Below are 71,676 nucleotides of genomic sequence, written 5' to 3' on the forward strand. Positions count from 1 at the left end.
TACCAAAGTGGTACGAGTGTTACACTTTATAATTTTACCATACTGAATACAATAGATCAATATTACCATTTTAAATTTCTGAATAATATTATAAACTTTATTTTATTTTATTTTTATAAATCGGGTATCCTCTACGCGCAACTGCAAAGACTAATCCCTCGAACCTTGTGGAACTCAAATGGGCAGCATACTCTCCCTAAGTTATTTGTAGGCGGTCTTAATAACTACAAATCTGACAAAGAAAGTTTCCAAACATAACAATTAGAATTAATGAACCCAATTTCAATTAAATGCCTAGGTCCACCTCGCAGGGACCTTTATTGATGTTGACAAATGAATTTTGACATAGATTTTTATACCTGAACTAGCATGGTTTACCAAAAATCTCGACAAGAACATGATCCCTTGCTAAAGTGATGGAATCGATTTCGATCTCTAATAATAATATCTCTGTCAAAGATGCCTGAAACATGCTTCATGAAATCATGACAGTCAAAACAAATCCTAAGATTCTTAATGACCCTAATGGTCTTACTATCCCTATGATAAAGAAGCACAAAAGCCACTGCCAATTTCTCACTATGATAACCCACACAATGCTCTTTCTCTTCCTCTTGAATATCATGTAACACAGAGGAAGTATTAGGGGTGTAACCTCCAAATTTTACAGTATCCATAACTGAAACTAAAAAATTTGTAATCTCCTCCCATTGTGGATGAGCACGATCGCCAGAGACAAACTCATGAACCACTTGATCAATATGGAGAAAACTAAGGCCAGGCTCCTTGACAATTCTATTCTGCCTCATAGAATTTCTCAAGCCAGCCTTACCACCCCAGTTACCAACTCCACCATATGCATTTGATAAAAGCACATAATCACCATCATGATGTGGGTCAAGCTCATTGACCCTTTCCCTAGCCTTTTCAGCCAACAAAAGATTATTGTGATTTACACACGCCCCAAGCAAAGTCCTCCAAATAACAGAGTTTGGTTTCAAAGGCATTTTCTCCACAAACTCAAAAGCTTCAAGAAGCAGCCCTGCACGACCAAGAACGTCAACCATGCAACCATAATGCTCAATCATAGGTTCAATTCCAAACTCATTCTTCATGCTTTCGAAAACCCTCCAACCATCCTCCACAAGACCACCATGACTACAAGCCACCAAAACACCTATAAACGCCCCCCTGTCAGGCTTCAAACCAGACTCCTTCATGTCATAAAACGCTTTCAAAGCCTCCCTACTACGTCCATGAACAGCAAGCCCATTAGCCAAAGCAGTCCAAGTAACTACATTTCTATTCGGCATTTCATCAAACACCTTGACAGAACGATCAATACACCCACATCTCGAATACATATTAATAAGAGCATTGCCCAGTGGAACAGTAACCGAAAGCCCTATCCTGGAAATAAAACAATGAACCCAGATACCTAATTCAAGCAGACCTAAGCTCGAAACCGCAGATATCACACTCAACATGATAACCCCATCAAGCGAATTTACAATGTCGGGTTGATCCAGCTGCATTTGTTGGAAAACAGAAACGGCGTGAGCTGGAAGATTGTTATTGACCAAACAAGATATTAAAGTAGACCAAGAAACTATATCTCTGTGAAGCATTTCATCGAACAGTTTAACTGCAACATAGAGTGAGCCATGACAACCATAAGCATTGATAAGCGCATTCTGAACGAAGATATTAGAGTCAAAACCGAGCTTGAGAATGAGGGAATGAAGACGGTGGTGATGGTTGTGGTGGTATTTGAGGAAGAGTGGGAAAGTGAAGTGGTCGAAGGGGACGGAGTTATGGCGCATATGGGAAAATAGGGAAAGGGCGAGGGTGGGAGAATGAGGTGAGACATGTTTGATGACGGTGTTGTAGGAGAATGGGTCCGGTGGAATGGGAAAGCGGAGTAAGACGGAGGCAGCATAGAGTGCGGTGGCGGGGGATTCGGAGCAGCTAAGGAAGAAGGGGCGGAGGGAGAGTGGGTTCTGGTGTTTTCCGGTTTTTATTAGTGTAGCGTGTAACTTGTACACTCTTATCATCTTTTTGGTTCATCATATAACAGATACCTTCATTTTCTGTTTTTTTAGTATACAATTTAGTGTATGTTTGGTTCCACTTTTGATTTGAGAATTTTGAAATTGTTAGTAATGTCATGTTGATTGAGCAGAACTTGACATTTGAACCTGAATTTATAAAGTGGATGATGAGGACTAAAATAGTGAAATCATATTGTTGAGTTTATGTATTGAAAAAGAAGGTGAAATAGTGCTTACATGATCCAAGTTACATGCCCTTATAAAAAAGTTTGGAAATTATCAATTAGTTTCGTTTTGACAATGTGATTGGTTTAATTGTGTATGTTTGGAAGGATGTCAATTGACATTGGTTAACGGAATTCTCCATGGAGATTATCTGTTTGGAGCTTCAAAATTGGTGATTATTTTCTCTACCGGAATGGGGATAGAGGGAACTCCGATGACATTTCAGGGGGAAGTACTCCCGCCACCGCGGATTCCCTGACCATATTATTTAAGTTTTATATATAATGTATAACTTATAAGGGCCCGTTGACATCCATAGTTTGGAATGATGATAAAATTTAATCCTTTTTTCCACTTAAAACTAAATTTTGAAACAATCTTAGTAAAATATTAATGACATGGTTGCTGTTCATTCGTCAAAAAGATCCTGATTCCTGAAGCATAAATTACCAAGTAAAACAACCATTTCTATAGATTTCAGAAGAAAATAGTTTAGTAATTTTATTGATATATGGTTTGCTTGGAATTGTCTAGTCATATGTCGTTCATGGTCTAAGTCTTAGATGACCCCATGTCTCGCTAGTTGCTATAATTCCTTTGGCATCACATACAAATTCAAATAGAGTACTATAAGAGATGCATACATTTTGAAGCAAGTGATTTATATTTGAATTCAACCTATGAAAAATCACAGGCTTGTTTGACCGTCCATTAGCAGCTGAAAACTGCTGACCATGTTAACCATGTTATTGTTAGTCATCATCTGCAGTGTCAATCCTATCATATGGCTATTCCAAATATCAAAACAAAAACAAACAAAAATCCAAGCTGACTATTGTATATGGGATGGTTGTTTGCTTCCAGCTTATCAAAATACAGAAGCAATTGTAGAATACTTGCTGCCTGGAATGACTACACTCAAATAACAGAATCGGCAAAGCTATACAAATCAGAATCTCCAACGCGACTAGGAACACCGCCAATAGAGTGATGATCTGGCAAACCTGCATAATCTACTGCAGATGTTCTCCCATACAAATGATTTACTCGTGCTGATGAAGGTTGTCCTACAAAACTCTGTTCGACTGGCCTATTGTAAGATAATACCCCTTCATCTACACTATGCAATCTACCATACAGAGAGCTGTTGCTATTCAGCGTTGTCCCAACATTGTCAATTGGCATATCATTCTGATACCCAGAAAGTGAACCAGCTATGGCTCCTCCAATCATGCTAACCCCACTTGACATTCCCCTTCCAAGATAACCTTCTGGCAATGACCCTGAAACAGATCCAATTTGTGCAGATGCTGCAGTGGAATAATTATTTGGGTAGCCATAGGATCTACCTTCCAGATAACGTGCGGTTATTGAACTATCATATGAGTTATCACCATCCATATGACTAGCAATCCTTTGCGTTTGCAAGGAAGTGACTGCAGGTGATAACACATAAGGATCTCTTTCAGCAAATCTTGGACGCTTCACTCTCTCTGAGATGTTGCTTTCATCCACTTTTCTCTTGGACGCTGAATTCTCTTCTATTTTTTTAGTGACATCAACAATATCTTTCTTCAATTTGAGAATTGTATCCTTAAGTTTCCAACCAGGAAGAAGTTTTGCAATGTCAACCTTGTGACCTTCCAAACAGTTGATTACAGATTTCAAAGCATATAAGTATTTTTCAATTGCTCTCTTCTGTCAAAGATCAACATATAATAAATATCAACATACTTAATGAAGCATAACAAATAAACAATGTTAGCTACTCAATTAGAACATACCAGCGAAATAGGATCACGTGCTTGTGTTGCTTTCTTCCAAGCTTCATTAGACTTTTGTAGAAATGAAGTTAGTGCTGTCTTGGTAGAAAGTTTCTCTTCAAATCCAAAGGTATAAGCCAAGTCAACAGCTTCAACAACCTTGCCGCTTTTCATCATTCCCTGTGCAATATCTGTGGCCAATATAAATAATCAGCAAGACTGATAAAAACTTATGTTTCAAAATATGAGAAAACAACGGGCATTCAGACAATCATTAAGGGTGTGTACTGTGATAGGATCCAGAAGAATAAATAGGAATTGGGTCATAGTCAGATAGTTGGATGCCAGTTCAGTTAGTTACACTTAGAATCTATCTAGGGTAGGGAAGTTAAGTACTAGAGTTTGAATAGTGTGAGAAGGCATTCCAAAAATTAGATTCACGAACTGAGCAAATGAACAGATGTGAAGGGAAACTTTGCAAGGATAATTTTCTTCTTTGGCTCTCTACTTTAAGTCCATAAACAATACCAAAGCATTTTTCTTCCTTCCTTTCTTCTCTCTCACTCTGAAAACTCACAAGTCAGAACCTGTTTTCCAACTTTCTAACGGTGTGCCCAATTGAAGAGATATAATATTGGGAAAGATAAAATAAGAGTGGACAGAAAAGCCTTTTAATTTTCAATCACTGTCGATATGTAAAGGGTGGAGGACAATTCTTTTCAATTCAACTTTAAGCAACGATATTGTTGTACTAGTATGAATGGAAGACATCCAGCATTTGTAGTGTGTACCAGTAAAGTGTGAAGTACTATATTTTCCATCCCCCACTGCCACCACCAATAAATCACCACACCCGAAATCAGCACACTGACCAAGTGTCGTAAGAATTAGAAATTGTATGCTAAAACTGATAAGATCCTGCTTAGTAGTTTAGGGAACAACTTTCTTAAAAAAATCAGAAAGAAAATAGAAAAACCAAGATCAAAAGAAAAATGTTTAGTTGATGGGAGAAATTTTATATATATGTGAAAATACAAAGCTAGTCAAGATGAAAAATAAAAACAGTTGCAACAATTCTTTGACACGAAAATTGAGTATGTAGTTGGGGGAGGGGGTATGTTCCCCAACACAAGAAAGATTGATTTAGTTCAGTCGCACATTGGTAAGACTTTAGATTAAGCTATTGACTAGACTCTAAACCCACCCCAAACTGCAAAAGAATGCAATTGCTTCAGATACATAAAAATGGAAAATGCCTAGGGCATTGTGCGGTTAAATGCTCGAACCAGCATATCATTAAAAAGGTCATTGAAATATACTATTTGAGAGGATTTAGCATCTTAAAAATCAATTTCGCAATAAACAGCTACCAGTGAAGACATATTAACTTTGAAGGGGAGAATGAGATATCCATGTTAATTCTAGATCAAGTTATTACAACCATCATATGCGAAACAGTCTAAAACAATTACAACACTGTGCTATACACAGGGATCTGCACCATTTGATCTTAAAACTAATGGTTGCAAGCAAAACTGCTGCGAGTCTGTGACAAATGGTTAGTGGGATGCGTGATTTATGGCCAAAACTTGCACTGGACTAAGAGGTAACATGTGGGCATTCGTGAGATATTTATTTATGTCCAAAAACAAGGAATGTAACAATCATTGGCACATCAGCGTCATTAAAAACTGAATAACTATACACATCACCAAATTCCTACTCAGACTTATTTCGGACCCTGATGTTAATAAGCTGTTACCACAGATTCTGATTCATTATGCCATAATTCTTAAATATGACAATAGAATTAAAAGTATGGATTCCATCTTATATAAGCTACCTACTTAAGTCTCAACAGGAAAGAGTTTGTTTTCGGGGTTCTAACTTTTACTTAAAATGAAATGTCCTTGCTTATTTCACCCATAAAAAAATTCAAATTTTAACAGTTAAAGTGTAAAGTTAGACAATCAAGCATAACCATGAGTATTATGAATCCTAAATTCCCAAATGCAATGCATATATACATTACATACCTGAAACCCTTCTAGAAAGGACCACAGAATTGCGAAGGGCGTGCGAAATTTCACCGGGTTTGCTCAAAAGAACCAAGTTTACTATATCCTCGTTCCTAAAATCACTAGGAATCCCAAAGCAAGCAAGAAAAAGAATCAAACCCCTTGCATCCATGTCAGTAGCAGCACCTACACCACCTTCACCAATAAGTCTCTTCCTCCACAAAACCGCTGCAGTTACAGCATCTTGCTTCAATGGAGATTTCAATCGTGCTTTACTTGAGCAACCAGACATCAGATAATATTCCAAAGCAAGTAGCGAAGCTTGCCTTGCAGTAGTCATTTGTGAGTTTGGTGTAAAGGCTCTGCTTCCCTGAAGGTAAAATCTACCAATACATTCAAACACTAATTTCGCCGGTTCTGGTGCAGTTTTCAGTGCCATGGGGACTTTTTCCTTAAGCAATACCGTTTCAGATAGATTCATAAGTATATACCTTCGCAAACCGCGGCTACTCATCGTTTTGCAAAGCAAGAGCACCTCATCTTCTTCTTTTTCTTCTTTTTTTCCTTCTTTTTTATCTTCTACTACTACTACTTCTTCTTCTGGTTCTTCTGGTTCTTCTTCTTCTTCTTCTTCTACTTCTTCTTCTACTACTTCTACTACTTCTTCTACTTCTTCATCTTCTTCTTCTGGATCTTCTTCCGGATCTTCTTCTTCTTCTTCTTCCGGTTCTTGTTGTTGTTCTTCTGGTTGTTGTTGTTGTTGTTGTTGTTGTTGTTGTTGTTGTTGTTGTTGTTGTTCTTCTTCTTCTTCTATTCCTTCGCCATCAGCCTTTGATTTCAATTTCAATTCCGGTTCCGATTGAACAATGTTACCGTTATCGGTGGCTACTTTTGCGGCGGTGGTGGTGGCTAGGGCTTCGAGTTCCTTGGTTCTGGTCTCGATGGCATGTTCGATGAAATTGAGATGATTTTGAAGTTCATCGTACCTGTTTTTGAAAGTTTGAATGGAAATTGACAAATCGTTGAGTTCGTTCACCGATTTGGTTATTTTTTCGCCGGCGTCGTGGTTGTTTTCCGGCGGAATTGTAGCGTCTGAAACTGCGGAGGAAATATTTTCCATAATAATCTAAATATAATCTATCGTCACTGTACTCTGTGATGAATGAATTGATACGAAATTAAAACCCTAAAAATTGAAAAGAAGAGAAAAATCCATGTCACACACGAAGCACCACCAACGGGATCACTAGTGACGGAAAGATGGGTGGTTAAAACGGACCTGTAAACGTTTGGGCCCGTTACTGTTACAGCATTGAGTGCAATAAAAAACTCATTTTTATTTTCACCTTTTTTGTAAAAAAAATAATAATTAAGAGGAGGAAAAAACTAACGAGAGATGCAAATACGGGATTGGATATAATACAAATGTGTCAACATACTAATTAATTTAGACGTCTGATTATAAATGAATGATCGAGATCTAAATTGTTTGATCAGAACCGTTGGATCGCAGATGAATGATCAAGATTCACTACTATGATAACTTGTTTGAATTCGCAACAATAGGAAATTCAGGTCCGTACAAATATATTTGATATCGTGAACTAGAAATAATAAATTAAGTAGTGAAAAAAAGGACTCCACACATTAACTCCAATCAATAGGGCATAATGATGTTTACTAGTAAGTAAATTTGTGCGCTTGTTAACTTTACGGTAAATATGGACGACTGGGGTTCTTCGATTAGGGGAAGTGATCACATTAAGAAGAAATTCAATTGAAGAAAGCGGATATAAGTTTTTTTTTTTATTTTTTAAAGTTGTCATATGACTCATATCAACCACCACTTTATAGTCCATCTCAAACATTTCTCAAACAAGAGATAAATCTTAAGCAAATTTAATACTCATATGGAGGACCCAAACATCAGCCCAAACATTACAAGATTAACCCCGATATAGAGACCTTAATAAATGATGGTTGCCCTTCACCCTCTAAGTAAACACATATGTCCCAAGAACCGTTACGGAGAATTCTAATATGGTGTCAAAAGGATGGGTGTAAGCGACACCATCCTGAATCATCAACAAATTTGTTTGAGAATTAGATTCACAAATGATGTTTCTATATTCATCTCGAATTACCAAAACAAGTTTCATCTAAGGCTGAAAATATCCGGTTAGGAGGTCCAAACCCATAACTTCATCCAAATCTGTTTTAAAAAATCCAGATAAAAGCATATGGTTATCAACCGGATCCGTTCCAAATGGTTGGATATCCAACCAAATGATTTTCTCAAAAGTGGTTGTTATCTGGTTAAAAACCAACTACTAGCTTTACTCCCAATCTTACTGGTAACCTTATGTAGTTATGCTTCCATCAATGTTCAACTTAACACATAGGAGACACTTTATCCAGTTATCCTTGCTAGGGACCTTATGTAGTTAATGTTTATCCTTGCTACCAATTCCAAAGATTTTCATAGTAGGCACTTTGCCATGCATAATCAACCAACTAAATCGTTTAATGTTATCAGGTAGCTTTAACTCCAAAACAGTTCCAAGAAATAATATCAATAGTGGTAGGTTGGCACTCCTAGTGGAATAAGCTTCATTTACAGAAGGTTTATCATTTCCTAATTTAAAGACAGTTTATGAATCTTAAGGGCGAGTTTGATGTAATATATACTTTCATTAATGAATTGAATTTGAATACATTTTACAACGCTATAAAATAACGTGTTGTTACATTTTGACATCTCACGTGTTGTCAAGCTCATCACGACAAAGAGGAGCCAAAACAACTTTCATTTTTCAGTATATGACTGACTATATTTGTATATATATATATACACCTACCAAGGCTACTTCTGTACAATGGTTCATTGCTCAGAGATGACTTATGTCGGATAAATTAACTTTCTGATCAAGCTGATTTATAACGAGGGTATTACCATTGGCATCCAAATCAATGAAGGCGGTGTCACCTTTCTTGAACTTTTCAGCAAGCAATGCTTCAGTCAATGGGTTTTCAATTATATTTACAATGGCCCTCCTGAGAGGCCTAGCACCATATGCAGTGTCATAGCCTTCCGTGCAGACAAGGTCCTTGACTGATTCAGACACCTCTAAATCAATTCCTTGGGGCAAAGCCCTTTTCTTCAAGTCTTGTAGCAGCAATTCCAATATTTGGAGCAACTGGGATATTTAACAATAACAACATCAAAAAATGAAAAAAATCAGATGACCTAAAAATCTTAGCACAACTATTTTGTTTTTATAACAAAAACACTAAAGACATAATTAAAATTTAACTGCTTAAAACAGTTTCTGTATAGAAAATCAAATTATTGCAAAACAAAAATTACTAAATACAATATTGTGTAAGAGCCTCCGAAGTGATTATCATCAACGAGCTAAATCAAAACCAAAATATAACCAACCTGTGGCTTTTCAAGGGGATGAAAGACCACCACTTCATCTATCCTGTTGAGCAGTTCTGGACGAAAATATGTCCTCAATTCTTCGATTACCATTGATTTCAATCCATTGTATGATGTTGGTTTGTCATCTGAAAAGAAGAAACCTATGGAGTTGTGTCGACCCTTAGCAATGGCACTAGACCCCACATTTGAAGTCATCACCACCAATGCATTTTTAAATGAAACTCTTCGACCCTATTAGAGACAGTGTTTCAAACAATAAACAGAAAATTTTAGGGCACTAGTAGTGTAAATTCCACATTGTATTCCAAGAGGAAGTTTCGTGTTTAAAAATTTAGCTCTCGTTTTTACTTGGCATAGAAGCCGTAAAAGAAAAAATAGAAATTCCAAGAGGAAGTTTCGTGTTTAAAAGGTTGTTGAAATCCTTGTAAATTAAGATTCACATCAACAGTGGCAAACCTGAGAATCAGTAAGATGGCCATCTTCCAATAACTGAAGAAGAATGTTGAATACATCTGGATGGGCTTTCTCTATTTCATCCAACAATAACACTGTAAATGGTTTTCTTCTAATAGCTTCGGTTAGAATGCCCCCTTCTCCATAACCAACATATCCTGGGGGAGATCCTATCAACTTGCTCACTGAATGGCGTTCCATATATTCACTCATGTCTAACCGTATCATGTCCGTCTCCTGGAATGATAATATGAAAGGCAAATTACAAACAGACAAACCAATTGACGTGACATGTACAGATTACAACATTAACATCGCAGGCCATATAAAAGAGGACAAACAATATTAAATAATGTCCTTACGTTATTAATGCTAAAATATACGTTATTTGAATACTTACCGATCCAAAATAGCATGCTGCCAAAGATTTTGCAAGTTCTGTTTTCCCAACGCCAGTTGGGCCACAGAATAGCAAAGTTGCTATTGGTCTACTGGGATCCTTAAGGCCAACACGGGATCTCTTCACAGATCTAGAAATGGCAGAAACAGCCTCCTCTTGTCCAATCACACGTTCCCGAAGTTTATTATCAAGATCTAACAGAAGACTTCTTTCATCAGCAGTGAGCTGCTTAACTGGAATTCCTGACCAGAGGGAAGCAACTTCTGCTATATGATCAGGCCGAACTTCTATACGTCTAAAACACAAAATAACATGTCAGCCACTCAAAAACCAAATCTAGATATGCATAAAAGAAAGAACTCTGCTATAGGGATCAACTAACATACTCATTATCAAATGCTGCAGAAGTTAAATATGAGTCTAGTATGAGTTCACCGGTATCCTCAATGCCAGATGCGCCATAATATTTAAGCTTGCTCTCCTGAACCTGCAGAGACGTCAACTTAAACTGTAAGCCGCTGATGCAAACAACAGGGGGAATACAACAAGCCATGCCATTACCATATTAAGCGTGGACTGAACAGTTCTAATTTCTCCCCAATAATCTTCCGGGTTTTTTGAAAGTATGTAATTGTTTTGTTCTTTTTTCATCTTAAAGGCTTCAATAGAAGCTTTACTTCCTGCTTCATCTATGAGGTCAATAGCTTTATCAGGTAGATACCTATCAACTATGTATCTTGCAGACAAATGAACCGCAGCCTTTATGGCATCTTCTGTATATCTGCATTTGTGGTGTGCCTCATACTTCTCACGTATACCCATAAGTATCTCGATTGCATCATCCTATACACACAAACACACAGTTCTTTAAGAAACCAAATTATGATTAAAATGGCACTCCCTTTGTTCCTTTTTAGTTGTCGTTTATTTACACATACCGATAAAACCTATTTTTTTGTTGTTACTTTTGATAGTTTTTTTTAAAAAAAAAATACTTTTGATAGAATTATTTGTCTTTTTATAATACCCTTAATTATTTATTATCTCATTCCACCTATTTCTCTCTGTACAATAAATTGTTAAGGGTATTATTGACAAAACAATAGTTAATGTTGCATTGTATTTTAAAAACAACAAATAAATAAACAATTTTTTTTTTCTACAGAAGCAACAGTTAGAAAGGAACAGAGGGAGTAACTTAGAACAATATAGACATGAATATAGAGTGCAACCTCACTCGGTTCATCAATCCAAACAGGTTGAAACCGTCGTGCCAAAGCCTTATCCTTTTCAAAATGAAGCCTGTATTCATCTGTTGTGGTAGATGCAATACACTGCACAGAAGGTAATGTTATTCGTAGTGACACAAGTTATGGTGTGTGTATTACAATACATAAGGAAAAATGATGATCCGTCCTCTACAAAAATTATCACTGTAAGAACATTCCGACTGCACTATAAAATAATCTCAACACTCATATCTCCTCCAGCTAAGCAATGAGCCTATTGACGGGAACTATAGCCTCAAAGTATTTCATAAAGACAACTTTTTAAATAATCTCAACATTCCTACTATCCAGATGATAATTACTAATCTTGTTTAGTACAATTAATTACTTTGAATAATATTGGTACAGTAGTGTAGTATCTGTACTGGTAGCCATATCTATCCTTAATCTTATACGTTGCTTCAAATTGAAAATGCAATAACATTTCTTCAAACAAAGGAAACTAGAAAATGAGATTACAGGGCAAATAATCACCTGAAACTGACCCCTTCCAAGTGCAGGTTTAAGCAAATTAGCAATATCAAAGCCAGAACCCTTATTTCCCTTCCCAGTTGTCCCTGATTGAACAAGTGTATGAACTTCGTCAATGAAAAGAATGACATCACCTGCATTTCAAGAAAATCAGTGAGCTAAACCAATCCTCTTGTAGTGTGCCACACATATATAAACACAACTTTTACCATAATTTTTTTTTATAATGTATTTACCTGACTTTATTATTTCTTTTATTAATTTTGTAACACGATCCTCTAGCTCTCCTCTCTCTTTTGCCCCGGCCATTAATGATGCTACATCCAAGGACATAACACGTTTTGTCTGTATAGTCACAAGTTAGAAATATAAAATTAAACTGCATTCCAACTATATGGATACATTTTAATTAGGTCACATGCAATTACAGAAAGGTACTACAGAAATGAAAAACTTTAGAAACATCAATAATTTGTTAATATACACACCAATAGAAAGGGAGCAACATCTGCCTGAGAAATACGATTTGCCAGTCCCTCTGCAATAGCTGTTTTTCCAACTCCAGCTTCACCCAGAAGAATGGGATTACTTTTTGACTTTCGGCATAGTATTTGAATAATTCTCTGAACTTCAACTTCTCGGCCAATAACTGGATCAATTAGTCCTAAACTTGCGCGGGCAGTGAGATCTACGCAGAATTGTGATAGAGCAGTCTTCTCTGACAACCAAAGAATGAATATGAGAAATGCTTATCCCTGCCTTCAAACAGCAAATTATAAAACAGCAAATTTTTAAATTTCTTACCTTTTGTTTTGGTGGCAGATCCTGCATCGGGCTTTTTTGAAATAGATTTGTTGTGCATCCCATTGGACTGATAACCCAGCTCTCTACCATCTCTGGCAAGCTCTTTTTGTATTCTGGAATACGCCACAGCTGCCAACTGATCTGGGTTTGTCCCGAGTCTGAAATCATTTGCATACTAGCAACATTAATGGAAATTTACAGTTACACACATTTTAATGATTGATCTTGCACACAGCCAATTGTCCAATCACAAGCCACAGTGATATAGCTCCAGATCGTTATTGCCATCACACAAAAGAAAAACAAATATTGGCATTAACAAAAACTTGACAAAACTGGATTTCCTTAAAATTCTATGCTAATGAATGTTTTCAAACTAGTTATGTAATCCATATCAAAATCAATTTTGACCACAGTATGCGAGGAGTTTGAGCTTTAGTCAAAATTGACCATCACAAAATCATAAAACAAACTGTATTTTGGATAAGCAGTTGATGCAGTAAGCCTAGAACTACAACTGAAGATCATTCATGTGTCATGAACTATATCATATTGCCTGGCTACAATCCAGAGTTAAAATCAATCTCAGCCAAAACTTATCAAAGTGCGTGTTTGGAAACACCGCCAATGGCCTCCCACCGTGTGGTCAATGGCCTCTCCAATTTGTAGCTTCTGTCACTATGCATTTGAAGTGAAACAAACACACCTTAATGGTGAATTTAAATTTTCATAACAGTTAGCACGACTGATTTAATCACGAATAGGTTGACAACCAACACGGAGGTTTCTAGTGTGTAATATTGTTACACGTTTGTATAACCACCATCGTGACAGAGTCACGAAGCAAGTTTCGTAACATCCAACATTATTCTTAAAAAATTCATTACCAAATAAATATTTTTTCTTAAAATAGCCGCTATTTCCTTCTAATAAGTTTCTTTAGGAAATACTCAAAAACAAGAAAGTATAAACTAAAACGCGTATGATAAAAATAAGAGACTCGACAAGACAACTTCAGTTGTCCTGTAGTTGATTTAAATCTTTTCCTAAGACTGGACGGGGAGGTAAGGGACCGGACAAAAACTGAAATTCTTGTCTCACTAAACCACATAACAACTTTTTGTCTCACACAAAAGTTGTCTAAAATAACAAAATAACTTCGTCCACCAAACATTCCTACAAGACAAAAAATAGTTATGTTTTTGTCTTGTTGTTCAGTCTTTTTGCAAATCAAACGGATCCATAGAAATGAACCAAAATCAATTCTCCCCCAAATACAAAATAGGAACATATAATAATAAGCAATAAAGAAAGAGATTTGAGACAGTGACATTATACCTATAAAGAATTCGAGCAGAACTTCCATCATCAACTTTAATTATAGCAACAAAAATATGTTCAGGATCAACAAAATTATGCCCCAACGATTTCGAATACTCAGCAGCAGCTTCAAACACACGCTTGGCACCAAAAGAAAACGGAACAGGTCTATCTTCATAAACATAAAGACCATCATCATCAACATAATCAGTTGAATCATTCAAATGACGAACAGCATCACGAGCTTTCTGAAGAGTAACTACAGGAGAATCAAGAAAACCATTCTGAGAACGATTTGTTTCATCAGCTTCAGCTATAAGACCAAGCATGATATGCTGTGCATAAACAAAATCACTTTTGAATGATTTAGCTTCTTTTGTTGCATATACTATTGTTTTTATTGATCTTTCTGTGAATCGTTCGAATAAAGCATTTACGGTGAAAACTTTAGTTGTTCTTGTTGTTTTGGTTTTTCGTGTTGAAAGTGAGGTGAAAGAATAGGAAGTGTTTGTTTGAGATGTGAGAAATGAGAGAGAATTGTTATTATGAACAGAACGTGAGTATGTGGTGGCGGCGGAGGTGGTGGTGGTGGTGGAGCAGGGTTCCGATGAGTTGCGTCGGAAGCGGTTGGAAGTGAAAGTACCGAACCATGGGTTAATCGATGAAGAAGAAACTTGCATGGTTGAGTTGAGAGTTAGTTAGAATTAACTACGGTAAGAGATTGTGGCAAAGAATATGAAAAGGAACTTATGATTTTTGATTTAGAAAGTTTGTGTTTGAAAGTTGAAGAGAAGAAAGAAGAAAAAGGAAGGAAGGAATTGAGTGAGAATGGCATACACGTCACTGAGAGCAAAGACCAAATTTTCTAGTTGGTAGTTGTTCTTGCTTGGAACATTTGCCAAGTTCATATGATCAAATCAAATTCAATAATCAACCAATGCAATGCCAAAAAGGTCGGTGTCCCTCTCAGTCTCACTGCGTGTTTATTGTTTTCTCCATAAAATTAATTAATGGTTAAATTAACAATAATTAAGTGGAAAATAAGTTTTTTATTTTTGGTTTACGATGAGGTGAGAATCGAACTCAAAACCTATATTATACTACTCAAATTCCTCACTATAGAACAAAATTTATTTTTGATACGGAGGAAAGGTAAAGATAGCTCATAAACATGGCTTTGTCTAACATGCGCCGTGCATAGTGCACAAGTCTTCAATATTTTTATAACGAATATGAATTTTACAAAATTCATCGTTGGATAGAAAGTTTATATCGTTTAGATCATTCATAAATTTTTTAAATTTTTTTGAAAATCATTTGATATGTTATTGAGACTCATCAAGATTAACGGTATTCAATAAAAATCCATAAACCGTTAATTTTGACGGGTTTCAATAACATATCAAATGATTTTCAATTTTTTTTAAAAAATTTATGGATGATTTATACGATATAAATTTCAATCCAACGGTGGATTTTGTAAAATTCGTATTCGTTATAGCGCTTTTGATTACTTGTGCTTGTGCATGGTGCACAACTTGAACTTGTGCACCATAAACTTTGCCATAAACATAATGTATCAACAAAACCCACTTGGGGTTGGTCGAGTGGTGTTGGCTTAGGCCCTTGGAGTATGCTCCTCTCAAGGTCTCAAGCTCGATTCTCATTGGTACCAATTTCGGTGGGCTAAGTCCATACAGAGGAAAAAAAACTCTGGCTTTAAATGGGCCCCCGCAAGTGAGCGGTGGGATTGGTCCCCTTGGATTAGTCGATCCTATGGCCGGATACCAAGTTTTAAAAAAATAAAATTAAATAATGTATCAACAATAAATAACAACTTGGAGGAGGGTGAGTAAGCCATAAACTTCTGACTGAACTTAGATTATGAGTCATATTTGTAATTTGCAGATGAGCGTCATTTAGACACAAAATGGACCATAACCTTTGAAATTTGCAGATGTCTTGTAGTTTCAAGCTAGCTCCAAAGGAGAGAGTAATTCTATAAATTTAGTTGTAAGAACATTTGTTGCACCTACATTCCTAGTAAAGTCAAAATGTCAACGTTCGTGCTCATCTTGAAATACGCATCCATACACAACTCGTAAATCTCCATCATGGATAATCCAGTGATGCATATGAAGTAATTTTATACCATCGTTCAATAGCAACTTTATATTATAATTAAATAATATATAATTTCATGTTATATGTCCAAATAAGTATTTTTCCTGATAAATCGTTTCAGCGGTTTCACTACATGCTGTTCTAAAAAAAAAAAAAACATTTCACTACACAAAAACTCATTTACCTCAAATTTCTTTAAGTACAATTTGTAGTGCAACCTTTATATTTGGTTTGATAATTAATCCTTAAGATTAATTTAGTAAAATTGTTATTATCTTTATTTTGTTTATAATTATTTTTCATATGTATTAAATGGTTTATAGTTTATGGTTGAATATATTTTTTGTCTCTATAAAAACAATAAATTTTGATTTTAATTCATAAAAATAAAAATAGGGTGTTTTCGTCCTCTTAAAAAAATTGTATTATTGTTTTTTCCATCAGAAATTAAACTGAAAAAATTATTCTATTTATTATTAACATAAATCAAAAGTTTTAAATTTGTAATGAAGTATTGATCTATTTGCGTGCTGGGGTGAACACCTCCCCCTATATTCAAACCGAATAAAAATATCCAATTTAATAATTTGTTAGTTTTTTTTTTTTTTTGAAAGAAAAATACTCCAATTTGTTAGTTGAATTCAACGTTAAAACTTAAAATCCTTCGGTTTCTCCAAGTCCAAATCCAGTAGCACGTTATTGACCATACTGCATCCCAGCTTAAGTTCAACAGGATGTCCTATCTGATGCATTAAATTTAGTTCAATCCATTGTTCAAAACTGACAAGAAAAAACCACCCTCTATGTTCTATGTCAATTAAATGTCTCCAAAAACAATATTAGCCAAAGTGCAGTCCCTTAGTACATGTAAAGTTGTTTCCTCAATTTGTCCACAGTGTGAACAATACGGATCTCTACTGTGAATTTTCTCATTTTGTGTCCATGCCATAGCTTAATATCCACACCATTATCCCTACTGGGTGAGACCACCGAAAGCATGCTTTTAATAATCATATTAGGTACAACATTTTTTTAGAAGATCCATGTTCCATTCACCTTTATGAGTTATGACATCACTAAGCTTCCATCCACTTGTTCCCTCTGGTATCGTATCCACTATATCACATATTCTAGTGCTCTCATTTATCCATTTATCTTCCATCTCCAATAGCCCAAAAACTATGGTCTTTTAATTTAGTCAATAAGCTTCAATATTCTTCCATAATGTTGAGTCATTATGTTTAACTATGAATCTATGACTTCTTTGTGTTTAACACTTCCTCTGCCATACTTTCCACATAAAACCTGCGCCCACAAGCTGCTTTCATTCACCATCAAACTCCATCTAATTTCATGATGCAATCATCATTCATTATTGTTAAATTACGAATTCAAAAACTCAGACCTCCCATCGTTTTCAGTAGAGTGATTGTGTTCCACCCAATAAGATGAGCTTTTCTTTTATCATCAGTATCTCCCCAAATAAAAGAGCGCTGAATCTTTTCTATCTCCTGCAAACAACCTTTTGGAATGTCCATAGACATCATTGGATATACCAGAACCCTAATTAACCTTTTAATTTAATTAATGTTTGAATCAAACTTTTGCAATAGGACCATTAATATGTTTTACATTGAAATTCATTGAGCAATCATTCCATGATAAAACCTTACAACAAACTTTTACTCATATATACTAGACCACGATTGAGGCATTGTTTTGACCAAATGGTAAATGCTTTTGTGTCATCTAAAGCACATTAATGGGGTAGCAAGCAGATGGTGGTCCATTAAAAGTCTTACTAGCCATAATTTTGCCCACTGCCTGAGTTGGATGGAAGGGATCGCAAAAAACATATTGGCCTCTATTTGGGCATAGATTAGCCATTTGCAAGCAATTCATTTGTGTTTTGTTCCTTCCAATACCACAACATGTTGTATCAGTTACATTGAACCCTGAAGTGGAAATAAAATCATTATATCATATTGAAGACATCATGACAGATCATATATATCATAATCTTATTATACTAATATTAAAATAGAAATTAAGAATATTAACTTCTAAGTTGTTACATAGTTATTTGGATTTGCAATCAACTCATCAAAAACTTTATAAGTATCGTCATATGCAAAAATTGAATCGGTGTACTCTATGTTCAATTGATCCACCAAAGATCTAAACAAATTATTGAACAAGACAACCATGTCGTTGATATAAGAATCGCACTATCCTGGAAGGATCATGCATTTGGATATTTCATACGGTATGCAACCAAGGGGCCCAATCGCACTATGAAGACATGAGTGAAAATAAAGAAACTGCAGACACTTAAAATTCTTTTATTAATTCTATACTCTATGAGAAATGCATACTAGAAATCATTTATATCAGTCGCAAGTGAATTTTAACAGATTCACTGGTGTGGTGCAAATTTGTTTGGGGCTGAGAAAGTTCTTTCTAGCAGCGATTGGGCCACTTGGTTGCATACTATATCAAATATCCAAAGTCATGATCCCTCTAGGACAGTGTGATTCTTATATCAACGACATAGTTGTCTTGTTCAATAATTTGTTGAGATCTTTGGTGGATCAATTGAACACAGAGTACACAGATTCAATTTTTGTATATGGTGGTACTTATAATCTTTTCAAAGAGTTGATTGTTGATCCAAATAACTATGGTGAGAACTTAGAAGTTAATGTTCTTAATTTATATTTTAATATTGGTATAATGAGATTATGGTATATATGATCTATCATGATGTGTGTGATGTGATATAATGATATTATTTCCCCTTCATGTTCAATGTAAGTGATACAACATGTTGTGGCATTGGAAGAAACAAAGCACAGATAAATTGCTTGCCAATGTCTAATCCATGCCCAAATAAAGACCAATATATGTTTTGGGGTCCCTTCCATCTAACTCAGGTTGTGGGCAAAATTATGGCTAGTAAGACTTTTAATGGACCACTCTCTACTTGCTACCCAATTAATATGCTTCAGATGACACAAAAACATTTACCATCTTGTCAAAACAATGTCTCAATTGTGGTATAGTATTCTAAGTAAAAGTTTGTTGTAAGGTTTTATTGTGATGGTTGCTCAATGAATTTCAATGTAAAGCATATTAATGTTCCTATTGCAAAAGTTTGTTTCAAATATTAATTAAATTAAAAGGCTCATTAGGGTGATAATTACTAATCTTATTTAGTACAATTAATTACTTTGAATAATATTGGTGACAACAATGTATTATTTGTAACTGGTAGCCATATCTAACCATAATCTTATACTTACTAGCAATGGTTTATTGATAGCTTCAAATTGAAAAGGCAATAATATTCAAGTATCTCTTTTTTTTTTGGTTTACAATGAGCTGGTGATCGAACCCATGACCTATAGCGTACTACCCAAATCCCTCACCACTAGACCAAACCTAGTGGCTTATATTCAAGTATCTCTTGGAACAAAGGAAACTAGAAAATGAGATTACAAGACAAACAATCACCTGAAACAAATATGCACCACACCAGTGAATCAGTTAAGATTCAATTGCAAATGATATAAATGATTTATAGTATGCATTTCTCATAGAGTATAGAATCAATAAAAGAATCGCACTATGAAAACATGACTGAAAATAAAGAAACCGCGGACACTTGAAATTCCTTTATTGATTCTATACTTAATGAGAAATGCGTACTAAAATTCATTTATATCAGTTGCAAGCGAATCTTAACAGATTCACTAGTGTGGTGCAAATTTGTTTGGGACTGAGAATGTTCTTTCTAGCAGCGATTGAGCCATTTGGTTGCATACCATATCAAATATCCAAAGCCATGATCCCTCCAGGACAGTGTGATTCTTATATCAACGACATAGTTGTCTTGTTCAATAATTTGTTGAGATCTTTGGTGGATCAATTGAACACAGAGTACACGGATTCAATTTTTGTATATGGTGATACTTATAATCTTTTCAATGAGTTAATTGCAGATCCAAATACCTATGGTAAGAATTATGGTATATCTGATCTATCATGATGTGCGATGTGATATAATGATATTATTTCCACTTCAGGGTTCATGTAAGTGATACAGCATGTTGTGGTATTGGAAGGAACAAAGCACAGATAAATTGCTTGTCATTGGCTAATCCATGCCCAAATAGAGACCAATATGTGTTTTGGGATCCCTTCCGTCCAAAGTTGTGGGCAAAATTATGACTAGTAAGGCTTTTAATAGACCACTCTTTGTTTGCTACCCAATTAATGTGGTTCATATGACATCATTTGTTTTACCATATGGTCAAAACAACGCCCCAATTGTGGTCTAGTATATCTAAGTAAAAGTTTGTTGTAAGGTTTTATTGTGGAATGATTGCTCAAAGAATTTCAATGTAAAACATATTAATGTTCCTATTGCAAAAGTTTGTTTCAAACATTAATTAAATTAAAAGGCTCATTAGGGTGATAATTACTAATCTTATTTAGTACAATTAATTACTTTGAACAAAGTTGGTCACAACAATGTAGTATTTGTAACTGATAGTCATATTTAAGGTGTGTTTGGTTCGGGGGTTTTGGAGGAGGGGGGGGGGGGGGGGGGGGGGGAGGGGAAGGAATATTTTAAATTTTGTGTGTTTGGTTTAATTTTTAGGAGGGGATATAAGATGAGGGGAGGGGAGCAAAATCCTCCTAAACTCCATTTTTGCTTCCCTCCAAATTGGGGGGATTTGGAGGGGAGGAGAGGTAGAGTACTACAATTTTAATTAAATTGACAATATGATCCCTAATTTTATTTTGCTTCACCTGGATTAGTTTTGTTTATTTATTTCTTACGTTGTCTAATAATTGTTTTCTATAATGTTTGTCTCAATAATTTTTTGTTTTACTTTATATTTATTTTCATTTTCTATCGTTACAAAATTTATCTATTTATTACGTTGTTTTTTTTTCTTTCTTAAACATTACTTATTATTCCATTGTGACTTTATATGGTTTTTTTTACTGAAGTGACTTTATATAGTTATATGTTAATAAAATATCAATCTATTCTTTTTTATATATTTATAAATATGAATTTAAACCTGTAATTTTTTTTCTTCTGGTCAGACGAATCATAAAAACTGACAGATTGTTATAAATATATATATTAATCTGTACCAAATAGTTATAAAATTATGGGATTATAAGGATAAAAAAGTAAATTAGTTTTAAAATCTCTCCCCTCATCTTGTGAACCAAACACATATATTATTAAAATCCCTCACCTCCCGAACCTTTTCCTCATTTGAACCAAACATATATGTAATTAAAAATCTCCCCTCCCCTTCCCTTCCCCCCCTCTACTCCATCAAAATCCCTCCCCCCCCTCCTCTATTGAACCAAACAGACCCTAACTGTAATATTATATGTTACTAGCAATTGTTTATTGATGACTTCAAATTGAAAATGCAATAATATTCAAGTATCTCTTTGAACAAAAGAAACTAGCAAATGAGATTACAAGGCAAACAATCACCTGAAACTTGCCCCTTCCAAGTGAAGGCTTAAGCAAATTAGCAAGTGTATGAACTTCGTCAATGAAAAGAATGACATCACCTACATTTCAAGAAAAGCAATGAGCTAAAACAATCTCTCGAAGTGTGCACATATATAACCACAACTTTTATCATAATTTTTTTGTTAAAATGTATTTACCTGACTTTATTATTTCATTTATTAATTTTTTAACATGGTCCTCTAGCTCTCTATCTTTTGCTAATGCATTAACAGAAACTTGACAAAACTGGATTTCCATAAAAGTTTATGCTGATGAATGTTTTCAAACTAATTATGTAACTCAAAAGGACTTTTAAACCGGGATATGACAGCGACCTGTTGGGTAGCCCCAAAAACTGATTCACCGAGAAATAAAAATCAATTTTGACCAGAGTATGCGAGGAGGAGTTTGAGCTTCAGTCAAAATTGATCATCACAAAATCATAAAACAAATTGTATTTTGGGTAACTCATTAATCATCGATTTAGCTTTTAAGCACAACACAGTTGCTGCATTAATCCTAGAGCAACAACTGAAGATCATTTATGTGCCACAAACTATAACATATTGCCTTTGCCATAATTCAGTTGATGCTACTTAGCACGACTGATTTAATCACAAATAGTTTGACAATCAATTAAACAAAGGTCTTTTCCGGAAAACACGGTGGGTCTAGTGTGTAATATTGTTACACGTTTGTATAACTGCCATCATGACGGAGTAGCAAAACAAGTTTCATAACATCCGACATTATTCTTAAAAAATTCATTACCAAATAAACAAATTTTCTTAAAATAGCCGTGATGTCCTTCTAACAAGTTTCTTTTGGAAACACTTAAAAGCAAGAAAGTATAAACTAAAACGCATGTGTATATATCTACAGGGTGTGTTTAATGTGCTAAACGCCAAAACAAACACACGGTGAATTTAAATTTTCATAAATAGTTTGACGACCAAATAATCAAAGATCTTTGCCGGAAAACACGGATGGTCTCGTGTGTAATATCCTTACACGTTTGTATAACTGCCATCGTGATTCGTGACAGTAGCAAAACAAGTTTCATAACATCCAACATTATTCTTAAAAAATAAGAGACTCGACAAAACAACTTCGGTTATCTTGTGTTTGACGACTAAATAAACAAAGATCTTTGCCGAAAAACACGAAGGATCTAGTGTGTAATATCGTTACACGTTTCTATAACTACCATCATGATTCTTGACAGAGTAGCAAAGCAAGTTTCATAACATCCTAAATTATTCTTAAAAAATAAGAGACTCGACAAAACAACTTCAATTATCTTGTGTTTGATTTTAAAACTGTTCATAAGACTGAACAAATTTGAGGTCATTAACCTTATGTCACAAACATCAAAATATCAAAATAACCTTATGTCACCAAACATCGTACAAGACCAAAAGTCGTTTGATACCTTAAAAATTTGTCTGGGGAGGTTATGTTTTTAAAAATCAAACGGACCCGTAGAAATGAACCAAAAACAATAGTACACCAAATACAAAATAGGAACATATAACAAATAGGCAATAAAGAAAGAGATCTGATACAGTGACATTATACCTATAAAGAATTTGAGCAGAACTTCCATCATCAACTTTGATTATAGTAGAGAAAATATGTTCAGATCAACAAAATCAGCAGCAGCAGCTTTAAACACACACTTTGTACCAACATAACCGGTTGGATCAGCAGTAGATCTATCTATCTTCATAAACATTAACACTATCATCATCAACATAACCGGTTGGATCATTGAGATGACGAACAACATCACGAGCTTCTTCAAGAGTGATTACAGCAAAATCAAGAAAATTGTTGAACGATTTGTTTCGTCAGCTTCAGATATAAGACCAGGCATGATATATTGTGCGTAAACGAAATCGCTCTTGAATGATCTGGTTTCTTTTGTTGAATATACTATCATTTTTATGGATCTTTCTGTGGATCGGTGGAAATGTAAGAAATGAGAACAAAACGTGAGTACGCCGTAGCGGAGGAGGTTGTGGTGGAGCAGGATTACGATGGGATGCGTCGGAAGCGGTTGGAAGTGAGAGTAGTGAACCATGGGTTAATAGATGGAGAAGAAGAAACTTGCATGGTTGAGTGTTAGAATGAACTATGGTAAGAGGTTGGGAATGAGAAAAGGAGCTTTTAATATTAGTACTAACTTTTGTCTTATTCACAAAAGTGGTGGTTTTTTGTTTTTTTTTGGGTAGGTTTATCTAGTAATCAATGTATCTGATTAAATAGTACAAGATACTTCCTCCGTCTCAAAATATAAGTAAAAATGAGTCAAAATTGGTTAAAGATTTGGATAAATACATTCATTTTTGTTGACCAACTTTTGGTTATATTTTGGAACGAAGGGAGTATATCGGTTATTTAATGAATTAACAAGTAAAATGTGATTTGTTCCTTATAAAAAGATTTTCAAAAATGCTAAATATAGCGAAGGAATTATCACGAAAGAATCACGACGGTGTAATTAATTATTCACACCACTACCTGCTGAATTCCGCTAAATCTGGAACTATATGAAAGCCACAGTTCTTTCTCTTCTACTCACATAAATACACTTCGCGAAATTTCAAGAATTAATGTTTCGCTGGATATAGCACTCCTCAAAGATTTTAGGGAGTGTTATTTTTTCCTTTGATTTTGAAAGTTTTGTGGGGAAGAAAGAAAGAAGGAATAGGAAGCGAGAAATGGAGTGAGAATGACATATTGGTATACACATAACTAAGTAAAGACTAATTTTTATTTTCTCATGGTGATGGATTCATAAAGAAGAAAAAAAAACGAAATTAGAAGAGAGAAAAAAATGATTGGGATGATTCTGAATGGAAAACTACATGAGAAAAAAAGTATGAGAGGATTCAAATCCGAACATTTGTCAAGTTCCTATGTTCAGTAATTAACCTGCAATGCCTAAAATTCAGTGTCCCTCTCACTGCGTCTGCGTGTTTACTTTTTTCTCCATAAAAATCGATTAATGGTTAAATAATAATATGTTTAAAGTACAACACGATTAGACGAGAAACTGAAATTAATAATTTGCGGTCAACAAATGACTTATCTGAGGAGGATACACCTCAAAAATTTGAGACTCTTCAGCTAAAGAACAATACATACAAGCTAATTAAGGCATTCGCACATTGATTACTCGAAAAACGTGCTTACAATCGCCACTCAATCGCTCTCTAGGAGACAACATATTCTAGCAATCAATGATCCTCCCATAACATTTTTACCTTCCAATGCAGCCAACGAGTCAACATTAATTTCAACAGCTCCTAAACCCGTGTGTTTTACAAACTTTAACCCTTTAAACACACCCCTTTAAAGATTCCCCATAAACTTCATGTAACAACAATAAAGAACAACTTAACCTCAAAAAAAAAAAACAATAAAGAACAACTTGGATGACGGTGGGTAGTATATTTTAGACTGAACTTCTGACTACGAGAGTCATATTTGTAACTCTATACATTACATCATTAGTTTTTTGTAGACATGAAAGATCTTCATTTGCCACTTTTTGTTGCACCATTAGTTTCGTGCCTTCACTGAAGATGGTTAGAATCGAATTACAATTAATGATTAATTTTCGTGTGCCTTTGTTCTAAGCTAGTGTCGGAGCAGAGAGTAATACTATAAATTTAGTTGGAAAAATGTTATTTCAACATCAATTCTTAGACAAAAATAGACAAACCTAAATATACGTGCCACTTTTTAATTTTTTAATACTTTTTGCATGCATCGAAAATCGGGCATACAAACAAGGAAAATACAGATGTCATATTTTTGTCGATAAAATGATGTTTATATAACATAGCTCATTTAGTTGTAAGAGCTTTTGTTGCACCCAATTCTTAGTAAAGTCAAAAAGTCAGCGTACGTTCGTGCTCATCTCAAAATACGCATCCATAATTTCATCCAATAACACAATATTTAAACACTCACGGAAAAAGGAAAGAATAAAAATAAAGAAATGATATACAATTTTAAAAATAATTAAATGTTATATAATTTAATGTTGTGTCCAAATGATATATATTTGAGGTTGTGATCAATTAAGTATAATAGATCATTTCACTACACCAAAACTCTATTACCTCAATTTTTCTTGTTAGATTTGAATTCTCTACATTCAAAAATATTACCTTTAGGACTCATTTGGTGCGCAAGATAGAATAGTGATAGGATATGATATAAAACAGGATAAAGATAGGATAGAATATCAGCAGGATAATAGTTATCCTCAGTTATCCTATCTTGTGTTTGGTGCACACAGGATAACAAACATGATAACTATTATATCATGTTTTTAATATATACTTGCTCATAATAATATGATAAGATATATAAAATATTTAAATGACAAAATTACCCTTGTAAATCAATTGTTATTTTTTTAAAATTATTTTGTAATACTTTGAATTTTTTAAATAAAAAATATAAATAAGTAATCAAATAAATTTATATAGTTTTAAATAAAAAACATGAGAAAATAATAAATTTTAATTTTTTATATGAATCATGATCAAATAAATAACCCAATGATATATACATGTTAGATAAGCTAAATAAATATATGATATATCTCATACGTAAATAATAAAAATACCATTGCAAAATAATTATATTTAATTTCTTATAGAATTTAAATTAATATCCATATTTTACGATTTTTTAATAATTAGTTTACTTTAAAATATTGTAATTTTAGTATAATTTTGATTTTTTTAGATTATCAAAATTACAAAATTACCCTTGTGAGAAAATCACATGTATATTTAAAAATTAATTATTTTATTATTAATTTACTATCAAATAATTTTATTATTTATAATTTATTAATTTTCATTTTTTTATTTTAAATTTTATTTTATAGAATAAATCAGTAAAAAAAAAAAAAATTATCCTATCTTGCTGGTAACCCAGCTCAAATTCAAGATAAAATTTTAACTAGAGAGACAAGATAGAGGATTAACTTATCATATCTTACTTGTGTCGCCAATCACCGGACTGAAACAGGATATGATACAGTTATCCTATCATGTCTTTTATCCTGTGCACCAAACGGGCCCTTACGACTTTACCTATATTTATCTATATTTAGTACAAATATGCTATGAGAGATAATATCGACGCAATTTATTAATAGTATAAAACTTTTTACATGGTTGATCGATTGAAGTCATTTTTAAAACAAATTTTGATACAAATGACATGAGCAAGTTATTTGAATATGAGTGTTCATACTTAAACACGCAAAATTCACATTTATCTCTCTCTAATTCTTTCTCTCTCAAAGGTGTAAACGAGTGTGTATGGGTTGTCTATGGAAACTTTATCTTTTCAATATTGCAAATGTTCTAATAAATGACATCAACATAAAACTGTCACACTTGACGCATGAAATGCATGAAAGTATATAATAATATCCTAAATCATAATAATGTGAAGCATTTAGATGCCACCAAACACGTTTTTTGATTTTCTGAAATTTTATATCCCCTGTTTTCTACCATTACCTTAAAAAAAAACAGAACAACACAGTTGACCCACAACACACGCAACATTAAAAAAAAGACCATAAACTATTATGCATTGCTTTAAAACGAGAAACGTGAATTCAAGAAACAAAACATTGTGCATACAAGAGACAGATAATGGGAACTAACGAAATTGAAGTAGTTTCTTCAGAACTCATTGAAAGGGTACCTCACCACAACAATGGTTCACTTAACAGAAGAAAAACAAAGTCAAACTCAGTTATATCTCCGGAACTGGAACAAGATGATGAAGATGATGATGATGATGAAGGTTTTGCTGAAGCAACTTTCGTTCTTCAAGGTGACTCTGTTACTTTAGAGAGTGTTAAACCTGTTACTGATAATGGAGAAATTGGCAAACTAGAGAAGAAAAGATCTTTTGGTGTTTCGGTTGTGAAAACTGCTTCTTTTCATTTGAAGCGTTTAGCTGCTTTTTCTAAAGTGAAGAAGTATGATAGGACTGATTCTGCAGCTTTTCATGCTCTCAAGAAATTCAAGTTTATCACTGTTGCTAAAACTGATGGTGATAATGGATGGTCAGAGGTTGAGAAGCGGTTTGATGATATTACTGAAGAAACTAATGGTTTACTTCATCGTTCTCAATTTTCCAAATGCATAGGTATTGATTGTTGAATACAAATCTATTTTCTTATGTTTGTTCAACTTGTATCAAGGTGATTCAAGGGTATGTTTTAAATTAAGTTATTTATTTGAACTATATATAATCAGAATATGTGAAATTTGAAATATTGAGTTCAACTAATCGTTAGTTGGTCCAGCGGTAATTGGTTGGTCCAGCGGTAATTGACGCTAGATTTGGTAGAGATGATCATTGTTCGATCCCCGCAACTACGTACGATCGGGAGGGGACTGAAACCACTTGATGCTAGAATTAGCCCCCGAACCAGATTAGGCGGTCTAGTAGGCCGGATACTAGTGGTGAAAACAAAACAAAAAATATTGAGCTAAGTGGTTAATGAGCTTCACTAAATGACAAATTGTTCGGGAAAACCCGAGTTCGATTTCTCAATGAAACAATTTCTTGATCAAATTTTACTTACATCTCGGTCTAACTTCGAATTACTAGTTTTCTTAGGATTAGCTTAAGAAAACATATTATATAGAGTACAATATTATGTAAAAAACAGTTTAAATTTATTTTATATTTTTATTATAGAAATAGCATTTACAAAGTGTTGAGTGTAAATTTTTTGAGGATGTGTTGAATTTTGATTCAGGGATGAAAAAGGGGTCTGAGAACTTTGGAGGTGAGCTTTTTGATGGTATGTGTAGGAGGAAGCATATGGTTCCGGATTCAATTGATAAGGCAGTGATGAAGGAGTTTTGGGAACAGATTTCTGAGCCTAAATTTGATTCTAGGCTCAAAACATTCTTTGACATGTAAATCTTGTTTTTTTTTTTTTTCCTTTCTTATGAATATAAAGGAAAACAAAAAAGAGTATGCAGCTGAAGTGTATTAATTTGGAATGCAGGATTGATAAAAATGGAGATGGCAGAATCACGGAGAATGAAATTACAGAGGTATCAAATCACAAATTACTCAAAATTTTGTAGGTTCAAGATATTGAACTTTGAACAATCACATATCATAAGTTATTATAATAATATCCACTTACATATTTCACAAGTATTGAAAAAATAGTTTAGTAAAAAAAAAGTATTGAAAAAATAGTAATAAATTTCTTAAAGATATTACCGATAAGAATCTCATATTAGATACAAATGACCTGAAAATATATTTATAAGTAGGGTCAATCATCACATTACAAGTATGTTTTGTAGAGTTGAGTTTGACTTAACTCAAAAATTCTAAGATGGTATCAGAGTTTACTCTAACATCCGTTGGGTCGTTTACTTTCAAGTTTCTGTTATTGGATAACCACCATTTTTATCCACGCATCAAACCATTAGTGTTTGATGTAATAGAGTGTGTTAAGAGTCTTACATTATATGAAAGATGACATGAAAATATGATTATAAATAGAGACAATTTCCATCTTAGAAATCATTTTATATAATTGAATTAAGAGTTTTATTTTTTTTTTTTAATAATTACCTGTATAATTATTAATAGCCTAAGAGAAACAAAATAAATTTATGTTTTTCAATCGTAAATCAAATGGGAATACATTTGTAAGTAAATTCTCAATTTATATGAAATTTTGAAAAATGTTTCATATGAAGGGAAAATTGAATTATTCTGGATCATGTGTTGAATTATGTTTTCAGATTATTAGCCTTAGCGCCGCTACAAACAACCTCTCAAACATAAAGAATCAGGCAAAGGAATATGCTGCTTTGATCATGGAAGAACTAGACCCTGATGGCTTAGGATATATCATGGTAACTATTTTACATTAGATTGTGGATCTATTTACTTATACACCTGGTATAAGAGTTTCACATCGGAAGGGGTAAGTTTCAAACATAAGTTTATAAGCGCAGAAAGTTCTCACTCTACAAATAAGTTTTATCAGGATGAATTAAACTCAATCAAAATTCTAATATAATATGATGATATCATATCACTCGGTTTTAGGCCATACAATCTTTGACCTGACGGTTCAAATGTTATATCAGGATTTTATATTAAACAAAAATGGAAAAACTTTCTTAAAATCTAAACCGTCTGATCTTGATCCGACCGTTTGGAGTCGTTAAATGCATGCAGTCATGAGTCATGAGTGCACTTAATCTAATTTCATATTTCTTTGTCCATTTGATGATATTATATAATTATTGTTTGGAGGATAGGTAGAACACCTGGAGATGCTCTTGTTGCATGGATCAGATGATTCTACAGAAATAGAGAGTAAGGACCTGAGCCAAATGCTAGATAGCATAAAGCCAAGGTCTAAATATGAAGACAGTCCTATTGGGAAGAGGTGTATAGAGACAATTAACTTTCTGCATGACAATTGGAAGAGAAATTGGATATTAATATTGTGGATTAGTGTTATGTGTGCTCTATTTACATACAAATTCATACAGTATAGAAGAAAAGCTGCTTATGAGGTAATGGGACATTGTGTGTGCATGGCTAAAGGTGCAGCTGAGACACTCAAATTGAACATGGCTATTATCTTGTTACCTGTTTGTCGAAATACTGTTACATGGCTTAGGAGTAAGACCAAGCTAGGCATTGTTGTTCCTTTTAATGACAACCTCAACTTCCACAAGGTATTGATAATGAAAATGCTGATCACATAGAACTTCTATGTCAGGATTCGTCCTTGCATAGAAGGGTACAATGAGGGATATGGATTGTATGCGGTTGCAGTCATGCAGTCAGATTATATGTGGCATTCTGATTAAAATCAGATGGATCAAGTCAAGAAAAGTTTGTTTTGAATCAGAACCATTTGATCTTAATCGAACGGTCAGATCTGATTTAACTGCATGATCACGTAATTTTGACTACACACAATCTAGATCGTTATAATTTTTTTTGAAGAAGCTAAATTAGCCCACCCAAATTGGCACAAGAGAGAATCGAACCCGAGATCTTAAGGCGGAACACACTCATAGGTTCCAAGTCAATACCACCAAACCAACCCAAGTGGATTCTTTCAAGATCGTTACAATGAGACATGTATAATCAATGTTAGCAACTAAGTTCTAATGAGTGTAAAAAAATATGTAACTACAATAACTTATTTCTAATTTGTCTTCTGTAGGTAATAGCTGTGGCAATAGCAATTGGAGTTGGTATTCATGCTATTTATCATCTAGCTTGTGACTTTCCTAGCCTTCTTCATGCAAATAGTGAAAAGTACAAACTTATGGAACCATATTTTGGAAAACAACCAACAAATTATTGGCATTTTGTGAAATCATGGGAAGGAGTAACAGGGATTATAATGGTTGTTTTAATGACAATAGCTTTCACATTGGCTAGTCCTTGGTTCAGGAGAAGTAGGGTGAAGGTGCCCAAACCTGAAAAACTCAAATGCCTTGAAACCCTTGATAGTAGAAGAAAAATATTTGCTTTCAATACACTCAAAATCCTCCAACCCCTTAATAATCTAATTGGTTTCAATGCCTTTTGGTACTCTCATCATCTCTTTGTGTTTGTCTATGCCCTTTTGATTGTGCATGGAATCAAACTTTACTTTACTAAGGAATGGTACAAGAAAACGGTTAGCACCTTTCTTCATTAACCCTTTTCCTTAAAACACTATAATGTTACATTAAAAACTAAAATTAACTTTCATTTTGCAACACTTCTTTTAAAAAAAGTGACATTTATTATGAGACAGTTAAACTAATTAAATTGTAAGGAACTTTATCATGTGTACGTGTTTTGTAGACTTGGATGTATTTGGCTATTCCCATCATCATATACGCATTGGAAAGATTGACGAGACTACTCAGATCACGTATCAAGTCTGTGAAAATATTAAAGGTGAGTGTAATATTGAATTACAATTACTCACTATCAAGTATCACTTACATAAACAGAAACATATATGAATGATTCAAAATTTTGTTATTCAAATTTGTTTTGATACCCCAAAAAGTCTCATATTAATTGTTTGAGAATTGAGACTAAAAGTAGTTTATAAACAACAACACATTCTTCAATCCAATGTGAGACCCCTTTAAAAAATGACAAAACTGTAAAAGCTCACACAAGACTCAAAACAGACAATATCTCAAAAATACGGTGTTGTCAACTTGAGGTCTGAACAATTACATTGGAAAGAGGAGTGTAAGCTACATATATATGCCCTTTATCCCATTAAAATCTACGACACCAAAAGTTGTTTATAAAGAATTATTTACCTATAATTCATATGACATTCAATAGACAAATAAAAGATTATTAGGTCGGACGTCGTGATTGAGATTTAAACCCCGAGTCTTCCACTTATGTGTGTGAGTTTTCAATGACAATTGTCATTTTGTCTATCTAAAAAAAGGATTGTGTAAATAGAATTCATAAATTATTTTCTATTCCATGAATAAATATCTTTTGCCTAATATTCAAAAGTTAGATACATAAAAGAGAGAAGAAAAGGGGAAAAAAAATAATCTCAAAATGCATATCTGACCAAATTTTGTATGTCCTATTTGAAGGCTGTTGTTTATCCTGGAGATGTGTTGGGACTTCATATGTCAAAACCTAAGGGGTTTAAGTACAAAAGTGGACAATACATGTTTGTAAATTGTGCTGATGTCTCTCCATTTCAATGGTACTATGAATTTGAAGAAACATAATTAGTAGCTCTTGTATGCTATTATTATATGAAAATGTTGCATCTAAATAACTATTTTTTTTTTATGGTTTCCCAGGCATCCATTTTCCATAACCTCTTCCCCAGAAGATGATTACCTTAGTGTTCACATCAAGGACCAAGGTGACTGGACCAAGAGTCTCATATCCAAATTCAAAGAGGTGTGAATTCGTTATCTTTTATTGATACTAATATAATTCTAATTCTAATTATTTGGACATTTTACATTAAAAAATAAATAAAACATAATAAAAAAATAAAAACTAACTACTACTTCTATATTTAGTATTTACATTAATCTCTTATTATAAGTTCATTTGCGAATTTACAAGTATTAAGAAAATAATAAGAATATTTTTAATAATATTTCTGGTTTCTAAAATACTCTTTTTTGTGTAAAAATATATCCATCTCCCACTTTTAATCTTTCAAAACACTTAATTTAACTAGAGATATATTTCAAAAAATAATAAATGTATATACTAAATTACCAATTTGAAATATGACTTTATATTTAGTACAAGTTTCAACGAAAACTTTTATTTAGACACAGATAGTATATACTACACAAGTTTATGTGTTTGGGTGCAAATGCAGATTAATATTACACGAATTTTTATTTATTTGTTTATTTGCAAATTCACATGCAATCCAATTTTCTTTGCAATTTGTGGTTTATCCTTTGTGACTAATTACTAGGGGTTATTTGATTTGGTTCTATCAGAGTTGCCGTAAACCAACGGATGGGCAGAGTGGACTTCTAAGAGTTGATTGCTCCCCGGTGGATAACAGCCCAAGGTAACACACATGTATTGTAGATATCAATTAATATGTTGATCCGACAAATATATATTGCTTGCCGTTGGAATTCCGTTAGCATAACGAAATTCCAACTCAACATTCACTTTGTCGTAGTTCTATGCCAAAATGATTGAAAATGTTGATTTTTCACTAAAAAAATTGTTTATTGGATGATTTGTTTTTTGAAAATTTCACAAATTATTGTACTATGCAGTACTCTCCCTAAAGTTATGATAGATGGTCCTTATGGAGCTCCTGCACAAGACTACAAACAATATGAGATAGTTTTACTTGTTGGCCTAGGAATTGGGGCTACCCCAATGATAAGTATAGTAAAGGACATCTTGAATAATGTCAAGGCCAAGGAAAATGAGGAAGGGAACACAATAGAGGAAGGAACAAGATCATCACAAAACAAGAAAACACATTTGAGTAACTTTAAAACTAGAAAGGCTTATTTTTATTGGGTGACTGGGGAACAAGGTTTCTTTGATTGGTTTAAAGGTGTAATGAATGAGGTATCTGAAGAAGATCATTATGGAGTAATTGATATTCACAATCACTTGACTAGTATATTTGAAGAGGGTGATTCTCGTTCTACTCTCATTGCTGCGCTTCAATCATTAAACTATGCTAAAAACGGCATTGATATCGTTGCTGGAACACCCGTTAAGTCTCACTTCGCCAGACCCAATTGGCGTAGTGTCTACAAGCACGTTGAAGCTAATCATCCAAATAAACGCGTTGGTGAGTTCATACACTTCATCCTTGTTTGGATTTGCATTAAGTTTGAGAAAATTATGGCTTGTCATCTTAAATTTTGCAAAAACTATATTTTGAATTTTAATAATAATTTTTTTTTTTTGAATGGCAATGTGTCAACTTGATTTTGTCAATTCCAAACATAGACTCCAATTGACATTATATTTCTTTACTTTGTCATGCATATGCATTGTGTAGACTCCTCCAACATTTTTTTAAGAAAAAATATTTAAAAGAGTTTATATATAAAAAATTATTTAAAAAATCCATAATAATCAATAAATGTATCCACTACATTTAAATAAATGAGAATTTATTAGTAAAAAAAAGTTTATGTAATGCAGGAGTATTTTACTGTGGTAATGCTGCACCTGTTGAAGAACTTCGTAAGTTAGCTTCAGATTACTCTCACAACTCAAAAACAAACACCAAATTTGATTTTCACAAAGAGAATTTCTAGAAAAAAATGGATATGAATTATTGAAGACAAGAAGTGACGTTGGACACAAGATGCTCTTTCAATTACTGTACTATTATATGGAGAGATATGTTTCTGAGCAAGTTTGGTCACAAGCTCAAATAAAAAGTGATAATTTTGGCATACACGTGAGTGGAAAAGGGTAGGAAAAAAAAAAGAATTAAATAATAGTATATATTATTATGTGTGTCTAAATTATTTTTATTTTAAGTTGGTGACCAAGCTATTGTTGATTGTTTCTTGGTTGAACAATTTAGTCGAATAATTTCAAGGAAATAACATTTTTTTTGGACACATTTCAAGGAAATAACATGGAATCTCATTTATTGGTAATTCTAAAATATATACTTGTTCATTTAGATTATATTTATTTTGTTCTCGTGAGTTTAGCTCAACTGGTAAGAACATCACATTTCAAATCTCAAACACTCCATTTACTCAGGAGTGTAATTTTAATTTCTAGATTACTTGAAAAAAAGAAAGAGATTATGTTGATGTTTGAAAATATTAGTAGACTTTGGCCAAATAAAATCATAAAAGAAGTTAGAGAAATTACACTCTTCTTTCTTTAAAAAAAGTTTGATCAAACTTAAAATAACCTCAAAATTTGAGGTCAATTTAGCGGCACATCCGACACATGGATGTGGGTTGGCCGTGATTTTTTAATCTTCATAAAATTGTAAACTTTTAAATATTTCTCAATATCTTATCAATTAAAAAGAACCATATACACTGTTCTGGACTGGGCCTAGAAGCCCAGTAGCTGAGGAACTGCTAACTGGCTGTCGAGAAAGGCCTAATAAGGAGTAGCATGCGAAGACCTGCGACGAGTCAACGGTCACAATAGACCTGCGTATTGTAACGGCTGACCACCAGAATGATGAGCATTAATTGCTCATCATGGCTCTCTAGCCGTTTTTCGGCAGCCACTTTATGGTCATTAATGTCATCAAGGGTCTTGGCCCTAGCATTGAGGGTTATATATACAACCTTCACAATCCTCACAAGATACGTATTATAACACCCAGAAAAAACCTTTGGTTCACTCTCACTGACTTGAGTGTCGGAGCATCAAGTACACAACCCCCTCCACTTCACCAGAGGCTTGAACGGAGCAACGCCGGACGCGATCACCATTCTGATTAGGTAAGATCACACACTATTTATATAACTTTGATCCCAAGAAAAAAAGTAATAATTAGTACTTTCTAATATCTTATCACTAATATGCATGATTAGGTTAGGTGGTTTGGTTGGTAAGCCCCACCCATTGTCACGTTCGAATGTTAATTATGGAGCAACTGAAGTCTTTCTTTTGTTTAGTTGTTTTTCCCAATTCCCACACATACTCCTTAGGGTCTCCTTCAAAAAAATAAAAAACTTCTTAGGGTCAACCAAAGTGCTCAACAAAAGTTAATATCCAAAGGAAAATAAAGAAAACATTTCATTTAACACGTGAAACTAAATAATATCGGTCGTTAATTCCCTTAACTGGTGCCGTATATTCAGTCCTAACTCCTAACACAATAATACTAGTGTAAATGGAAGAAAAACAATTTCACAAATTCTAACTTAATTGATTAAAAAAATGTCGAAATTATTAAATCAATATACAGTGATTTAAATTTTAATTCAGTTGTTAGGGACATTGCACTATATGTGTAGGAATCGGGGTTCGAACATCGGACACTCCAATTTAGTATATTTCTAAAGTTTACGAACCAAACTGAAAAGAAGTTGATAGTTCAATGATCAAAATGAAAGTTTATTCGTTAATAATGACTAATATCCATCAAGAATCTATATGGAGCACTCAAGGTGGGTTCTTCTCTCTCAATCGAATTTTTTCCTACGCATGAGTTAAAAATCGAATTTCTAACCACATACTTAAATGGACCAAGAATAATGTTACTACTTGGATCAATTCATCTTAACCTTTCTACCAAATATTTAGTAAAAAAACACACACTCTACTTAAATGAAACACCTAAAATAAGATAGAGTATTTTTTTTTTTTTTAATAGACGAAATGAGTAGTTATTATAAATCACACAGATAAGTGAGAGTGTCTAAGTTCAAATCTCCGCCATGAACATGAAGTTCAGCTTAACAATTTCAATATTTTTTGTCTGTTGAGTTGTGATTTATGGGCAATAGAGTATCGTTTTTAATTTTTAATTAATAAATATTAATTTATTACCTTTTTAAGGAAGTGAAGTAATGATTTTTTTTTTGACAAAACTTACATGCATTTTCATATATGCATTTCTTACTTTTCCTCTCACAAAGAGGTAGTTTTTTTTATTAAAAAATAATTTTCTTTTATTTTATCAAAATGGAAAAACACAAATAACCACCTCTTTGTGAGTGGAAAAGTAAGAAATTCATGTATGGAAATACATATTTGTCCTTTTTTTTTTTGGGTCATGCTAAACAGTGCCCCTGAGACACTAGTTAAGCATACTAAAAAAGGAAACAAATGATAAAGTTAATGATGAGAGAGAATAACTTTTCACATCATTAAAACATTGAATGCACAATTTACGAGATAAAACTTCTATATTTATATCCTTAACTAGTGCCCGGGGCACTGTTTAGCATTTTCCTTTTTTTTTATGGGTCTTGTTAACATGTGCATATAGGGCACATGATAAGGTATCTTAATATAGAAATTTAACATTTAATGATACAAGACATTTAATGCTTCAAAAGTTAAAATGCACAAATTCTAAGACATAATTTCTATTTTTACTACCTTAACATGTGTCATATATGCACATGTTAACATTCTCTTTTTTTTATATGCAAGTGAAGTAATGAAATTGAATTCATCAGCATTAAAGTCTCTTACGTTGGATCCGGCGTGACTGAGACATGGTGTAATAACGCATGAATGGCAAGCATGATATGTGCTGTGTGCTTGCCATTGCCACCCCAACACGTTTAAGTTTCTGGAGTTTCATATCCTACCACCAGGGGTGCTCCGGTTCGGTTTGGATCGGTTTTGAGGTAAAAACTCATCCGATCCAAAAATAAATTTATTTGCGGTTTGGTTCAGTTTTGGATGACAAATAAAAAAAATCCGATCCAATTCGATCCAATATTATGCGGTTTAATTAGGATCGGTTTTTGGATATTCAAATTATAAATTGTAATTTTTTTTAATAAATATAAATATTATAAAAAACGCTACAAAATAATAGTTTGATATTTTTGACAAAATAAATATTAAGTTTGATGTAAAATATAACATATAATATATTGAAAATTAATATTTTGGAATGATAATTACCAATTATATTCGAAACATATAAAAAGTAAAAAAAAAATATTAAATAAACTAACATATATTATTATCAAAATTTAAAATAGATAAAATTAAACTAGCTAGTATTAACAAAATTTAAAATGAAAAAAGAAGTTAATGCAATATATATTTATACTAATAAAAAGATAAATAAATATTAAAATATATGTATGTGGTTTGGTTCGGTTTGGATCGGTTTTAAGAAATCAATCCGAAATCTGATCCGATCCAGCGATTTTCATAAAAGAACATCCAAACACATCCAAAAAACTTCGGTTTTTTGCGGTTTTTGATTTTTTTGGATCGGTTTTCAGTTTTTATTTGGATTGGTTTGGATTTGAGCACACCTACGTACCACAACTCACCTTTCCTTGCCAAAACGGTAGTTAAAAATCATAAAATGTTTGGTGGATAAAAAATTACTACTTTATATTTAAGATTAAAAAATATTAAATTCTTATCTACCCATTACATGAAAATGGGAAAACTTAGTCCATCTTAGTTGACATTAATCAAGATCATTTATTTTCATGTAATGGGTAAAGAAGTTGTCACCGTATTTTCATGTAAAGATGAAAGATAAAATGAATGGTCTTGATTAATGCCAACTAGGATGAGCTAAGTTTGTCCATTTTCATGTGATGGGTAGAGAAGTTGTCACCCTTAAAAAATTGTCTTTTAGCTCGCCATCATGTTTTTGGGTTTCTATTTGCATCTTTGTGAAACTCGAAAGGTTTTGTACTTGATCATGTTTCACGACCTTGTCGCTGCCATATTGGGTGCCGTTCTTTCTAGTTCGAGTTTCTCAGTTATGGTTTATGCAATTTGGGTGTTGTTTGGCTTGAAAGAGCCGTTTATGCTAGCTGTGATCTTTTGCAGGGGATATTGTTGGTACGTAGGACGTCTTTATTGACGATCTATTTATTCACCATTTCTCATAATCGTGAAAGCTCGCACAACATTCTTTTTTTACTATTTGATTTTGTGTTCGTACACGAGTTTGTTAGGTAGTGTCTGAATTGTATGTGTCTTTGTCTTTTTAAATCACTTTTGTTGTAGTCAGACCGTCCGAGGTAGATTTATATCTCTCAATATTTTGTATTTTCTAATTTTGCAAGATTTTCTCTTGTCCAACTTGCCAAAAAAAAAAACAGAATTCTTTAACATATTTTTCTTTATAATTAAAAAATATATGCAAGTAGAAATTAGTTAACATCATGCTAATGGAAAGGATGAACTCAATCCACTTTATTTAATTAAATGATCAAATTGATAAAATAAAAAAATTAAATAAAACCAACTCACAACTCAAAAAGTTAATCAACGAAAAAATTAGTCCTACAAATATGACTTTCTTTCTTTTCTTATATATTTTTTTTAATAAATCACCTTTAATTAAAGACAAAAATCCAACATAAAAAATTGTACAACAAAAATGCAACATAAAAAAACCATATAATATAATGCGATTGCTTTGATGTTGGAAGAGAGAGAGAGAAGTCTGAAAAAGCACATTGTGTATAACGGAGACAGATAATGGGAGGTGACGAAGTTGAAGCAGTTTCTTCATCATCAGATGATATACAACTCATTCAAAGACTACCTCACAACAACAATGGTTCCTTCAGTGGACCTTTAAACCAAAGGGTAGGAAGAAGAAGTGCCAAAAAGTTAAACTTTTCAAATTCATCTTCAGCCATAGATCTTAGCCATAATAACAAAGATGAAGAAGAACAAGATTATGTTGAAGTTACCATGGATATTCAAGGTGACTCTGTTGCTTTACACAGTGTTAAAACTGTTGTACCTGGAAATGGAAACAGTAATGATCATGCTGATCATGAAGATGATAAACTTGCTTTGCTTGGTAAAGGAATGGAGAAGAAAAGGTCTTTTGGTGCTTCTTTTGTACGAACTGCTTCGATTCGTATGAAGCAAGTTTCTCAGGAATTGAAGAAGTTAACATCTTTTTCGAATTCGAAACAAGTTGGACCTGAGAAAGTTTATGATAGGACTAAGTCTGCAGCTTCTCATGCTCTTATAGGATTGAAGTTTATTAATAAGAAGACTGATGGTGGTGGTGGTGGTGGTGGTTGGTTAGAGGTTGAGAAACAGTTTGAGATTCTTGCTGGTGATGATGGATTGCTTCATCGTTCTCTTTTTGCTAAATGCATAGGTATTTGAATGTTTTGTTATTGTAGCACCAACACTTCTGATCAAAGACGTGTCTGATGATTTCTGACATATGTCATTATGTCATTTTTAAAAAAAAATTATTACAGGTGTTGATGTGTCAGTGTTGTGTCTATGTTGATGTGTGAGTGTTGGATTTTGATGTAGGGATGAACAAGGAGTCTGAGGCTTTTGCAGGTGAGCTATTTGATGCAATGTCTAGGAGGAGGAATATTCATGGAGATTCAATTAATAAGGCACAGTTGAAGGATTTCTGGGACCAGATTTCTGACCATAGTTTTGATTCTAGGCTCAGAACATTCTTTGACATGTACAGTAATTTTTTGCTTTTTTCTTAGGAATATATAAAGAAAAAACGATTATGCATTAAATGCACTGAAGTGGATTGATTTGGAATGTAGGGTTGATAAAGATGCTGATGGCAGAATCACTGAGGAAGAAATTAAAGAGGTATGGAATCATGAATTATCCACCGAGGAAACTTAAATATGAACTTTCTGCTACCTAAAATTTTACTTTTTAGTTTCATCAATAGTTAAACTAATATTCCAGTATGCAATTTTACTTTTGAGTTTCATCAATAGTTAAACTAATTGGATTATTCTTGATGTTCAATTATGTCTACAGATTATTTGCCTTAGTGCCACTACAAACAAACTGTCTAACATACAGAAGCAGGCAGAGGAATATGCTGCTTTGATCATGGAAGAACTAGACCCTGATGACACTGGATTTATCATGGTAATTATTACATATAAGATCATCTTATATGCTACTGACTTGATCTTCTCATTCATATTTTTCGCTTAGTTGTTACTTGTTAGTGGTACTTTAGTTGTTATTTCGCCACTCTGTGTAGATTTTAGGCAGACTCTTAGCAAATGTAGCAATGTTGTGTCTCACATTATAATTTTATTCCTCATTTGTCTGTTGATTCAACCTCTATATTTGTAGTAAACTCTTGATGATCTTCAATATTAAAGTTGTGTTGCTAATAAATTGCTGACTGTCAACTCCACTTGTATTTTAATAAATTCAATTGAATGATATAACTAAACATAGGCTTGAAGTGCTGCTCAAGGGCCTTTAGTTTTATATCTATGCTTACTGTTAGCTTCAATATTTCACTTTAATGACTGTAACTTGCAAATAAAGTTGATTTATGCTACATAATGATGGAGGGGGGAGTCCAATTACTAATGTAGCTTCTCATTTTAGCCATATTTCTTTGGCCATTTTCTGATTATTGTTTGGAAGACAGGTAAACGACTTAGAGATACTCTTGTTGCATGGACCAACACATTCTACAAGAGGAGATAGTAAGTACCTGAGCCAAATGCTAAGTATAAAGCTTAAGGCTACATATGAAACCAATCCTGTTAGGAAGAAGTATAGAGATATCATTTACTTTCTGCAAGACAATTGGCAAAGAACTTGGATATTGGTACTGTGGATTGGTGTTATGTCAGGTCTATTTGCCTACAAGTTCATGCAGTACAGAAGAAAAGCGGCTTACGAGGTAATGGGACATTGTGTGTGCATGGCTAAAGGTGCAGCTGAGACACTCAAATTAAACATGGCTATTATCTTGTTACCTGTTTGTCGAAACACCATCACATGGCTTAGGAACAAGACCAAACTAGGCATTGCTGTTCCTTTTGATGACAACCTCAACTTCCACAAGGTAAATTTTACAACTGGTTGTTTATTCAAGAGTGATAAAAGAGAAAGTTCTATAAAAATTTATAGTGAGTAAATGGTGAGTGTCCTTTGCAGGTAATAGCCGTGGCAGTAGCAATTGGAGTTGCTATACATGCTATTTATCATCTTACGTGTGACTTTCCTCGCCTTCTTCATGCAAGTAGTGAAAAGTACAAGCTGATGGAACCATTTTTTGGAAAGCAACCCACAAATTATTGGCATTTTGTGAAATCATGGGAAGGAGTAACAGGTATTATAATGGTTGTTTTAATGACAATAGCCTTCACACTGGCTAGCCCTTGGTTTAGGAGAGGAAGGGTTAAGCTACCCAAACCCCTCAATAGTCTAACTGGGTTCAATGCCTTTTGGTACTCTCATCATCTCTTTGTGATTGTCTATACCCTTATGATTGTACATGGAATCAAACTTTACTTGACTAAGGAATGGTACAAGAAAACGGTTAGCAGCTTAATTTAGTTAACCTTTTTTTCCTTTTTATCAAGTCTATCAGCTAATTTTTATATCGTAAGGAACTTTATTGTTTGTTTTGTAGACTTGGATGTATTTGGCTATTCCCATCATCATTTATGCATTGGAAAGATTGACTAGAGCACTAAGATCAAGCATCAAGCCTGTGAGAATATTAAAGGTAAGTGTTGAACATTGAATTAGTCATGAAGAAACATATGAAGGATTTTAAATTTTGTCATCCAAATTCATTCATAAATGAAGTTATAGTGTACTATTCAGATAGCATTGAACATGTACCTGAAACTCTGAATAAACTGTTGTTCCATTAATTATTATCTTTTGGCTAATATTCAAAAGTTATATACTTAAAAGAAGGGGGGGGGGGGGAATCTCAAAAACTTACGTCTAACCAAAACTTCTATGTACTATTTGAAGGTGGCTGTTTATCCTGGAAATGTGTTGGCTCTTCATATGTCAAAGCCTCAGGGGTTTAGATACAAGAGTGGACAATACATGTTTATAAATTGTGCTGCTGTCTCTCCATTTGAATGGTACTATGATTATGAAATGTAGCATCTAATACCTTCTATTTTTCTGTTCCTTTTTAGATTTTACCAAACATCAAATTCCTGCATTGTTAAATTTTGTTTATGGTTTCACAGGCACCCTTTTTCCATAACCTCTGCCCCAGGAGATGATTACCTTAGTGTTCACATAAGAACATTAGGTGACTGGACTCGGAGTCTCAGAGTCAAATTCTCAGAGGTGATTTCAGGTTAACTTTTGTATATAGATAATAGATATGTTTAACTGGTATTCATTAATGTTAAGAATTCACGCATCGGATGTGAGTTGGCCTGAACATGGATTTATAAGTAAGAGGCAATCATCACCTTACGAGCCGGTTTTGTAGGGTTTAGTTAGCCTCAACTCCCAATTCTAAGAATTAAGGGTATATTTGAAACAATAATTTGCAATTTGTGATTTTTCTTTGTGACTAACTAGATTATTGCTTTGGTTCATTCAGAGTTGCCTTCCACCAACTCATGGGAAGAGTGGACTTCTAAGAGCTGAATGCATGCAAGGGGATGGCAGTCCAAGGTAACACATATACTATACTATCTTTTCTCCTCAATATATGTTTTTTAAAATAAATAAAAATTGTCCAAAAAGGTAAAATCCATATGATGGATAAATATCAACAAATGACTGAGTAATTGTCAATTAGTAGGAGCCGGCACTTGCATGTAATTGGATGAGTTGTGCTGGTTGATAATGCATTTCATATAATTTACATAAGTGGTTTTGTTTTAACTAAATTTTTTCAAAAAATGTTTTAGTTTTTTCAAAAAAAATATTAAACTATTTATTTTTTCATTAAAAATTAACTAGTGGTGTTTTTTAAATTTAAAAAAAAAAAAACTAGTAATCTTTTTTTGCAATTTTAATATGTATTTCGTGGTACAGCACTATGTGTATAGCAAATTAGCTTTCTTCTTAGGCTTTGAAATTTATTCACAAAAAAACGTAGAATATTTGTCTTGTATTGTTTGGTTGTGAATAAATAATGATAATTATCGACATTACCAATGCATGCAGCAATAGCACCGTGTCCTATTTGCTAACGACCTATGTCGCACGGGTACTCCGTTTTAGACAGAGTATCGGTACCGGGTACGTACCGGGTACCGGTACGCGTATGGTACTCCCATGGTACGTACCCTCAAAGTACCAAGTTTTTTTTTTTGTTTTTTCATCCGGGTACACGTGTGGTACTTCCGGGGTACGCGCGTGGTACTCTCGAGGTACACACGTGGTACATATTTCATCAAAAACTATTCTCATTTTTTTTTCAACACTTTTCAATCTCATTCTTTTTTTATTTGTTTATTTTTTTTAATAAAGATACTTTAGTTTAAAATTAGAATCGATTCAGTCTCCTTCCCTTTTTATTTATTTTTAAAAGTAAAGCCGCATAGTCTTACTACTACTCCTAATTTCCTAAACGTGTAAACCACAATATAACTATTTTTAAAGATTTATATTTTTTATGTTTAATTATTTGTTTTAAGAATATAAGTTTATTATTTTAACTATATAACTATATTAAAAAAAATTATACGAGCGTACCCGTACCTTAATTTTTTTAAAAATGCCGTACCACGTACCGATACCAGTACCGGATACCGGTACCGTACCCGCACCTATGCGACATAGCTAACGACTTTTATCATCCTAGACTCTTAGTGGCTGAAAGGAATTGGTTGTTCTATTTGAAGTTTGCATTTCGATGATTATCATTGTCAAAACCAAAAGACAAGACAAAAATGGACGCTTGTATTGAAAATTCTTGTTCTTGCTGGTTAGCTTAGTAGTAGGTAATCAACCCAAAATATTTTAATTAGTTTTGGAATGATGAGACAAAAATGGACGCTTGTATTGAATTTTTATGAATGATGAGACTCGCACGAGTTTTATCGAATAAGAGAGTGTTAAAAAAAAGCGTTACAGATAGTGTTGCTAATTAACCCTCCTTTTTATGAAATTGTTTAGTGACAAACTAATGATATAAAAATTTATAATATACTCTCTCTATTCTCATATATAAGCAAAGATTCATTTTTTACTTTCATTAAATAACTTATGTATTTGGTTCATAATATGAACTAGATACATCAGTTATTCAATAAACCTGAAAAAAAAAATTGCTTATATGTGAGACCAAATGAGTATCATGGTTTATTGCTTAGTGACTAACAAGTGATGCATGATTATTGTGCTATGTAGTACTCTTCCTAAAGTTTTGATTGATGGTCCATATGGTGCCCCTGCACAAGACTACAAGCAATATGAGGTTGTTTTACTTGTGGGCCTGGGAATTGGGGCTACCCCAATGATAAGTATACTAAAGGACATAGTTAATAATTTCAAGGCCATGGAAGACGATGAAGGGAGCACTATAGAGGAGGGAACAAGTGGTAAATCACCAAGACCATCACACCACAAGAGAACCGGTCTGAGTAACTTTAAAACTAAGAGAGCTTATTTTTATTGGGTGACTAGAGAACAAGGTTCCTTTGATTGGTTCAAAGGAGTAATGAATGAGGTGGCTGAAGAGGATCATAGAGGAGTAATTGAGCTTCATAATTATTGTACTAGTGTCTATGAAGAAGGTGATGCTCGCTCTGCTCTTATTGCTATGCTTCAATCACTTAACCATGCTAAAAATGGTGTGGATATCGTCTCTGGAACACGGGTTAAGTCTCACTTTGCTAAACCTAACTGGCGTAGTGTCTACAAGCGCATTGCACTTAATCATCCACAAACACGCGTTGGTGAGTTCCCATTCTTCAATAGAATTGACATGAAGAGTATCCTCCGTATACATCTGCAAAGATAAATCAAGTGCACATAAGAAAAAAAAATCCATTGAATACTTTTATTCTTTTAAAACTTGAATGCTTAGCAATTTCAATATTTTCATGAAGACAGAAATAGTTGGCGTGTTAATTTATTGTGCATGACTGAGTGTGGTTTATTATGTAATGCAGGGGTGTTTTACTGTGGGCCACCAGCACTTACTAAAGAACTTCATCAATTATCTTCTGATTTTTCTCACAACACAACCACCAAATATGATTTTCACAAGGAAAATTTCTAGTAATTATTATGGTGACAATTAATTATTGAAGAGAAAAAGTGAGGTGGGAACAAGATGGTGTTCCACTTTTATCCCCACTAGGCCACTACTACTATATGAATATGATATGAAGAGTGGACCATGTGTACTTGATAGAGTATATAATAGTGTACGTGCTTGTGTAACGATGAAAGTTGGTGTATGTTATTAAGTTGTATGTTGGCCCCCAAATAGGTAAGGTTGGATTGAATCGCGACGGCTTCACTGCGTTGATGCAATGTGGTCGTTGCACATTGCGACCACATTGCGACAAAGAGAGATGGGGGACTGGAAATATGTAGAGATAAAATGAAAATAAAAAAGTTTTGGGGGGTTTGTCCAATTAGATTGTATTGTACCTACTAAGTTTATGTTGGGAAATATTCTCTATGTTATCGACCATGTAATTTATTAGTTACTCCTAATAGTTTAAGCCTTTAAGGGACATTAAGAATAGCAAATTAAGAATTTTTTATGGTATTATGAATACTTTATAAGTGTTTGAAAGAATAGTTTATGACGATAATTTATCGAAAATAACAAAAAAGTGATTACTTATGTTTGTTTGTAGCTTACTTCTTTAAACTCTTCTGGACATTAATATTATAAACTGATACTATTTCAACTTATACAGAGTTTGCTCTTATTACATATCCAATTGTAAAATAATTTAGAAATAATTCCATATACAAAAAAATACTTCTTAAAAGAGAGGTGACCAACAGAGGTATGGTAGGACGTTTGAAGAAGAGATAAGAGTGTTATTAATTTTTATGAGAATTTCCATACGTGTTTCCTCGCGGGCCCTTTTAATGTCCATTTTTACCCTTTTGTTACTTAAGTAGCGGACATTATAAAAATGAGAAACTTAACACACAATGCAATTGTCTACTTAAGTAGCGGATTCAGTTCTCTACTTAAGTAGCGGACGTGTAAAATCTTGAAATTTTTTGGATTTTACATTGTTCAAATTTTTTGGATTTTTTGAAATTTTTTGACTTAACTAGAGAACTGAATCCGCTACTTAAGTAGTCAACTGCACGAGGTGTTTAATTTCTCATTTTTATAACGTCCGCTATTTAAAAATGAAAATTAGAAGGGTGCACGAGGAAACACGTAGGGCATCAAAAGAAAATTTCAATTTTTATGTGTAAGTTAGGCTTCATGAACCCAATTTAGAGTTTACATCGGAAGCAATGAATTCGGTGTGTGAGAGTCTCTATAGAATTGGACAATTATATTTTTTTAATCATGGTTTTAAGGTGGAGTTAGGTTAAATACATATCAACTCGGGGTGGGAAGGATAGCTCAATTGGTTAAACTGATTGAGCTAATGGTTAAGAAATTGAAAGTCTAGAGTAAGATTAGAGAACCAGCTGTAACTCTACTGGTCCCTTTTAGCTCTATCCCAGTATACTCAATCAGTGGCAGCTCAACCATAATAAGATGAACGAAACTGACCTTTCTTTTTGTTAAAAAAATAAGACGGCCGACGCAAAAGCTACAATACAGGAATTAACATGTATCTACAGGTGAGTTAATAATGCATTGACTTCTTGTTTCTATCATCATCACTAATTGTGAAATTTTAGAACTAAAGTGCTTTACTGAACACTAAGTTTTAGGATAATAATATTTAAAGTTAAGTGTTATTGGAATCACTATAGAAACAACCTTCAATGAAGTACCTAAACTTATTCTATTTTATTTAGTCTTGAACTATATAAACATATGAAGTTTCTAAACTATTTTTATTTCACCCAATCAGTCCTCTAAATAATTTCAAAATAGTTCAACAACAAAATTTATATACAGTATTGAAAATAATTCATAAACTATAACATTTCCATAAATTAGATACCAAATAGTAGAAAAGTGCGGAGTAGGTTTTCAGTTGTTGTGTAGCAAATGTTAGCTAAAAAACTCACATTGTTTGAAAAGGTGAAGATTGAGTGAAGAAGACTCGTAAATGTAATATCTTAAAATTATTGATGGAAATATAATATCTCTCAATTGTGTGATTGTTTTTAGTTTAATGAAAATGATCTCCAGACTTCTCTCATGGTCCAACAGTGGCCAATGTCATAAATTGTCACGTAGAAAATTAGATATTAAATATGTACCTTATATTTTTTAAAAAACTGTTTTTTTTTTCCTTTGGTCAAGTTTTTCAAAAAACTGTTTATATCCTATATTTGTGTGATAATTTTGTTTTAGGTAAATGATCCATAGAAATAGAATTTAAGAGTTATATATCTTTTCTTTGAAGTAAGAGCTACATATCTCATGCACTACTACAAGAAAAGTTAGAGTTAGGTCGCAGTTTATCTGGCTGGGCCATTTTCCCTATTAGCCAAAAATATATTAGAATTTGACTAATTTGTCGCTAATATAAATGATTAAATTGGACTGTAAAAAACTTGTGAGGAACTAAAAAACATAAATTGGACTGTTTTTATTTTATTTACCGACTAAAAAACATAAAACTTGTGACTAATTTAATTGTCCTGCAGCTGCATTCACACTGTTTTAAATTGGCCAGATTCAAAGTTGCAGGAAGTCCCTGACCGCAGGGAATCCAGCTCCAAAGATTTTCCCTATCGTTTAAATAAATGGGGCTTAACCTCTTTTAATTGCTAACTCTCAGGGAATCCAGGTCCAAAAGTTTGATTGCTAACTCTCACACATAAAACAAAAATTGTTGGGATAATACTAGTATTCACCTGATGTACTCAATAAATTCATCGAAGCAATTAAACAAACAAAAAAGAATAATATATACTATATTGCTTGAAATCAAACAAAAGAAGTGTATTTCCAAGAGAATCATATTATTCAGCTTAAAACTACATGCACAAGTAAAGATTTTCCCTATCGTTTTCACCTCTATTTAGTCCTGTAATATATCAGCGCATGGTATTTATGATAACGGATTCATCACACTTGGATTATCATTCCCTGCCTAAAACGACAACTTAATTCACCATCACTGTTCACTCTACACTGTGAATCAATGCCACCAACCAAACCTACCACAGTCTCTGGCTGCCAGTGCCAGTTTGCGCGTAGAATAAAGTACACAACTACTAGTAACTTTTTTTTATTTTTTATTTTTTTATACAGAAGAAGTTGATGGCTAAAAAAAAACTAAAAAATTAAATGGATATTTTTAGGCATGTAAATTTCAGAAATATCATCAAAAATAAGTCAATGAATTGGGGAATTCGTTCCTTCCAAGCTTAGATATATTCCTTATGATTCGGTGTTAAAAGCATCACACACCAATCATCTTAAAATAATTTGTCATCTATCTTCCATTAGAATTGCGAATGAAGTCGCTACAACCGGAACTAATTTATTAATTTACTGATCAAAATAAATAAATAATGATTAAATGTTAACTATAAAATAGATATAAAATAATTAAACTCTGAAAGGTGAATCCAAATAATCGATCATTCACAACCAAAACAAAAATCATATAAAACTACCTTTCAATATTCATCAATCGATATATATATGTACAAATTAAGAAACATGACATATTTTGTGACAAGGCCACAACATATCATTTTCACAACAACATTATTGAGAAAAACAACACACATAAATACAAAATTAAATTTCTGTGTGCTCACCTTCAGACACCACCATTGATACAAGAAGAAAACATTCTACGACTCTTAAACCTGACAAGTTTATTCGAAGGAGAAACAGAACCGGTTGTATTCTGAGAAAATTGTAAATCATTGCCGAAATTATCTCCAACAGATTTATATCTCCGATGACCATTACTATTAAAATTATCGGAAGATATCTGATTGTGTTGTTGTGGTTTGATCTCAGCCATACTGATGTTGTAGGTTCCAGCTCCTAATTCAATACATTCATAGTGTCTTCTTGTTTTGTTTTTCTTGATTGCTTTAAATACAAGAGGTAGAAGACCTTCCATAACGCTTTTATTGTAAATCTCTAGAACAAAATTTGATTGGTATATATATAGGAAAAAGAAATGTAATGTAAAGATACCTAAGAGTGCAAAATGGAGGAATATAAGAAGCAAGTTGCTTGATTAGGTGGGTTTCCGTTTCTTATGTTTTGGTGTTTTTAAATATTTTCTTTCACTTTCTATGTTCCTTCGTGGTCATAGACTTTGACCTTCTCAACTTTGTGTTTGACTTGGGTGGCTAATACCAACAAGCCACCTGTTATTGTGTCATTGTGCGTGACACGGTGATATATATTGTCTTATCTTATTCTCTACTATTGGTGCACCTTACCTAGTCTCATGTATATCTCCATGTTTTTCATATTATTTTTTTACTATGATATTTGTCCGAAGATTCTACGCTGTTAATGATAATTAATCGAATTTTTCTCTTCTAATCGAATTTTTTCCATACGCATGAGTTAGGTATTGAACACATGACCACATGTTTAAGAGGATCAAGACCTTTATCACTTGGAGCAATTCATTGTTGGTTTTTTCTTCTATTATTCTTGAGGCTAGATGAACTCACACACATTAAAATTTATGATTTGGATCATCTGCAACAAATCTGTCTGCTGCTACTCTACTGCAAAAGATAAACGGTTAGATTGGCATGTAATCTTATATACAAGTTTTACTTGCGGCAACTAATTATTTCATTTAGTAACATAGTTCATTTATCCTTTGAAAAAAAAAAACAATATCCTTGACTTAAGAATTTTTTTTGTTTTATGGAGTGTTCAATTTGGTTGTGGCCACATATTCACGTGTACTTATTTATTTTTTTAAAATATGCTATTTGATAATTTTTTTTAAGTAAAATACTATCAAATTTGATTTTCTACGATTACAATGGGTGCTATAATTGATTTGGGCCATCAGAAACTCAATTCAAGAGTTTAAAAACAGTTTGATACGAATTTTCAGCTCACAAACAATTCAGTTCAATTTGTTTAAAGTTCAAGAAAATTGGTTCAGGTTCCCGTGAGCTTAGTTCAATTGGTTGGAACATCGTATTTTATATTTAGGGGTCGGGGTTCGAACCACAAACATCCCACTTATCCACTTTAAGGGTCTGTTTGGTTCGAAGTAGATGGAGGGGAGGGGAGGGGAGAAAATATTTTTAATAAAAGGTAATTTTGGTAGAAACTGTCAAATATCTCAAATATTATATTTTTTTGTAGAAACTTTCTCAAATATTATATATATATATATATATATATATATGTTTTTTTTTAAAAAAAACTCTCTCAAATATAATTATTTTTTTAGAAACTCTCCGGAAAAAAAAATAATATTTGATATTTGAGAGTTTCTACTAAAATTATCATTTATTAAAAATATTATCTCCCATCCCCTCCATCTACTCCGAACCAAACCGACCATAAAGGTGGAATTTCTAGCCATCAGACTATCTAACAAACTAAAAAAAAACAATCGATTCAGTTCGTTAGGTTCGATTTATTTGAATTCGACACGATTTTTTTTCTAGCTCGAATTCAATTTCATTTAAATCACATAACTCTAAATTAAAAAATAAATAAATTTTAAATCCATAAATAAATGAGTTATGTGATTTGAGCTAACCAATCTACACAGTGAGAGTGATATATTTCTTTTTTAAAAAAAAAGCATAAAAAAAATAATGTTAAAAGTTAAAGTGCACACAGCCAAAAGTGAATGTAACGAGAAAATAAATAAAATGAGCTATTCCTTAAAAAAAATAAAAATAATTAGTTGCCGCAAGTAAAACTTGTATATAAGATTACATACCAATCTAACCGTTTATCTCTTGCAGCAGAGTAGCAGCAGATGATCCAAATCATAAAATTTGGAATTTTAACTCTCATCTCTTTAATAATGTTTCTATTAGAGCTACAAATTGAATGATGCTTACAAAATTCATATTTTTCTATTTTGGATATTTGTTGTAAAAAATGAGTTTATTTTTTGTCAAAAAAGAAATTTCTAGCAAATAATAAATGTCTGAAGTAAAAAAAAATTCAAAAAAAAAAAATTTAAAACTTTCACATTTTATTTTTGAAAAAATAAATAATTTTTCACATTTTAAAAATTCTACAATTTTAGATTTTTACTTATTGAAAAACCAAAACAGAAAAGTTAAATTTTTCACAAAAACTTCAAGTATACTACGTATCCGCTTAGCGACGCTAGAGGTTGATGCTAACTATAAAGCTCAACATACAAACTTTGATAGAGGTCAAGCTAATAACAAAATGATGGAGTCACATACATGCACATATACATGAAAATAAAATCATTGCAATTACAATTTAAGTAATGAAATAACTGTTGAATCTGGAAATTTTGTTTTAGCTTCGAATGTAGCGTCGGCTAGTCTAAGTTGCATGAAATACTTCCTCTGTTCCAATATAGTATAAGAACTACTTTGATTAAATATATTATTCATTTATGTTGTTTTGACCATATTTTTTTAATAATATATAGATGTAAACATTAGCATATGAGATCTTGTTTGATTTGTTTTGATTAATATTTTTAAAATATCAAATTTTTTATAATTTTTACAAATAACCAATTAAAGATATTAGTGATCAAAATTGTGCATTGGCGTACGTGCAGTGGTCAACTAGGTCTTATATTTTGGGATGGAGAGAATATTTGGACAGTCCAGTATCTTTATAGGTATTTTAAAAATTTGACCAACGGTAATATTTTTCTTAAAAATGTGAACATTGTTCTGAAATTTATTACATTGTGAAAAATTTAGACCATAATAATTCAATTTTATAAAAAAATGTTTGAACCACAATTATGTTATGGATTTTTCAAAAAGTGAAAACTCAAGAGTGCGAATTAATTCTTAGAATTGGTAGTTGAATCTAATTTAATCCTACAAAACTGATTTGTAAGGTTAGGATTGTCTGCATAGCACTACAGAGTTTGGTGCGTTGATATAAATGATGGGTGGTCTGATAGCGCAAACCTAATAGCAAGTGGTCCAGCGGTAAAAAGACAGGTCTTGAATCCGCTAGGTCTCGAGTTCGAGCCCCGCAAGTGCTTTTGGAGGAAGGTAAATGCAATTACCTTTGTAAGGGCTCTAAGAGGTCTAAGATTTTTTCTACCTTGAATTGGGGTATCATCCTCTTATCATAAATTTTCTATTCCAAAAATAAAACTTTATCATTTCATTGAATTTGTAGGGTAAGAGGACCGGGTGGTACCAACTAAAAAATGTTTAATCAAATTTAGCTTTTATAAGGTTAATCAAATCAATGTAATTTTTTTTTGCGAAATGGTATATCAATATGATTGTGAATAGAATGAAAAGAAAAAGTAGGGTTGGAAGTATCTTCAAAAAGATTAATCATTGATAAAATTTGAATGTATCAGTATATTAGATTTTTAAATTACTATTTAGCAAAACCGTCAACAAAATAGTAAATTTTAATTATTTTTTTGAATTTTAATCACTCATAATAGTGAAAATTGATTATATTTTATGAAAAATGTAAAATATGTATAATACTTATAAATAATTAAATTGTGTTTTTTTTTCTTATAAAATGATTTTCTCCAAAATTCAATAGTTGCAAATAACATTTGATTCATAAAAATGACCATTAATTTATCAAATTAAAAAAAAAAATGTGCGGGCACATTTCAATTTCTCAATGTAACATAGGTGCTCCCTAATTAATATAGTTATATTTTTTTGTCAAATTAATATAGTCATTTTTTTTTGCTAGAGTTTCACCTTTTAAAGGGAAATAAGTGGAAGTACCAGAGTTCGAATTTGATACCTGTAATAATTTGCAATGTCTCTGCCAATTTAGTCATGTTCACGGGAACTAATATAGTTATTTTTACATGATGAAATTGGGATGTAGTTTTTTATTGACAGGATGAAATTATTACTGTGTTAATGTAAGTTGAAAACCAATTTTCGTCCTTTATTTTAAAGAGGAAGTTGCATGCGCCGATGAAGTTGTTTTGCATTAAAATTAACTTCTTTGTAACGAATCGTTAGTTGGTTCAGTGGTGATTGGTGCTGAACTTGGTAGGGAGGATCGCGATTCGATCCTCCGCAACTACAATCAGGAGGAGACTGAAATCACTTGATGTCAGAACTGATCCCAAACCAGATTCAACTGGTGGCGAAGAAATTTTTTTTAACTTCTTTGTAGTATCTAGAAATGTCTCTATGAGGAAGCATAACTACTCTATAATTTACCAAACTATTTAAGGAAATACAACACCATGTTGGCGGTAATTATTGTTCTTTTCAACTATAGGGGTCAATATCAATAATATGATCTTTAGTTCTTCTATAACAGCAACAATTCACAACCAAATCAAATGTTAGTTTATGGAAGATTCTTCTTGATTCAGTCCAAGTTTCATCCTAGAAATGAATGAAACAAAAACATCAAAAGGACCCATCAAAATTACATTCAGAACTAGTACAACTAGGACCCCTTAAAAAAGTTTATTCAAAATGACAGTCAAGTTAACGCGTGTTAGGTGTGATTACTCACGTTCTTGATTAAATAGAAGAGTTTGAAATTAAACATTATAAATGAGATTTGTAAATTTAATCTCTTCATATTTTAGGTAAAATATATAGTGTTCAACTTTAACCGATCGTTAGTTGATTGACGTTGAACTTGATAGGGATGACCGTGGTTCGATCCCCTACAACTGTGATTGAGAGGGGGCTAGAATCACTTGATGTCATAACAGACCCTCGAACCAGATTAAACTGGTGGTGAAAAACCAATATATATATATATATATATATATATAGTGTTCATTTCACTTACGTGGTTGTGGTTGTTCTTAGGGCGCGTTTGGATTGCCATATTTTGGAGTTTATGAAAAATAACTTGTAAATAAATAAAGTTTTACAAGTTTATAATAATACATAAAAATTTATTTATTTGCATAAACTCAAAAATAAGTCAATTCAAACATGTCATTAATCTAATATGATGATCCAATCTAGTGAGCTATCCCAAAGGCCCAATTTTTTGAATCTCAAGAGAGATACAAAGTGTGTTCGATCTGCTAGAACTATTTTTAAGAGTGGAAAATAAACTGAAATTTTTGTTTTTCACTAAACCAAAAATACAATTATTTCTTAGAACATTTTGTAAAACTACTTTTTTTTCTTTCTAGACTTAGGATGAAAAATAGATGAATGGGTTAAATTTGACGGTCGGGCCCACTCCGACATTTTTTTTTCTTTGTTTTTTAGAAAAAAAAAGAAGAAGAAAGGGTTAAACTAAATTTCATTTGCGCTGCTTCGTTTTTCAATCCAAATTATTGAGACTTATTTTAGTATTTCAATTTATTTTGAGATTTGTTTAATATTTGAAAGAATGGTGTTTTTTTTTTTTGGGTAAGAGAATGTTGTTGATTTGATGTTGCTACAGAATGTGGCAAATTAAAATCAAATGAACTAGTAATTGTTTACGGAAAGCAGTTTGGTTTTATAATAAATTGAAATCAAATGAACTAGTAATATTATTCATTACTATTTACTACATGATTTGAATTCCTTAATCTTTGGAGTTATATTCGGATATGTGTTGTTGAATACTATTTATTGTTTTTTTAAAATAAATTATAAATCATGTAGTAAATCAATCGACAGAAAATATAAAAAATAAAATAATTGTTTGGCAGACCGATCCACCACTGCATTAGTAAACGAAGCAAACTTGATTTTTTAGCTCGGACTCTCAAGCTGTCTCGCTATATTTTTGGACAAGCTTAAACAGGGCGTGACTGAATGGGGAGGGTCGCTTGCTTTGCCACCCTGCACTCAAGCAACAAAAATAAAAAACTTAAACTTGGAGGGTTGTTTTATAGGAAGATCAAAATACGAAAAAGAAGTCCGTCCAATTTTACGGTTAAGAACAACAGAGCCTTCTAACATTCAAAAATCATCATATTCACGCCCACCAACATATACTTTTATGAAATTTCACATTTAGCCCAAAAAACAATTTTGAAAAGAATAAGATTAACTATCAATGTCCTGATATTCACCCGACTCTTTTAATTCAAAATAAGAGCATTATCAGCAAACTGCAAGTGTGGAATATTCAACCCGATTGAAGGAACCCATCACCAACTATAAAAAAAGAAGGTGAAGGGCGATCATCTTGCCTCAAACCCCTTCGAAAATTAAACTCAACGTTTGGACAACCATTTATTAATACTGAAATTGATGCCGAAATGACACATTCCATATTTCACAATAAGCCTATCCGAATTTTACATACTCCTTAAAATGATTTTAAAACAATTAAACACAGCTACACGAATTTCAGACACAGCTCCATTTGAACACCATTAATGTCAATACTAATTAATCACATAATTAAAGATTGTTCTACTAAACATCACCCCTTAGAAAGTCTGGAATTAACATCTTCTTAAAGCCATAACAATTGAAACTTCTGCCACTACATGCAATTAATATTGGTCAAAGAAAAAAGTTGAGAAGTCAAAATACTCCAAGTTGTCTACTTCAACGTCATCTAATCTAACCAATCTAACTCTGATTTGTCAATGAAGGTGGTTATAAATTATTAAAATGTACTAGTCATAAGTCCATATCTCATTATCATGAATACACAAAAAAAAAATTAACAGTGTGAATGACTTTTATTATCCACATGATATGATTTAAATTAGACATTAGTTTTTTATACAAAATATGAATTCTTTTTTCAACTATTGATAAATAATAATTTATAAGATAATTTTTATCCCTTAATATTGAAAATCAATTATAAATTAAAGTTACTCGCGTCATAAATAATATTTGACAAAATAATTAAAAATAACAACAATCAAGGTATAAATATCAATGTTACGATAGTAGAGTAGACGTGTCAACGCTATAGCTTAACTTGACTCGAACGTCTTAAATTATTAATATATTTTTTAAGTCATTGATTTGTACGATAAAAAAAAATATGCGAAATAACAATAATTAAGGTAAATCATAAGTAGTATAGACATCAACGCTATAGCTAAGCTCAACTCGAACTTCTTAAATTATTAATGAGTTTTTAAAGTCATTGATTTGTACGATAAAAAAAATATGCAAAATAACAACAATTAAGGTAAATTATAAGTAGTATAAACATCAACACTATAGTTAAACTTGACTCGAACTTCTTAATTTAATTAATAAACTTTTAAAAACATTTTCGTATGAACATTATAGTTTAATTCGACTCGAACTTCTTAAATCATCAATAATAAATTTTTAAACCAAAAATTGTTTTTGATAGTAATTATTTTCTTCTTGTTTTAAAAAAACAAAAATAAAATAGTTTTGGATAGCAACTTCTTTTCAAAATAGACAGTTAAAACAATGAAAAGCAGAAGTTATTCATTCCTTCTCTCTCTATGCTAAATTAGCAATTTAAGGTGGATTGGATGACGATGCTGTTTTTTACTTTTCACACAGATTCTGATTTATGAGTGGCAATTCACGTAATTAACTCCCAAAACCAAGGTCAATTTCCAAAATCAACACTCAATTCACCTAATATAAAAACCTCTCTCTTCCGATCTCTCTCTTCTTCACTTCGCTTCTATTCTTCCGTGCTCTCCGCCTGAAACTCAACACTCTAACTCGTGTGTTTTGTCTCCGGTGCTCGTTTTTCACCGTTGGATCTATCGTATCTTGCATAACACACAAAAAAAAACCTAAAAAAATATATTCAGTTGTTCTTTTCTCAAAATTTTGAAGTTTGGTTCAGTTTTTTTTTTTATAGATCCGAAGTGTGAATTATTTCAAGGTATTGATCGCATTTTGTTTTTAATTATTCGATCTGTATTATTCACATTATTGTATGCGTTTCTTGGAAGAATTATGGTTCATGCGTTGATACGTTGATCCATAGATCTGAGTTTTTATGCATGATGATCTATAATATTTGATTTTCTTTTTTTGCATTCTGTTATATTCAGATTTAATCTGTTGCACGATGATATATATCAATTATTTATCGAATGTTATGGATAGTTTAGTTGTTTTTTATGTGGATTGGATTGGATTGGATTGAATTGAATTTGGATTGGTTTGAAGGTTTATGATTGTTATTGTTTTGAATTGGATGTAGATCGAACTGTAGCCGTTGAATAATGGCAACGACAGCGGCTGGGAACTCGGCGTGGTATAAGGCGAAGGTGAAAACAGTTCCTTCGGGAGACTGCATCGTCGTTGTTTCTGTGGCAGCCAATGCTAGACCTGGAGTTCTTCCTGAAAAATCGATTACTTTATCGTCTTTGATTGCTCCTCGATTGGTAAATTTGTGTTTTGATGGAAGATTTTAGAACTGTGTGCTGAGATTTATTTTTATTTTTTAATGATAAGATTTTAAATTTGCTTATTTGATTGAATTTGTGTTTTTGGAATTTTGGAAAATTTGACAGGCTCGTAGAGGTGGTGTGGATGAGCCATTTGCATGGGAAAGTAGAGAGTTTCTAAGGAAGCTCTTGATAGGAAAGGTGCGGAAAATAGTGTTGCTTGTTACTATGATCTGATTGAGTGATCTGGTATTGTTTTGTTGTGATTGATGTAACATGCAATGTTTCTGATGTGATGTGTTATTTGAACAGGAAATTACGTTCAGAATTGATTACACTGTGCCATCCATTAACCGAGAGTTTGGAACGGTTTTTCTTGGCGACAAAAATGTTGCAATGCTTGTTGTTTCTCAAGGATGGGCAAAGGTTGAATACTGTGTGATTTATGTTTAGATGTGCATGTGCGAAATTTGGATTGTTTTTCTCATTTTTGAATTGCATTGTTGATTGTGAGTTTGTTCATGCAGGTTAGAGAACAAGGGCAGCAGAAAGGAGAAGCAAGTCCTTTCTTGGCAGAATTGTTACGGTTAGAAGATCAAGCTAAACAAGAAGGCCTTGGTCGTTGGAGCAAGGTTTGTCTCCTTTTTCTCTTTTTCAAAAACTTTGTAATCAAGTTGCTGCTTTTGCTGCACCGAATGAAAGTCAAATGTTTGTTTGTTGATGTTCTTGCAACTTCGTTTACTAGAAACCGAGGTGCATTGTCTTTAGTATCCGTGTTGATGACAATAGTTAGCAAGTATTTTCTACTTTCGTTTTCTCGAAGCTGACCTGAATACATGTTGCATTTAATAATCCATTGTGTGTTGTGGCATTAATCATTTGAATGATCATATTCTATATGGACGGTTAAATACATAACGAACTAGTGCTTTATTATGCAATATATATGTCATCTTCTACTTCCATTTGAATTGACAAGACATTGTGATTCTGGAATGGTATGGAAAACTGGCAAAGTGTAGCTGATATTCCTGTTTATATAATTGAAATCCATCGTGAGTTTATCATATATGATTTTATGGTGATTCCAGGTTCCAGGTGCCGCCGAGGCATCCGTCAGAAATCTACCACCTTCTGCCCTTGGTGATGCTAGCAACTTTGATGCTATGGGTTTGTTAGCTAAAAACAAGGGAGTGCCCATGGAGGCACTTGTTGAGCAGGTTCGTGACGGCAGTACCCTCCGAATCTACTTGCTCCCAGAGTTTCAGTTTGTCCAAGTATTTGTGGCTGGAATTCAGGTATGTTTCATAAATGCTACTTTGGCTGCTACTATTTCATTCTATGTGTGCCACTTATTGTTTTCTCTTTATGCCAGGCCCCACAAATGGGAAGGAGAACTGCACCCGAAAGTGTTGTTGAACCTGAGGTAACAGTTGATAACACTAACGGAGATGTTCCTGCGGAACCTCGAGCTCCACTTACATCTGCCCAAAGACTTGCTGTTTCAGCATCTCCTGTTGAAACTTCATCTGATCCTTTTGCACCGGATGCTAAATATTTCACTGAGATGCGTGTATTGAATAGAGAAGTAAGCAACAATCATTTACAGGTTATATTGCTTTTGCATTGCTGAGATTTGTCTAAATTCCAAATGGGTGTGCAGGTTCGGATTGTCCTGGAAGGTGTGGATAAGTTCAGCAATTTGATTGGGTCAGTGTATTATCCTGACGGTGAATCAGCAAAGGACCTAGCATTGGAGCTTGTTGAAAATGTATGTAATTCACTTGTATAGAGCAATACTAACATGATTTATTTTGTCAAAATCAAATATTGATCTGACTTGTTTACTGCCCTGGTTTTTATACTGTAGCATTGCTGCATTAATTTTTTTGAGCCTGACGTAAGCTGGGATCCTTTTTGTTTTTGTACTTAATTTTAAGAGGTCCAAGATTGGGTGGGTGCATTGTTGCTACATGGAGTATATCATATATATAACGAGTAGAATAGATTTTCTTTTGAAGTTTAGTTAGAGTCTTTGATTGCCTACATACATGTATCAAGTAAATGGGTGTGAAAAGGGAAACATTTTACTTGCTATCATGCTGGCTTTATTTGCTGGAATGGACTATTATTTGAACATAATTCGTGATTCTTTTTCTTCTGAAGAGAGGGTAGACAAAATAAAGTGTGAATATTCTATCAATATTCAACTGTTATTCGCTTTATATTTTATAATTTTTTACCTTAGTTTTAATGCAATATCATCAGAGGCAATATCTATTGCATGTGATCTAGTTGAACCTTGATATCCAATGTATCTTCCCTCATCTATAGGGTATTTGAATGTGTCTAAGTTGCTTGATAGTTTGTTTGGTGGAGTCCGGAATGTTTCTCTATGTCATTAATCCCATGAAATATTAGTTAATATATGCTGCAAATCTTTCTCAATTTGATTTTCCCATCAAATAGGGTTTTGCTAAATATGTTGAATGGAGTGCAAACATGATGGAAGAAGAGGCTAAGCGGAAGCTGAAGTCTGCAGAGCTAGAGGCTAAGAAAAGTAGATTAAGAATTTGGACAAACTATGTACCACCGGCTTCAAATTCAAAGGCTATTCACGACCAGAATTTTACTGGAAAGGTAAAATATACTCTCCCATTTTTATGCCAAATGGTCATTTCTTCAGTGATATAATTGTATATTTCTTACTTAAAATTTTCAGGTGGTTGAGGTTGTGAGTGGTGATTGCGTCATTGTTGCTGATGATTCTATTCCATTCGGAAGCCCACAAGCCGAGAGGCGGGTTAACCTTTCAAGTATTAGGTGTCCAAAAATGGGCAATCCCCGTCGAGATGAAAAACCAGCTCCCTATGCCCGTGAAGCAAAAGAGTTCTTGAGAACACGCCTCATTGGTCGTCAAGTACGAAGATATCTTGTGGACCTTCTTTTAATATCATTGTTGACTTAGGCTACAATTGATTACTTCTATTTTTCAGGTGAATGTACAAATGGAATATTCTAGAAAGGTTGGTCCTGCGGAAGGATCTGTAGTTCCATCAGGAGCCGCTGATTCCAGAGTTATGGATTTTGGATCAGTCTTCCTATTGTCCTCTGGGAAAGCTGACAGTGAAGATGCCCCTTCACCTGCTGTTCCTGCAAGTCAGCCCACTGGGTTGAATGTTGCTGAATTGATTATTGGCCGTGGATTTGGAACTGTCATTAGACATCGTGACTTCGAAGAGAGATCTAACTTCTATGATGCTCTTCTTGCTGCTGAAGCGCGTGCCATTTCTCAAAGGAAAGGGATCCATTCTGCCAAGGATCCTCCAGTGATGCATATAACTGACTTGACTACGGTTCGCATAATTTTAATTATACTGATTTTGTTTTTACTTTGAACCTTAGAAAGTGTAACTCAAGTTTTCAACTAATTTCCTTTTGTTTCATATTATTAGGCATCCGCCAAAAAAGCCAGAGACTTCTTGCCATTCCTGCATCGAAGTAGAAAAGTTCCTGCTGTAGTTGAATATGTCCTCAGTGGGCACCGTTTCAAATTGTTGATTCCTAAAGAAACATGCAGTATTGCTTTTGCATTCTCTGGTGTCAGATGTCCTGGTCGTGAAGAGCCATATTCTGATGAAGCAATTGCACTGATGAGGCGAAGAATAATGCAGAGAGATGTTGAGGTAATTTAGTTCCTTTCTGAGAATAAAATTCCTGAGTCCAAGTGTTGTTTATTTTACATAGTTATACATTTAAATTTTGCAGATTGAGGTAGAAACTGTTGATAGAACTGGAACATTCTTGGGATCCTTATGGGAGTCGAGAACCAATGGGGCAGTGGCACTACTCGAAGCTGGTCTTGCAAAACTTCAAACCTCCTTTGGCAGTGACAGGATTCCTGATCTTCACGTCTTAGAGCAAGCCGAACAATCTGCTAAGAGTAAAAAGCTGAAAGTAAGAATGGGGTCCCAACCTTGTTTGACATTATCACTTCCTTTCCCTGTTAACTAATCTAAAGAAAATTGTTTTGCAGATCTGGGAGAATTTTGTTGAAGGGGAGGTAGTACCTAGTGGTGCAAATGTTGAAACCAAACAGCAAGAAGTACTTAAGGTGTGTTGGAATGTAGGATACTAGTTTACTATAATAGTACCAGTGACCCCTTTGTGTTAATGAGGAATGACTTAATCCACTATCGTACATTCATAGGTAACTGTTACAGAAGTCTTGGGAGGTGGTAAATTCTATGTCCAGACTGTTGGAGATCAAAAGATAGCATCCATTCAGAACCAGTTAGCTTCTTTGAACCTGAAGGAAGCTCCTGTGATTGGCGCTTTTAATCCTAAGAAGGGTGACATAGTCCTCTGTTATTTCCGCGCTGATACATCTTGGTATCGTGCAATGGTAAGTTCCAATATGAAATTTTTGTTTTGCTTTTTACCTTCTCGCCTTGTCCGTTTAGACATTGTAATTCTGTGGCCAAAAAAATGTGGCATTTAATTTATTTAGGATGGTGATTAAAATTATATTACTTGGTGATTGAATCATATTGACTTATTTCTTTCATATCTTTCTCTTTTCTGTATCCCTTGGGTGTTTCTCCCTACCCTTTTTTAATTTTTTTTTTTTTATCTAGGTCTCTTGACAAGTATTTAGGTTGATATTCATCATTATGGTTTATATTTTATAACATGCTTTTTGTAGTTCTTTTTGCATAAGTATTGTGAAGTGGATTCGTCTCGTCAACCAGATTATTTTGCAAATCTAGCTGCTTTTAAAAAAAATCCACTAAAATATCATTGATCTAAGATTGTTGATCCTGATATGTCGTTATATGGTTTATACTTTATGCGAAGTTCCGTATGGTCACTTTTTGCAAGTTCCTGTATGGCAGAGTTGATGAGACGCTAAATAGTCGGTCCATGCATCACTTGTATTACCTTGTGAAATGGTTGGTGCCACATTCCTCTGTTTTCTTTGTACTGATTATTCATAATTGAATTGTTAAGGTTGTCAATACACCTCGAGGACCAGTTTCATCTCCTAAGGATGTGTTCGAAGTATTCTACATTGATTATGGAAATCAAGAAGAAGTACCTTACAGTCAATTGCGGCCTCTTGATGCATCCGTGTCGGCTGCACCTGGCCTTGCTCAATTGTGTAGCCTTGCATACATTAAGATACCAAACTTGGAAGAAGATTTTGGTCAAGAAGCAGCTGAATACTTGAGTGAACTCACTTTAAGCAGTGGAAAAGAATTTAGGGCCATGGTTGAGGAGAGAGATACCACCGGAGGAAAAGTGAAAGGGCAGGGAACTGGAGCAATTATTGCTGTAACTCTTGTTGCCGTCGATGCTGAGATCAGCGTCAATGCTGCCATGCTTCAGGTTTTTATTGCCATCGATTCTTACTTGAAATGCTTTCAAAAAATTACGTGGCTTGAACAAACAACACTCACTATTACAAAACACACCCGTCTGAACATTTTATTTTCTTGTGGAATTTTCAGGAAGGACTTGCTAGGATGGAAAAAAGAAACAGGTGGGACAGAACAGCAAGAAAGCAGGCTCTTGATAACTTGGAAATGTTCCAAGGCGAGGCAAGGACCGCCAGGCGTGGAATGTGGCAGTATGGAGATATTCAGTCAGATGATGAGGATAGCGCTCCTCCTCAGAGAAAAGCCGGTGGTGGTCGCGGCAGATAAGTGTATCGGGATAAGTAAGTTATATCATATAGACATCTTAAGAGAAAATGGTTCAAGTTATAGACAATGAGTTAGAGAGAAAAGGAAGAAAATGCCGTGTATTTCCTTTGTAAGTTTTGTTTTGTTTTTTATTGTTTTAACTTTGTTGTTAGATTTTGGTGCAACATTTTTTTTCCATAGATGTCATAATAAGGTACATGCGGCAGGGTTCTTTTTTATGAGACGGCAGAGATGTTTTGATCATTTAAGAAATTGTCTTTACCTTTACCTGTGGTGCTGTTTGGTTTCGGCTTTAGTATAATTTTGTTCTTGTTGATTTTTATCGTATAGAAACTAGGCCGCGGAACTTGAGTTAACACCGAGTATTTTCAAATATTTACTGTAGAAGCTCCCTTTAAATATATGTTTATGCCTAATATGACTTTTGTAGATGTTCACCTAAAATATTTGTCAAACTTACTGCTCCCTTGAAAAATTATGATTTTTATAAAGTTAAAATCTCAAACATAAATATTTAAATTATTGAATGTCAAAATCACTCTTAATTTATAAAAAGACGAATTTGAAATGAATTTTACTAATTTTTAATTAAATTATCATAAAAATAGTTTTGAAAATATAAAGAAAAAATATTTTCGTAAAGCTAAAACAAACGCATTCTTCGTCCTTCACTTGCATTTTTGTAACAAAACAGGATTGTGTGGGTCATGAGCTCAACCATCTTTTTTGTTGCTTATTTTGAATTTGAATCTTTATTCATGTTGGATTGTTTTTAAACACCATTTTTGTCTTAAATTACCAGATCTTGCTCCTTTTCTTTTACTTCTATGATGATGTGCCGATAATACCATCCTAATGTAGGATTGCCCATGCTAAAGTAAATATCATAAACATAAACCACATAAAAAAAACAAAAGAAATGGGGCACACTTACAATAATATGTTTGCTTTTTGCTATAATATTAAAGTTGAAGTTGAAGAGCAGTCTTCCTACATTTCAGTTATTTAGTTGAATGTTGATCTAAAAGTATCTTTCTCCTTTGTAGCTACAAAATCATCATCCATCAACATGTGTTTGAAAAAGAAAAAGAAAAATTATTATTGATTTCAAAGGAAGAAATAGGAGGAAAAAGATCATATTTCGTTTAATTTTTACCAAAGAAAAAACAATAAGGCAAAGGGGATTGGCATTTCAATTAATTTAAAATATTACCCGGTAACTAATTTTATTTATTACCATGAATTATCATATATACAAAAAAAAAAACATTTTTTTGACAGAAAACAAAAACTACTTTTTCTCATCAATAAAAATTGTGATGAATAATTAAAGCCTAAGGTGGAACGTCTATTTTTACAATTTGAAAATGGAGAGAATTTTATAAAAGATATGGACATAATGTTGGGTTTAGCGTGTTTCTCTTCCAAATGTAAAATGAAAAATGGAGTGAGGGCAAGACGTGCTAATGTGACTTATGAGTTACTGTTCACGTGTGCATTAACTTAGTCAAAATTATAATTTAGGAGGCTAAAGAGCGTCAAAAGAGTTAATATAAAGTTAGAGGGTCAAAACTACAAGTTAAGGAGGCTAAAAGTGCAATTTAACAAGTGCTCACACTTGATACACAGACATGCACGCACGCATGCAGTGGCGATTCCAGGAATAATATTAAGCCTGGGCACAATTTTAACCACAAATGTACGAATGTTTATTGGTTTAAAGTTTTCCGATCGGAATTCAACCGGATCGGACCGTTTCTAACTAATAAAATATATATTATTTATATACTGAAATTATAATAAAAATAATTAATTTTAAGGAATTAATCTAAATATTTGATAGTCATAAACAAATAAAGAAAATAAAAACAAAAAAGGAAAGAAAATAAATGAGTGAGGTGGGAGTTGAACACAAGCCACCCATGTGAGAAACAAATCACAGTGCCACTGGGCCAGGTTACACGTTCCGTTTAAAATCATGCTTCCTTAATATATATATAGGCTTTTATTAAAATAACCTTAAAAACTACTGTTCATCATCTTCAATCTCTAGACCAAAATAAACGATATTTTTCATTCTTGCACCAAACTGGACAAGTAAATATACCATTTTTCTCAGAATTTCATGAGGATTATGAATATGCACTTAAATTTTATTAATTCTTACTCAAACATTCGAATTTTCAGATTAAAGTAAGAACCCTAAAAAAAAAATTATATAATTGGGAGCCCAGGCACGTGCTGGGCATGCCTGGCGTCATAATCGCCCCTGACGCATGCACACTGTTTGCATGCGCACGGCCTTAAAAAAAATAATCAAACCACGCCGCGCCACGCCGCGTCCCACCCCAATATTTTGTTCTAGCTTCGCTGTGATAGAATCCCTTAAATGGATTAGTATTGTGGACTTTCACGAAGGCCTACATGCTGGAGTTATTCACTTACTATCAAACAAATTATGCCTTGCATGTCATTTACATTTTGCAAATGTCATACCAAATAAATTGCAATAACCTTATATAATGATACTCCTACGTTTTAGATAACTTGATTTAATTGTTATAGTAAGAAATTATACTGAGCTAACAGTTTTTCTTTCTTTCAAATTTATGGCAGTGAGGATTGGATTGATATGTGTGTGTGTTTGTGTATTGTCTGGAATTGGTGGAGTATTCTGTCTTGTCTTTTTCTTAACAGTGCCATCTATGTTGGTGCTTCTGGTGCTCTTTGTGGATTCGTTGGAGCAAAGCTATCTGAACTTCTTACAAACTGGAAAAATACGTTCCAATAAAGTGAGTGTAGCTAATGAGTTTGACCCCCTATCCTGATTGTAATTCTTTAATTAAGTCGTCAAGATGAGTATGGCATGCTGTCCAGATGGAAGGGAGATCCAAATGCAGATTACTTCAAATGGAAAGGAGTTCAATGCAACAATCAAACTGGTTATGTTCAAAAGCTTGATCTACACGGTTCTTTTGATTATCAATTGAGCGACGAAATCAATCCTTCAATAACTGAGCTACAACATCTAAAATATCTAGACCTTAGTCATTTGAGTACTGGCAGTCAAATTTCAAAATATATTGGCTCCTTCAGTAACTTACGATATCTTGACCTCTCATATGGTGTTTATTATGGGAAGATTCCTTCTCAAATTTGGAATCTCTCACAATTGTAACACCTTGATCTTAGCAGCAATGAACTCATTGGATTAATTCCTTTGCAACTCGAAAATCTTTCATTGTTGCAGTCTCTTAAACCCGGTTCCAATTATGATCTGAGAATCAATAGCCAAAGTCAAGGCAATGTTGAATGGCTGTCAAACCTCTCTTCTTTGAAAAGTTGGATCAGCAACATGTTAATGTTGGTGTTCGACTATTGGCAAAATATCAAGCTTACTGGTACGTTTTAGTGATTATATCTCTAATTTTGTTGATTGTTGGGTAAGACTAAGACCCTTTCTCATCAGTAATATTATTATTTCCCTATTTTTGTATGTTACCTTTTCCCTGTCAACTAAGCTTACTGTTTCGCTTCACTTTGTTATAAACATTACACATTGAAATTAATTTGTTTAACTGCAGATTATTAGTTGGATTGGTGATATTGTTCAGGGGTTACAATGGATATGATCATTATCATTGGTGTCATTACGTGACATGATGTATCCCAGACTCCGAATTAGATTGCAACTATGAAGATTATTAAAGGCCTGATGCAGTCAGTATAGTATAACGGGAGGGAACAATTTACTTTTGTTCAAAATAAATAAATAAATGGAAAAAATTCAAGGAAGTATAAGGTTGCTGCTGTTGTGAAGGTTAACTGAGTTTGTTGAGTGGTTGTTAGGGGTATGATTACATATTGGAAAAGACATAAGTGATTGTTTTATTAATATTGATAGTTGGTGTGTTCGCTGAGTTGGAACAAAATATTGGGTAGACCATGAGATGACGGAGTTTAATATTTTTATAGGTCATATGTGCGCGCGCTTGCGTGCGTGTTGTGTGTATCAAGTGTGAGCACTTATTAATGTGAGAAATGATAGAAAAATTCAATTTCAACTCACTTTTTGGGACCGACCATGATCCTCCCAAGCCCGTAGGGAACTCTGCCCTTAGGTGTATTAATCTCACATAAAATATTTATTATAGAGATTGATCAATTAAATTATAGTTTGTAGTTTTGTAATTATCATGGTTAAAAATTGGCTTAACTACTGTTTTTTGTCCGTTAACTAATTTTCAGGTTTTATTTTTGTCCCTTAATTAATAAACATTTTGTTTAGGTCCCTTAATTTATATTCGTCAGATAAAATGATTCTTTCCATTAGTTTTTAACACTAAATGTATAAGGTGAACCAATATTATATGTTGTCCACCATAGATCTCAATTTTTTTTTTTAATTTTAACCGTTTGATCTTGCCGTAAAAAACAAAACTGTTGGATTTTACATTCCACCATCACCAACTAAATTTTTCCTTTTTTCCTTCATCTTCTTTGCTACATTGTTCTTCATCTTCATTCATAAATTCATCAAAAAAAAACTTTAAAAAAATTCAGATTTACAACTTCAACATTTCCAAATTTGCAACAAACCTAGATTTGCAACTTTAGATTTGCAACAAACCCCTGAATTTCACCTTTATTCAAAATCTATGAAACATATACAAAAACAAGAGAAATTCAATTCAAAGTCACAAAGAACTAACACCAAAGCATGCCAATATAACTAAGCGTGAAAATCAAAGAATAATAAGATCTACAAATTATTGTTCATTTCAAGAGCAAAATCAAAGAATAAGATCTACAAATTATTATTCATTTCAAGAGCAACAAAAAATGTAGGAAAACTGAACGCCAATACCCAATAATAATGAGTATAAGTTTAATTAGAAGATAGGAATAATATTCATATGAAATATATTTTGGAGAAAAAATAGTGAATACACAATATAGGTAATTATATTTACAGACAAATATTTTTTCAAAGGGTTTTTTTATTAGGATGGAAAGGGTATTAACCCCAAGTTTCAATTATGGATCATATCCAGCTGCTGTAAAAGTGCAAAAATCAGCTAAGTATCACCTACATAATGTTGCAGACCTGCTGTAATTACATGGTTAAAATTGCACATGCTCCATATGTTTCTGAGCAACTGTTGCTCAGACAGTCAAAGAAAATATGACGGCTGTCCTCTACATGCTCGTTGCATAACACACATAAAGTCGTACAATTAACACCTCTGTGATGGAGGTTAGTACGAGTTGGAATGCATTTGTCAACATACTCGCCAAATGTTTTTGTCATCCGTCACGGAAGGAGTTTTACCAATTTTTTTAACACTGCTGGGTTCAAGCAGATGCAAAAGCAGTGACAAATTCCAAATCTAGCTGCTAATCTTTCGGTTGCCATGTAATAATGCCAGAGGAATAGTAGTATAAAATTATCATCATTATTATTGCACTTTTGACTAGGATTTTCATTTTATTTTATTTTTGTTAAAAAAGTACTAAATCCCACGGGGAAGAATATACCAAAAAGGGAAATCCACTATGAAGAAAACAGGCTAGAGATCAGCTAGAAATAAAGAGAAATAAATTGGGACCATTAAGGAAGCAAGAAACTAAGTACTATCTATGTGAAAAACATAATTCATTACTAAAAAAGATGACAAAAAATAATTGTACACTACAATTAGTCAAACACTCAGTCTCCAACAAGGAGAACAAATATACTCCTTAGTATAATCTTTCGAAGAAACAAAAAAGAAAAATGAAAACAAAGTGCACCTAAATTCCAACTAAGCCCAAAATTAACCACTCATGATGATACTTAATGGGCAGCCCCTATAAGTTTCAATCATTTCAATTGTCTCTCTTTGGCCTTCTACGTGGAGGATTGGCTGTTTCCTCCTTTTCTTTGTTGTCTTCATTCTCTCCAGCAGCTTGGCTACTGGAAGTTTCAGTGTTGGTCTTCTTCTCCACCTTTGGCTCCACCTTAGCCTGCAGAAGAAGAGAGTTGATTATGAGCACGAATGTGAATGAAAAACGCATCCATGATATTTATATGAATGAACATGAAAAATGTTTCACTACTTACAGGTTTCTTTCCACCGAAGAGTAGCCTGAAGAGAATTGTCAGGAAGACAATCACAACGGAAGCGATAATTCCAATAGTCAGATTTGGTTGCTCCTCTCCCTTTTTAATGATTTCCTGCAGAGAAGCATAAAGTATAGGTCATATTCCAGTAAATTGAATCATAATGGGTACCAAAAGAGGAGGAAAATGTAAGTTTAAAATTTAAAGCTTTGGTACTTACAATAATCTTATCTTTCTGGCCACTCAAGAAGGGAATGTCTGCGATCTTGTACAAGAGGTCAAATGCCTTCTTCTGCAAGGTAAAAAAATCAACAAGATGCATAAGAAATAAGATGAAGGCTTAAAGATGTAAGCGAGTATAGGAAGTTAGATACATAAACTGCAAAGTTATTTAATTACCTGGTATCCGGCAATACCCTCTAACTCAGCTGCCGCCTTCTCCTCTTCAGCCTTTTGTTTCTCTTTCTCAATGTTAAACTTGGGTTTCCATGTAGTTTCACGATAGGACTCTGCAATCTTATCATCTTTGGCGATCAGAACATTGTCAAATAGAATGCCGTCTTGCATTGTCCAAATTTCAATGCCAATAGCAGCGATAGGCTCAAAGTCGGGTTTCTCAAGTTCAAAGTACTCTGGGTTTGGAATCTCCTGAGGCTTCCATATACCCTTATAAGCTGGGTTATCAATATAGGGGGCACTCCATTTTCCCTTATAAGCTGGGTTCCTCTTTGTTGGTCTCTTCCACTCACCACAACCAGGGGCTGATTCACACTTTGGATTTTCAATTTTGGGAGCTTCCCATAAACCATCCTCCTCATCATCCCAATCTTCAGGTTTTGTTGCCTCTGGGTCATCTATTTCCTCTGGCTCGTCATCCAACCATCCTTCAGGTTTCTCGGCTTCTTCATCTATAATTTCCAAGGGTGCATCCTCATCCCAGTCCTCTGGCTTGACAGCTTCTGGGTCTGGAATTTTGGCTCTCTCGTCCCAGTCTTCCGGTTTCTTGTCATCAGGATCTGGGATTGTCTTGGAAGGGATAAGGGAAGGCTCAAAATCTTCAGAAGATAAGAAATTTCCCTTTTTCTTCTCCTCTCCGTCGATTAAAATTCTCACCTCATTATCATCATTTAGAATAGCAGTGTACACGTGAGATAGTTTGTCAGATGGGACAGAAGGGGGGAACTTAAGATGGTGTTCAACATACTTCCCAGTGTTTGGATTCTTATGCCTGAAGATGAAGTGCACCTTGTTTGTTGCTCCACACTTATCTGGACCAAACATGATTGAGTAAGGAGATTCATTGTCAAATCCCTTGGGCTTCCAACCACTCTCCTGGGGTTGAAGATATTTAATATAAGCACCACCACATTCAAGGCCACTCTGAAGGCGAGTCTCAAACTGAAGAACAACTGTTCCTTCCTTAA

General features: G+C 33.4%; 7 protein-coding genes across 7 annotated transcripts in view; 3 read left to right on the forward strand and 4 right to left on the reverse strand.

Annotated features, from left to right (window-relative positions):
* Positions 1-245: 245 nt before the first annotated feature.
* On the reverse strand, positions 246-2,054 carry LOC123917950 (pentatricopeptide repeat-containing protein At5g48910-like). Its single transcript, XM_045969865.1, has one exon. It carries the CDS (start codon positions 2,052-2,054, stop codon positions 375-377), a length of 1,680 nt encoding a protein of 559 aa, XP_045825821.1. The 3' UTR covers positions 246-374.
* A 1,036-nt stretch (positions 2,055-3,090) lies between these two features.
* On the reverse strand, positions 3,091-7,355 carry LOC123917949 (protein FRIGIDA). Its single transcript, XM_045969864.1, has 3 exons — positions 6,076-7,355; positions 4,061-4,230; positions 3,091-3,974 (listed from the first exon to the last, which is right to left on the reverse strand). Exons 1-3 carry the CDS (start codon positions 7,175-7,177, stop codon positions 3,195-3,197), a joined length of 2,052 nt encoding a protein of 683 aa, XP_045825820.1. The 5' UTR covers positions 7,178-7,355; the 3' UTR covers positions 3,091-3,194.
* A 1,373-nt stretch (positions 7,356-8,728) lies between these two features.
* Positions 8,729-15,262, reverse strand: LOC123917951 (chaperone protein ClpD, chloroplastic). Its single transcript, XM_045969866.1, has 12 exons — positions 14,258-15,262; positions 12,920-13,077; positions 12,604-12,833; positions 12,352-12,460; positions 12,119-12,249; positions 11,588-11,689; positions 10,917-11,198; positions 10,742-10,842; positions 10,356-10,650; positions 9,959-10,192; positions 9,500-9,733; positions 8,729-9,254 (listed from the first exon to the last, which is right to left on the reverse strand). Exons 1-12 carry the CDS (start codon positions 14,917-14,919, stop codon positions 8,946-8,948), a joined length of 2,847 nt encoding a protein of 948 aa, XP_045825822.1. The 5' UTR covers positions 14,920-15,262; the 3' UTR covers positions 8,729-8,945.
* Positions 15,263-27,498: 12,236 nt separating this feature from the next.
* Positions 27,499-35,119, forward strand: LOC123917952 (respiratory burst oxidase homolog protein D-like). Its single transcript, XM_045969868.1, has 12 exons — positions 27,499-28,106; positions 28,726-28,888; positions 28,981-29,029; positions 29,738-29,851; positions 30,263-30,688; positions 31,186-31,647; positions 31,818-31,913; positions 32,588-32,703; positions 32,804-32,906; positions 33,470-33,543; positions 33,761-34,293; positions 34,653-35,119. The coding sequence occupies exons 1-12, from the start codon at positions 27,605-27,607 to the stop codon at positions 34,766-34,768; spliced, it is 2,754 nt and encodes a 917-aa protein (XP_045825824.1). The 5' UTR covers positions 27,499-27,604; the 3' UTR covers positions 34,769-35,119.
* A 4,371-nt stretch (positions 35,120-39,490) lies between these two features.
* Positions 39,491-46,584, forward strand: LOC123917954 (respiratory burst oxidase homolog protein C-like). The gene is made up of 12 exons (XM_045969869.1): positions 39,491-40,269; positions 40,434-40,596; positions 40,688-40,736; positions 40,914-41,027; positions 41,548-41,970; positions 42,063-42,446; positions 42,541-42,636; positions 42,894-43,009; positions 43,121-43,223; positions 43,486-43,559; positions 45,246-45,793; positions 46,010-46,584. The coding sequence occupies exons 1-12, from the start codon at positions 39,630-39,632 to the stop codon at positions 46,117-46,119; spliced, it is 2,820 nt and encodes a 939-aa protein (XP_045825825.1). The 5' UTR covers positions 39,491-39,629; the 3' UTR covers positions 46,120-46,584.
* Positions 46,585-57,538: 10,954 nt separating this feature from the next.
* Positions 57,539-64,416, forward strand: LOC123917955 (ribonuclease TUDOR 1-like). The gene is made up of 17 exons (XM_045969870.1): positions 57,539-57,933; positions 58,258-58,441; positions 58,571-58,645; positions 58,757-58,870; positions 58,972-59,076; positions 59,536-59,742; positions 59,820-60,032; positions 60,108-60,215; positions 60,914-61,084; positions 61,167-61,364; positions 61,441-61,800; positions 61,900-62,130; positions 62,213-62,401; positions 62,481-62,558; positions 62,655-62,849; positions 63,455-63,832; positions 63,955-64,416. Exons 2-17 carry the CDS (start codon positions 58,280-58,282, stop codon positions 64,147-64,149), a joined length of 2,979 nt encoding a protein of 992 aa, XP_045825826.1. The 5' UTR covers positions 57,539-57,933; positions 58,258-58,279; the 3' UTR covers positions 64,150-64,416.
* Positions 64,417-69,788: 5,372 nt separating this feature from the next.
* Positions 69,789-71,676, reverse strand: part of LOC123917956 (calnexin homolog) — a 3,510-nt gene continuing 1,622 nt past the window's right edge. Inside the window, exons 3-6 of the mRNA XM_045969871.1 lie at positions 70,652-71,676; positions 70,473-70,544; positions 70,253-70,366; positions 69,789-70,155 (exon numbers count right to left, since the gene is read on the reverse strand). The exon at positions 70,652-71,676 is cut by the window's right edge and continues 108 nt beyond it. Of these exons, the coding sequence (XP_045825827.1) occupies positions 70,018-70,155; positions 70,253-70,366; positions 70,473-70,544; positions 70,652-71,676 (1,349 nt within the window). The 3' untranslated portion in view covers positions 69,789-70,017. The remainder of the gene's footprint in view (positions 70,156-70,252; positions 70,367-70,472; positions 70,545-70,651) is intronic.

The sequence above is a fragment of the Trifolium pratense genome, linkage group LG3 (assembly GCF_020283565.1).
Source record: "Trifolium pratense cultivar HEN17-A07 linkage group LG3, ARS_RC_1.1, whole genome shotgun sequence".
In the NCBI taxonomy this organism is placed as follows: Eukaryota; Viridiplantae; Streptophyta; class Magnoliopsida; order Fabales; family Fabaceae; genus Trifolium; species Trifolium pratense.

Coding starts and splice junctions, on each gene's coding strand:
- LOC123917950 (XM_045969865.1), bottom strand. CDS start 2,054: ATGATAAGAGTGTACAAGTTACACGCTACACTAATAAAAACCGGAAAA.
- LOC123917949 (XM_045969864.1), bottom strand. CDS start 7,177: ATGGAAAATATTTCCTCCGCAGTTTCAGACGCTACAATTCCGCCGGAA. Junction 4,231..6,075: donor CCTTTCTAGAAGGGTTTCAG/GTATGTAATGTA, acceptor TATTGGCCACAG/ATATTGCACAGGGAATGATG. Junction 3,975..4,060: donor CACGTGATCCTATTTCGCTG/GTATGTTCTAAT, acceptor GATCTTTGACAG/AAGAGAGCAATTGAAAAATA.
- LOC123917951 (XM_045969866.1), bottom strand. CDS start 14,919: ATGCAAGTTTCTTCTTCATCGATTAACCCATGGTTCGGTACTTTCACT. Junction 10,843..10,916: donor TTCAGTCCACGCTTAATATG/GTAATGGCATGG, acceptor ACGTCTCTGCAG/GTTCAGGAGAGCAAGCTTAA. Junction 10,193..10,355: donor CAGCATGCTATTTTGGATCG/GTAAGTATTCAA, acceptor TTATCATTCCAG/GAGACGGACATGATACGGTT.
- LOC123917952 (XM_045969868.1), top strand. CDS start 27,605: ATGGGAACTAACGAAATTGAAGTAGTTTCTTCAGAACTCATTGAAAGG. Junction 31,648..31,817: donor AGGAATGGTACAAGAAAACG/GTTAGCACCTTT, acceptor CGTGTTTTGTAG/ACTTGGATGTATTTGGCTAT. Junction 31,914..32,587: donor AGTCTGTGAAAATATTAAAG/GTGAGTGTAATA, acceptor TCCTATTTGAAG/GCTGTTGTTTATCCTGGAGA.
- LOC123917954 (XM_045969869.1), top strand. CDS start 39,630: ATGGGAGGTGACGAAGTTGAAGCAGTTTCTTCATCATCAGATGATATA. Junction 42,447..42,540: donor AGGAATGGTACAAGAAAACG/GTTAGCAGCTTA, acceptor TTTGTTTTGTAG/ACTTGGATGTATTTGGCTAT. Junction 43,560..45,245: donor CAAGGGGATGGCAGTCCAAG/GTAACACATATA, acceptor TGTGCTATGTAG/TACTCTTCCTAAAGTTTTGA.
- LOC123917955 (XM_045969870.1), top strand. CDS start 58,280: ATGGCAACGACAGCGGCTGGGAACTCGGCGTGGTATAAGGCGAAGGTG. Junction 61,085..61,166: donor ACCAGAATTTTACTGGAAAG/GTAAAATATACT, acceptor TAAAATTTTCAG/GTGGTTGAGGTTGTGAGTGG. Junction 61,801..61,899: donor ATATAACTGACTTGACTACG/GTTCGCATAATT, acceptor TCATATTATTAG/GCATCCGCCAAAAAAGCCAG.